This window comes from Gossypium raimondii, chromosome 5 (genome assembly GCF_025698545.1).
Source record: "Gossypium raimondii isolate GPD5lz chromosome 5, ASM2569854v1, whole genome shotgun sequence".
NCBI classification, from domain to species: Eukaryota; Viridiplantae; Streptophyta; class Magnoliopsida; order Malvales; family Malvaceae; genus Gossypium; species Gossypium raimondii.
The window spans coordinates 54,391,463-54,463,551 of record NC_068569.1 but is presented as its reverse complement, the minus strand read 5'-3'; the positions used below and the strand labels follow the sequence as shown (position 1 = coordinate 54,463,551).

At 32.4% G+C, this 72,089-nt stretch overlaps 7 protein-coding genes and 1 non-coding gene across 9 annotated transcripts; 2 read left to right on the top strand and 6 right to left on the bottom strand.

The window, feature by feature from the left end:
• Positions 1-4,887: 4,887 nt before the first annotated feature.
• On the bottom strand, positions 4,888-7,233 carry LOC105768253 (protein translation factor SUI1 homolog 2). The gene is made up of 5 exons (XM_012588079.2): positions 7,052-7,233; positions 5,826-5,885; positions 5,539-5,744; positions 5,395-5,448; positions 4,888-5,150 (listed from the first exon to the last, which is right to left on the bottom strand). The coding sequence occupies exons 2-5, from the start codon at positions 5,860-5,862 to the stop codon at positions 5,106-5,108; spliced, it is 342 nt and encodes a 113-aa protein (XP_012443533.1). The 5' UTR covers positions 5,863-5,885; positions 7,052-7,233; the 3' UTR covers positions 4,888-5,105.
• A 2,921-nt stretch (positions 7,234-10,154) lies between these two features.
• Positions 10,155-10,226, bottom strand: TRNAG-UCC (transfer RNA glycine (anticodon UCC)). Its single transcript has one exon. It is a non-coding gene; the product is annotated as a tRNA-Gly (tRNA).
• Positions 10,227-17,276: 7,050 nt separating this feature from the next.
• LOC105768255 (protein translation factor SUI1 homolog 2) lies at positions 17,277-19,124 on the bottom strand. The gene is made up of 5 exons (XM_012588082.2): positions 18,940-19,124; positions 18,116-18,197; positions 17,815-18,020; positions 17,670-17,723; positions 17,277-17,565 (listed from the first exon to the last, which is right to left on the bottom strand). The coding sequence occupies exons 2-5, from the start codon at positions 18,150-18,152 to the stop codon at positions 17,521-17,523; spliced, it is 342 nt and encodes a 113-aa protein (XP_012443536.1). The 5' UTR covers positions 18,153-18,197; positions 18,940-19,124; the 3' UTR covers positions 17,277-17,520.
• A 5,069-nt stretch (positions 19,125-24,193) lies between these two features.
• LOC105768257 (2S seed storage albumin protein) lies at positions 24,194-24,847 on the top strand. The gene has a single exon (XM_012588086.2). The coding sequence runs from the start codon at positions 24,260-24,262 to the stop codon at positions 24,695-24,697; it is 438 nt and encodes a 145-aa protein (XP_012443540.1). The 5' UTR covers positions 24,194-24,259; the 3' UTR covers positions 24,698-24,847.
• Positions 24,848-37,570: 12,723 nt separating this feature from the next.
• On the top strand, positions 37,571-37,998 carry LOC105767298 (2S sulfur-rich seed storage protein 2). The gene is made up of 2 exons (XM_012586799.1): positions 37,571-37,687; positions 37,744-37,998. The coding sequence occupies exons 1-2, from the start codon at positions 37,571-37,573 to the stop codon at positions 37,996-37,998; spliced, it is 372 nt and encodes a 123-aa protein (XP_012442253.1).
• Positions 37,999-39,201: 1,203 nt separating this feature from the next.
• On the bottom strand, positions 39,202-47,834 carry LOC105768256 (uncharacterized). The gene is given in 3 exon segments (XM_052630546.1): positions 39,202-40,963; positions 45,700-47,079; positions 47,770-47,834. Coding segments are annotated over 2 exon segments (2,982 nt in total). The 5' UTR covers positions 47,770-47,834; the 3' UTR covers positions 39,202-39,361.
• Positions 47,835-50,328: 2,494 nt separating this feature from the next.
• Positions 50,329-53,590, bottom strand: LOC105768258 (F-box protein At5g49610). 2 transcript variants are annotated; one of them, XM_012588087.2, is made up of 4 exons: positions 53,372-53,590; positions 50,766-51,926; positions 50,602-50,686; positions 50,329-50,512 (listed from the first exon to the last, which is right to left on the bottom strand). In XM_012588087.2, the coding sequence occupies exons 1-3, from the start codon at positions 53,535-53,537 to the stop codon at positions 50,631-50,633; spliced, it is 1,383 nt and encodes a 460-aa protein (XP_012443541.1). In that variant the 5' UTR covers positions 53,538-53,590; the 3' UTR covers positions 50,329-50,512; positions 50,602-50,630. The 2 variants fall into 2 exon arrangements, with proteins under 2 accessions (XP_012443541.1, XP_012443542.1); XM_012588088.2 differs by having other exon boundaries at positions 50,612-50,686.
• Positions 53,591-56,537: 2,947 nt separating this feature from the next.
• On the bottom strand, positions 56,538-71,035 carry LOC105768260 (uncharacterized). Its single transcript, XM_012588089.2, has 20 exons — positions 70,759-71,035; positions 70,592-70,680; positions 69,938-70,047; positions 69,790-69,844; positions 69,413-69,501; positions 68,617-68,683; positions 68,449-68,511; positions 68,070-68,240; positions 67,839-67,932; positions 67,662-67,741; positions 67,490-67,565; positions 67,040-67,083; positions 66,482-66,549; positions 65,864-65,949; positions 59,847-60,004; positions 58,422-59,754; positions 58,051-58,334; positions 57,257-57,466; positions 57,009-57,165; positions 56,538-56,921 (listed from the first exon to the last, which is right to left on the bottom strand). The coding sequence occupies exons 1-20, from the start codon at positions 70,868-70,870 to the stop codon at positions 56,677-56,679; spliced, it is 3,591 nt and encodes a 1,196-aa protein (XP_012443543.1). The 5' UTR covers positions 70,871-71,035; the 3' UTR covers positions 56,538-56,676.
• Positions 71,036-72,089: the final 1,054 nt, after the last annotated feature.

Sequence of the window (72,089 nt, the reverse complement as noted above, 5' to 3'; positions counted from 1 at the left end):
AATAATTTCCACTTGTTAGTCGTGTGTGAGTTATAAAAAAAAAGTTAATCTTTTACCATCAAACAATGAACTTTCTTAATTTATTATTAGTATGGTTGAAAAAAACGAAATAGTAAGTGAAATTTGACGGTTGAATCATATTGAAAAATTAAACAATATACATTAATAATAACTAAGAAAAATTGTAAAAATTGAAGAAAATGATAGCAGAATAAAATTAGAAAAACTTAATAAAATTATATTTACAAAATATTAAATAATGAAAATGAACCAAAGTATATGAAAAGGTTCATTTTGTTAAAAACCAAGTTAAAAGTAAATAACTTAGAAGTTAATTGATGATTAGTGAATAAAATTTAGAATAAAGAAATGTCGCCTATTGTTTTATTTTTATAGATAAGGGTCTACACTCGATTGGATTGAGTGAAATTTTTTGAATTAATCGAGTTAGAAAGTCTTATTTTATTATCCTAACTTGATTTGAAATTTTTCAAATCGAGTGAAATGAAATTGAGTTGATTGAATCAAGTGAAATTGTTCGAGTTAAATTAAAAATTAAACATGTAAAATTAAAATCTTGTTATAGTATAACTAATTCCATGTTAGAGTACATAAATTTGAAACCGTATATATTTGAAAACTTTTTCAAAACAAAATAATAAAAAAATAAGATACTTTTCATTAATTAACTTATTTAAATCCCCGCAGTGGTGTATCTAGGGGAGCTGGCAAAAGCCCGAAATTATTATTTTAGAAAAATTTTAAATTTTAAATTTTTTTATATATTCTTTAGAATTTTTTTTTAAATATAAATTTTGAAATTTTTATAAATATTTTCTAATTTTTATTGAGTGAGATCAATTTGCTCATTTTCCAAATTGGCAGGTACAAAGGTGTCTTTAAACGAATTTATTATTTGAATTATTCGAACTATTCGAATTTAAAATTCAACTTAACTTGAACTCAAAACTCAAATTGCTTGTTTGAGTTAATTCGATTAACTCAAAATTTTAGGGATGTTCAAACAGTTAACAGATCGGTTAATCGAACCAAATTAGTATTAATCGAACTTTTTAATTCTTTAACTGTTAACCAAACCAAAATTTAAATAAATTAACCGAAGCGAACCAAATTAACCCAAATTTATATTTTTTTATTAAAACAAGTATAAAACATATCAAAAAAATAAATAAATTGGTAATGTTTATTTGACCGAATTAACCGATTTAGTAAATAGCCTAATACATATAATATATAATATTATTTATTAAGTTCAGTTAATTACCCGATTTGAGCCGAATTAACCGTTAACCGAAATTCTAAAAAATCTTTAACCGACCTCCTACAGAACTAGATCGATTAACCAAATTAGATCGATTCGTTCGATTAATTCAGTTTTAACCGAAATTTGAACATCCCTACCAGTAAATATGTGTTAAACCATCAAAATTTTCAACTGGTTACCCAAACTAGAAAAACCCAAATCCCTACGTTTAAAGAAAAATCAGTTGCTTCTCCCTCTATTGTTCGCCTCTCTAGTGATTCGCCCCATCCATCGCTGTCCATCACTCAGATGGTTCTCGTTGTCCGGCACCATCCATTGCTCCACTTTGATCTGCCTCTACCTTCTCCCAAACCTCAGCTTTATTCTGCTGTGGTAATTGAAGTAACTATTTTTCATGCAATATAGGTTTGGAATTGGACACAAGGAATAAGAGATTGTCTTTCTAAAATTGAAAATTGGTCTACCAGAGCTGATTTTGAGAAAGTCACACAACAACGGATTAACAAATTGTTTAGTTTTGATTTTGTGCCCTGCATTCAACTTGGATATCTTAATCTTACACTCGATAAACGCCAAGGGGTTAATTGGTGATCAAGAAGAGAAATTAAAAGACTGGTTCGACCTCAATTGTCTACTTTCATTAGCTTAGCTTTTCTCAACTACGCATTTTCCCCAATTCACTAAATGATACAGGCTATCTATAACCTTTACAGCTCCCTATCTTTTTATTACGCTAAGATAGATACTTTCTCTAGTTTTTCAAAGCTTAACTAGAAACCCAAAAACATGTAAACAATAAGGACTGCCCAAAGGTAGGTGTTTACTAAATTAAGCTCTCTCAAATACAAATAAATATTTAAATAAAGAAATGCATTAATACCAGCAAGCTCATATCATACTCAGTCATAATCACATAATATATTTTCATTGACATTTCATGATAATTCACATAACATATCACATCTCATAAACATAATTTGCATAACAATAATAGATTGAATAGGGATACTTACACTTGGAACTTAGGATAGGTGTTTAGGCTAACCTAAACTTCCTAATAACGCATTGAGTTGTGCCTAGAAGCAGCAATTTCGATCACTCACCAGATTGCTTTCGATTGAACGTTAGAGGCTAAGTAAGCTTCTCTTTGCTCTTTGACTTGCTCATAGAAGCTCCTGGTTGATCCAGAACTTTGCATACATGATAAACACATTACACACTAATTAATTACAGTCTTTTTTGCATCCCAAAACCGCATATCTACACACTCTCTTATCACTGCTGAAAATTAACTAGTTTTGCCAAAATAAAATATTCTTTGCCAAGTCTTCATTTCTAAACCTCAAATTTGTTTTCAAACATCCTAAATACCATTTAATTACAGATCTAAGCTGTCAATTTCATCTAATTATTTTGATTTAAATTTTCCAAAAATTAAGCTCTCATGAACATTTAAAAGAGGAAAACGCTTGATTCTTAAATATTCGTTAACGATCTATTAAATTGAGTTGAAATACCTTATAATTAGTTCAAAATGAGTAAAAAATCAACTTAAAATAGTAGATTTACTTGAGATTTCAGGATTCACCATTTTTATCCTTTAAAAAGTTGGACTCGAATTGAATTAACAAACTGCAAAAGTATGTTTTTTGGTACAATTTTTACATTGAGATGAAATACATCATATTTTTGTTATGTTTTGTATGAAACAAATGAGAAAATAATGATTTACAGAATTCCAAGTTTGGTTGATGATGGGCTAGAGTCTATGAAGGCACAATTAAGTGTTGGGTAGGTACCTTGAATGCTCTTATTTATATTATATTAAAGTATGAATTCAATAATTTTAGATCATAAATATGGAATGAAAATTTGTAAATCCCATGGTTTAAAATATATGAAATAAGTCCATAATATGTTATGTTGGAATTGTTAGTTAAGTAATGCTTTGTAAAATAAAAATATGAAATCGACATATTAATTGTCATGGAAGTGTTTATATTATTAATGTGAAAATACAAATACTTGACCCACAAATAAAATTTATTGGTGAATTTATGCTTTTAGTCAATATCATGTTAAAATATAAAATTAATATGTAAAAGATAAAAATAAATAAATGGAAATACGACTTTTCACTTTTAAAAACTATTATATGAAATGGATATGTTTATATGCTTTATGAATGTACAACAAACATGCTCAAAAGGCCTTTATAAATATGAATTTGAACATGAATATGTGAGCACGTAAGGTGCCTTATATGATATGTGTATATGCATATGTTAATACTATTGATGGACATCTGTTTATTATAATTGTAAAATGCTTTGGTAGATTTAACAAAATGTTAAGAGGATCAATTGGCATGCCAATTACGATATAAAGTGGCGGGAGTTCTATTGGAGATTTTGCACTTATGTGTGCTTTATATCACATTCGGACATTGCTTTTATAAGCTCCTTGATGTGGTGGAGGAATCTTTGCGATATCTTACTGTTTAGCACTTGGCTGCTCATTGATGTGGTGGAGTCCCCTTGGTAACAAGAAGCTTGAAAAGATTACGAGGAGGATCAGATGTTGGGCTACTAAAACTCTTTCATTTGTAGACAGGGTTCAACTTTTGCAGTCTGTTGTATTCAATTTGCAACGCTTTTGGTATAGATATTTTTACTCCCATCATTAGAAAAGTGACTCAATTGTGTTTTGCATTCCTTTGAAAGGGGGAAGAAGGATCGGCCAAGGGTGCTAGGGTGAATTGGAAGGGAATTTTGCTATCCTAAAGCTGAAGGTGGATCATGGATCAAGGATCTCCTTACTTGGAACAAAGCTTGTATGCTGAAGAATTTATGGGTTATTATGGCACAGGCATGTCCCTTGCATATTAAAAGAGGACTATGGGATGCTCAGATGAAGCAAGGATAAAGCCAAGCTTAGAAGAAGTTACTGAAGCTAAGGCGTTTGCTGCTGCAAATAGGAACTTCTCAAGTTATAAAGCTAATAAAGCATGGTTGATGTTTCAACAAGGTAGCATAGGGAAAATCAGCTATTCCCAGACATTCTTTACTCTTGGTTAGCCATCCTAAACAAGCTACCAACTAAAGATCGCTAATCTTCATGGAACCAGTAGGTTAATCCAACATGTATTCTTTGCAGGTCAGATGCAGGAACAAGAGACCATTTGTTCATAGGGTGTGTTCATGCAAAGCAATTGTGGAGTCTTATTATGCAAACTGGTGGCCAAAATCTTATGAACCATACATGGCATGGCGTGACTGAATGGGATGATTAAGCATGAGGGAAGCCATTCTTTTCACTTTTCAACTATATTAAGATTGGTTTGGATCTCTTAGATCTATGAGCTATGGCAAGAGAGGAATAAGAGTATTTATGGAACTAATCCTAGGCAGGTTGGGATGTTGTTTACTCGTATTAGATGGATGGTGCAAACTAGATTAGGTTTATTAGCATCACATAAATATCATATTCTTCAAAACTTTGCCTGCTTTCAATTCAAAAGAAATCACTCTCAAAAGCTCATACAACCAATCATTGAAACAATTTTAAGCTATAATAACAACATTTGTTTCAACTTTGAATCATAGAGAAACAAGCTCTTCATAGATTTCAAAATCATCCAACAGTACATAATCCAGTGAACTGGAAATCAAAAGAAATACGAGCGGCATATATCGCGATCAAAACAGCATAGAGATAATATAAAGGCATAGATATTATTATAGTATATCCAGACCGGGTAGTATATCCGGGTTTGAAACAAGGCACGCAGATTAGCAGAAAACTTTAAGCTTGCTGCAACTTAGAAACCATGGATTTTGATGTTTTCCTTCTTCACAATGCCAGCCTGGTCCAGAAAAACAAAAGACCGTAAAAATTAGGAACTGAAACACCACAATATATTGCTCCGACTCGTCATTTTCCTTCATGTCTAAAACCCGTCCAAGACATATGCGGAAATGGGCATAGTGATATGAAACTAAACATACTCATGCTAGACACACACCCATAGTCTCGTACCGACACTCACAACTTAGTCCGAGTTACTTTTTGCTTAACATCAACTAATTCCAAGAAGCAATAACAATTACCTGAACAAGGAAGGTGGAGACATTCTTACGCTGGTCACCTTGAAGTTGAATAACCTGAGTGTAAAACCAGAACATAACAAACTTAGACATCAGGTACGAATAACAGATATTATCCATAATCGTTTAAAAGGGTTATACACACACCTGCCCTAATTCTGGGTCCTGAACCACAGTGCCATTGCAGCAAAACTCCTTCTTGAGGTCTTTAAGTATCTTGTTGTAACTGAATTCTTTCTTCAACCCTTGGACAGTCGTCAGGCTTTTCCTACCGTTCCTTTGTTGAACACGGATATGAACATACTCCTTTGCACCAGCACCCGAGTCCTCAGCATTTGCATCAGCAAAGGGATCTACCACAACAAATACAAAAGGCAAGTTAAACCTGAAATTAGAACAATTATTAATAGTGCAATGTTAAGGTCGAAACATACCAAAGGCAGTAGGAACCTGGACGTCGAGATCAGACATGAAACTTTGTTTATCAAAGAGGCCTGAAAACAGCCCAAACATGTTAAGCAAAAGCAACATCGGATTTGACTTTATGTAACATATTATCATCAAGAACAAGAATTCATCATGTAAAATCGAAGAAACACTAATCAGGCAGCCTAAAAACCATTTCGCAACCAAAGCAAAATATGAACGATCAAAGAGGCATAGCAATAACCCGAATATGTTAAGCCAAACCCCATCAGATTCGACTTTATATAGCATATTGTTATTAAGAATAAGAATATTTTTTTCATTTAAAGGCAGCCTAAACACCATTGACAACCAAACCAAAACATGAACTTAGTTGATCAAAGAGGCCTAGCAACAACCCGAATATGTTAAGCCAAACCCCATCAGATTCGACTTTATATAGCATATTGTTATCAAGAATAAGATTAATTTTTCGTTTAAACCGAAGAAACAATAAATGAGGCAGCCTAAATACCATTGACAACCAAACCAAAACACAAACTTAGTTGATCAAAGAGGTCTAACAACAACCCAAACATGTTAAACCAAACCTGCATCGGATTCAAACTTCATATAACATATTACCAACAAGAATACAAATCATATTTCACCAAAATCGAAGAAACAAAAATCAAGCAACCTAGATACCATTTGGCAATCAAACCAAAGCGGGCATCCATTTCCTTCCGTCAACAAGTTAATTAGAACAAAAGCCTTACAAACTCATAAAATGCAAATTCAAACCATAGAAATATCTAATCATTGTAAAATCGAAACTATAGGCTAAATTGTGAACAAGCAAAGATTCAAACTTTCTAAAATAATTTAAATTAGTAATAAATAAATTACCGCAAAAACAGTTTCATTCCAGAAATCATTACAATTAATCACAAAATCAGATTATAGAATCAACTAACATTTAAAGACCAAAGATTCACTACATTTAAATTAAAATTTTCCAGTTTAACTTAACTAGGGAAAAAAAGTGATCTTGAATCTTAAATTTGTTCTTTTTCTTCAGGTAAAGGCATAGAAATTAAGGAAATAAAAGGAAATCTTGATCATATAGGCAAAACCCATTATCAGAAAAGTTTAAGATCAAACAAAAGCCAATTAAAACAAAAGCCAAAAAAAAAAAAAGTTTTAAAAAGAACATATAAAATAAAACTAGACAAGCTGTAGGGGAATGGTTTACCTTATCCAAGAATCCAAAGCTTTTTTAAAGAATTGAAGTTCGGATTATCAACGAAATGACAAAAAAATATTCCTCGGATAAAGTCTGGGAACAGTCGCTGTGCGTTACGGGGGGATGGCGGTGTAGGTTTTTTCTTTTATCTTTTTCTTGTTTGGGTGGCGAGGAAATTAAAGGGAAAGGCCTAGAAAATTATTTATTAATTAGAAATTTGTTATTTTTCTATTTTTCGGAGGTTGTACGCAACTTGAGGTGATGGGGGTGATTTACACTCGTGAGATTATGAATTTCCTATTGTACTCGCTAGAAATAGCTTGTGATGATTAAAGGAGGACACTTGGCAATGTATGAGTAAGCGTGCAAAACAACTGATATGGAAAATCTGAGGTATAATGTTGAAATTCGACTTTATTTTGACATAAAAGTTTGGAACTTTACAAAATAATATCACCAATATATTTGTATTAAAAGTCGGATTATATTTTATTTTTTTATTTAAAAAGTAGTTAAATTAGTCTATTATATTGGATCAAAGAATAAATCGATCTTTCTGATAAAAAATTTATTTATTTTTACGTTTAAAAATTAGTCTCCATACATTAGCATGATATACACATACCACACGCAATGTTATTGTCTGATTATTCCGTCAATCATGTGAATTTTTACCAGTACAAATGGATGAAATTTTTAATAAAAAAAAGATCAATTTATTCTTTGATCTAGCGTAGGATAATTTGTCTATTTTTTAATAGAGTAGGCAAAATGCAATCTAACTACTAATACAGAAGACTCATGATACTTTCACCGAAATTTTGCTATTAATACTTATATTATATATAATTTACATATTTAACCCTTATACTAATTAGTTATATCAACCGTTCCAGTTAAAATCAATCATTACAAGTATTAAATTAAATAACTTAACTTCAACTGATTTACTCAATTAACTAGTTAGCCCACACATAATTTTCGTAGGATGAAACTTGAATCTAGCGCTTACGGTCCCAAGGCTCTATCTTTGTCAACATATTCATGGTTTCATTATTGTATTAAGTTTATTATCGTTGAACATGGTTGACTATATTTTTCATGTAAATCTATCTAGAGACGTTCATAGGACACATGTATGGTGTCACTATCAACAGTCATATAGAGTTGCTTAAACTCGACCAAACTTAAAACATGAGTTTTAAATTTTGTTCAATACTATCCATATTTATTAATAGTTAACTCAATTTTATCTAGATCAACCCATATTTTTTAAAATATTTTATTTTATTTAATATTTAATAATTATTTATATTCATATCTTTTATTATGCTTTAATGAATTCTTTCTTTCATTAAATTTATAAATATAAATTATTAAAAAATTTAAATATTTACATTATAGCGTGCATATTTAATTTTTCATATAATATAAATTACATAATACATAAAAATAACATATTATAAACTTAGAAAATGAATTAAGTGGTTCAAGCTTCAAATATCGAAATTAAAGCTTGGTCCATATTTTATCTGAGTCTAATTTTTTTTGTCCAACTAATAAAACTATCAATTTGAACTTACTAATAACATTATTAGATTATGATATACTCGTGATGTTGATAAAAATCATATAAAATATATTTATTAAAAATTTATGCAAAAATAAAATAAAAACTTAGCTAAAATAGTAACCTTGAATGTTTAAGACTACAATATTTTATTTTCAAAGTTCATCTGGGATTTTATTAAACTTATATAATATCTTAAAAACACAATCAAATTAAAATAAAGTTTTACAATGATATTTGAGAAAATTTTGTATAATTTATATAATATGATAATATTATTTTTATATATTTTATAATTAATATGTACTTAATATTACATTATAATTAAATATTAAATTATTTATATTTGAAAATTTAATAAAAAAATTTATATAATACTATGTAATAAATAATGAATAGATTAAAATGACAATATTACCCTTATATTAAAAATAAATAAATAATAAGTTACATATATATAATTGGCTTGAAGGCCCGGCTGAAAAGTGGGAGAGTTGGGCAAAAATATAAGCCCGGAAAATGGGTTTAGACAAAAAAAAATCCGTTTTCTAAATGGGTTGAGCTTGAATAAGCTTTTTTTACTCAGGCCCATCCCGAATTTGCACAAAAAAATTATTGTTGTTTTTTATTATTTTGCTATAATTTCACTATTATATTACTACTATTTTATTATTATTGTTTGGATATTGTATAAATCTTATTTTATTATTAATTTTGTTACTATTGTAGAGGTATTTGTTTGCTAAGTTACATTTATCTTAGTGTTATTTGAGTTTTTTTTTTTCATTTGTTGGAAAACATTTATTTTAATATTTTTAGAATATTTGATGTATTATATTTTTTAAATTTATTTTTATATAAAAAATTTAATACGGACGAGCAGGGCTCGGGTTTTAGATTTTTATCTGGGCAAAGCCTTGGATAAAATTTTAGGCCCATTTTTTAGGCTGCGCCTGGGCCCGGGCCTAGAAAATGGGCATATTTTTTTTATTCGGCCTAGTCCGGCCCATGAACAACTCTAATTAACACTTTGACCTTATAAATAAGTGATAATTTCTTCATTATATCCATTAAAATTTAGTTTTAAGGTGGGTTTGGATAGGCGGTGGGTGCAATGCGGTGTGTTTAGCTTACTTTTTGTCTTACGTTACAGTATCTAATCTCATCGCCACCATTTTTTTACACTAACCGCAGGTAAATGTACCATTCATCCAAACTCACCCTTAATTTTATATTGATTAGCGAATGTTCAATTAGCTTACTTTGAGTATCAATTTCTCATTCATCACTCAACTATTTTTAGCATATGATTTACCGTTGTAAATGTCTCATGGAGTAAAATATGAAACCATAATTTTATGATTCAACTCCTCACCTTTCCCAATTTTTCTAACATAAACCTCCCTAATTTTGGTAGGCAAATGGCTCTCATGTTTTAATCCAACAAACACTCAGCGGTTACCACCTGCATTACATCGGAGAGAAAAAGGGAACCAAAAAAAGGAAATTGCTTGAAATTAAAAATTAATTTCAAAAATTAATTGCGTTTGCCGGGAGTCGAACCCGGGTCTATTGCTTGGAAGGCAATTATCCTAACCGTTGGACTACAAACGCCTGATGCCATGGTTTTCAAGTTATTTTAATTTCGAATATTTTAAAAGGCTTTTAATGTAGATTGATTGGTAAAAACATCTCTCCACTCCCTCTCAATTCTACGTAAACTCATCAATCTAATATTGAAAAGTTATTTAAAAATAAAATGAAAGATAAAATACTTAAAAAAAATAAAAATATTATCTTACAGATAAAATACTAGAATATAAAAACATTATCCTAATGAAAATAAAAGTATTTATTTTACAAATAACTCTAAAATAATAGTTCTCAAAATAGATCATATTCATCAACTCATTTTTCGACTCAAAATTTTGATGACAACTCACATTTTCGACTTTTTGACTTTCTTAGTTTACTTTTACACCTAATCAAAATTAAATAATAAGTCTAAAATTTGCTGCAACTCATTAAAAATTTATAAAAATTAAGCATGATAAACTTTTTAATATTATTTATCAATTATTATTTTATAAACTTTTCAGAATATTATATTAAATTAAAATAAACTATAAATAGAGTAATTTATGTAAAATTAATTTTAAGAGTATTAAACAATTTTTTCGATGAATTACAAGAGGGCAAAGCCCTAACAACATTGTGACTCGAACCCACTCCACACCTAGAGCGGTAAACACCCTAACTATCAGACCGACACATGGGGTTCAGTATTATACAATTTAAAAACATAATTGAGTGAAATATATGATTAATTGTCCACAAATAAACTTGTATATACATATCTCTAATTACAAACATAATTGACTGAATTATCTACTTATCAATTACTAATTGATTTAATTGAATAGGTTGATTTATAAATATATACACATATGTTTCTAATTATGCCCTAATTTGAGTTAAGAAAAATTTTAAGGACTAAAGTGAAAAAATTATATATTTTAGGGATTATTATATTATATTTATACTTATATAATTGTACGATTGAATGACTCAATTGAATCATTTATGTACTAGTGTAATGATACTATGTGCCTTTACATTTACTTAATTATGAACATAATCAAATAAATTATACTATTAATCATATAGTTATCAATTATACGAGCCTAATCAAATGAATTATAATTAGTGTGGATTTAGATGAGCGGTACGGTGTTTTTAGCTTACTTATTGTCTTGCGTTACAATATCTAATCTCACCGCTACCGTTGTTTTTACACTAATCGTAGGTAAACGTACTGCCCATCTAAACCCATCCTAAGTCATACATTCAATGATCCTATTGAATTGTTTATGTATAAGTGTACTGACATGGCATGCATTTGCATTTACTTAATTATGAACGTAATAGAAAGAATTATACAACTGACCAACTAATCGTCGATCTAGTTGAATCGAACTATATATAATGTAATCAAATGAATTATATTATTAACTATACAATCATTAATTCAATTGAATAAGTCTGTGTACGAATGAAATGACATTACTGTGAATAAGTAATTTTAAGAGATAATCTAATGAATTATATAATTAATCCTATAATCATTGATTCAAACGAAGGAATGATAACATAAATAATCTTAAAGTATTGATTAAATCAAAATATATTTCAATTTGAACTCGATTTTACAAAGAGAAGTTTTTTTTTTTATAAATTGCCTAGAACTATCTATAATTCCTCCCAACATTTCAATAGAAGGATAAATGAGCTTCAGCGTTCTCGAACCCACGTCCTATTGCATAGACAACAATGCTAATGCCAATGAAATTAGGACTCAATCGACAACAAAGATATTTTTTTAATTTCAAATTTAATTACGTACGATATTCGATTTTTTATGTACTAAATGTGTTGATGAAATGTATTTGCAATATTTTTTTCTTTCAATAAAATATATAAGGAGATCACTATTAAGGCTTCACTACAACATCTAATTATTATTAGGGTAAATTATATGATAGGTCATTTTAAAATAGTATTATTCTTATTTTGGTCACTTTAAAATTTTTTTTTGGTCCATTTAATTACTCTAATTAAGATAATTCCTCAAATCGGTCATTGCCATTAAAAATTTTGTTAATCTACTAACGGATTGCTGAAGCGACTTTTTTTTACGTTTGGCTAAAGCTAGGGACTTCTCTATAATTAGTCTGTAACACTTTTTTTTTGTTTATTTGCAACATGAAGATTTCAATGATGTCATCATCAACATTTGAATCCTTTTTTATAAGCTCAAATATATACTAAGAGGGGTGAATTGGTATTTTAAAATTCTTTGCAAACTTTTCTAAATAATGAGGGAAGGAAAGAGAAGCTTAGACAAATTGATTTATAGTAGTTCGATCCAATTGCCTACCTTCACACCTTGGTATACCTCATACCTCAACTAAGGATTTTTACCAATTCACTATATTTGAATTATTACCTTAATTTCGAGAGAAAGTATAATTTTTACAATCTCTATCCTTTTCATGACTATTTTATCTAAATAACCTGAAAAAATTAATTATTCACAAGAATGACACAAGTTCAAAACAATCACTCAAATGACCTGAAATGAACAGTAAAATTGGGTTATGGACACTAGATGGCCGGCACCCACTTAAAATTTAACACAATCATTGCCTGATGATTGTGTCAGACATTTAAAGAATAATTTTTTGGGTTATGGACACCAGATCACTGACACCCATGTATTTTTTTTACAAATTGTATGATATTGATACTCATTTTATACCAATATTAAAAAAAAAAATTTGAGTTATGGACATCAAATGGCCGACACCACTTTTGGGGAATAAAAAATTATTGTTTTTGGATTTTGGCCACTGCGTGGCCGATAGGGGTGTTCATTCGGTTAACTGACTAGTTAACCGACCCGAAATAACATTAACCGAATTAACCGACCTTTCAAAATCTTTAACCTTTAACCGAACCGAAATTTTTTCAAAAAAATTAATCGAACCGAAATTTTTTCGGTTAATTCGGTCGGTTAACCGAATTAACCGAAAATTATATGTTTTTTTTATTTTTGGTTAAACATTAACCGAATTAACCGAATTAACTGAATTATCCGAATTATCCGAATTAACCGAATTGAATCACTACATAATTAAATTATTTTTAGACTTTTAGATTTTAGTTTTAGTTTTAGAATTTTATTTTTATTTATTAAATTATTTGTAATTTTTTATGATTGGGTTGGGTTGGTAATTGGGTTAGGTTGAATACTTGGGTTTAGATTGGGTTTAGGTGAATAGTGGACCTATTTATATATTATAATTTTATTTATTAATTTTTCGGTTAAACGAAAAATTGATTAATGACGGTTTGAACCGAATTAACCGTTAACTGAAAAATCAAAAAAAAATTAACCGACCCCTGACCGAAAAAATTCGGTTAACCGACCGATTAACCGAATTCAGTCGGTTAACCGGATTTTTTCGGTTTTACCCGAATTTTGCACACCCCCAATGGTCGACACTAGTTTTTAATAAAAAAAAATTTTTTTGGGTGTCGGTCACTTTATGGCGGGCTCCACCTTAAATGTAATTTTTTTCTCTTTCTATTTCATTGGCTACTTTTAGTTTCTTTCTTTCTTTTTTTTCTTTCCTTCCATAAATAATTTTACATATAAATTGATGCCGACTATGCAGTGGCCGGCACTCAAAATTTTTTTTTTCATCAGATAAAAAAGCACAGTTTATTGAACTTGTTTTCTTTCTTATTTTCCTTTTTCTTCCTTAAAGCTCATAAACCAAGTTGAGGTAAACAAACAAAACAAATGGCAACTTCGGTTTCTTTTTTAAGCTTGAGGTATTTGAGTTTATTCGTTGTGCTGCAACATGTTGCAATACGGTGAATGTTGCGATTTAACTTATCCAATGGAGTCTTGCACCAACAATCAACCCCTTCCACAGTAGGCTATCAAGGTCTACACACCCTAAACAGCACGGGCTGTACGCCAACTCAGGAGAAACAAGCCAGCTTGCTGAACTACATGCGCAGCAGTCGGGTAATGATGTTTCCATAAGGCCACATTAGAAATCTCGGATCATATTGTAATGGAATATATATTTATATATATATGCGAGCAATTTTGGATGTGAGCAAACAAGAGGCATCCATCAATTTACCACATACCTCAATCTTAATCCTTAATAACAACCTTTTGGATGTGAGCAATTTTGTGTCAATCTTCACCCCCATTTTGTCTGTATCTTTTGCTCAACTGCGGACATTCGTGAATTGCCAATTCTCTAAGGTTGGTGAGGCGGTCTATTCCCGCTACTGGAGCTGACAAATTAAAGCAATACCCAATCTCAAGTTTATGAAGAGAAGTGAGATTCAGTAGCCACGCTGGTAGAACGGACAATTCTGGACACCAACTAATTCGTAATTGCTGCAAGTGGAACAAGACCCTTGAAGAAGCAATTGTGGCAAATCTCTTAAGGCATATAATTCATAGAGTTCGAAAGTTTTAAGGCTCAACTGAAGGTCTCTATCTTCTTCTTCTTTTGGTTCCATTTCTAAATTGATTTTGTTGCAAAAAAACTATTTCAAGGTGTTCTAACTTGGTTAGGAATTTCAGGCTCCGTGGCAATGAGACAAGTCTACTACAGCCTTTCAGGACAAGTGTTTGAAGTGACTTCACATACTGCATTCCTTCTGGTAAACATTCTAATTCGAACCACCTATGCAACTTCAAGTATTGAGGAGAAGTCCAACATCCTGCTCGTATTTCTTTCAAATGCTCAGCTTTAATGGTTATTTCTAGATGTCTAAGCTCAATCAACCTTTGAACATTTTCAGGCAACTGCTTCAAATGAGTACCTCGCAAATTTAACGATTGCAAGCTGCGAAGCTTATAGAAAGAACTCGGAAGTTCCTGTATACCCTTACATTGGGCCAACTCAAGGTCTCTTAAGTGCTTCAAGGTGTAAATGGAATTCGGTAAAGCCGTCACTGGTGAATTCCTTAATTCTAATACCCGTAGATACTTGAAATTGAGGCACAAAGATTTATAAGAGATTTATCAACAATCTTTGATCTCTTTGAAACATCTTGGATGATTACTGTTCGAACACTTTTCATTTCCTCCAAAACACGTGGAACTTCAACCAACTTCTCATCACATAATAATAAATGTCGAACATTTTCATCAACCATTTCTGTTTCGGAATTCACTGTTTTACACTCTTTTTGAGACACATCTAATGCAAGACCATGTACCAGATCAGGCATTTTGAAGGTAAAATTCAAGAAAAAATCCTCCTCCTTTTGGATGTGGCACCTTGACAGTATTTCATTCAAATGTCGTTTGCCAACATCCTCCCACTCTTGATTTTGCCTTGGATGCTCAAGGAATCCATTTGCCATCCAAAGACGGATGACTAGGTCACTATCATAGATCTGATCCTTTTTATACAAGGACAAAAAAGCAAGACATCGTTGCAAATGAGATGGTAAATGATTGTAACTTAGCTTCAACACTGGTAAAATATCGTTTTTCATGTTGCTCAAGTCTCCATATTTCACTCTCTCTTATATAGATCCAATCAGATTCATAAGTTTTCTGAAATAGCAGGCTTCACAATGTTTTTACTGCCAAAGGAACCCCTTTGCATTTTTCCACAATCTCCTCCCCGGTTCTAATGAGATTTGGAACTTATAATTTTATAATAATATTATACTTAGACCCGACCTAATTTATAATCACCTCTAGTATAAATTTAGAAGTTATAATTTGAACCACACCAACATAGACAACTATATATGATATTTACCACATTGATCATCCTATCGCGACCATACCCTGGGCAAACTCACCATTATTTCTTATCTTTGTTACTTAGACTCGACAAACCAATGGCCATATTTGTGTCCATCCAACATGGACAAGGACATGGGATATGGGTTGGATTTGTTGAATATAAATACTCATTTTTGGTTATCAACGCTTTTGCCAATTGTAGTATTAGAAAATAGCATTCAGAATCACTTTATGTTAAAAAGGTTGTGAAGCTAAGCTTAAGCAGGTTTGTAAGATTTTTAAGATTGTTCTTGAAGGTTCAGATACGAATATTGTTAAAAATATTATTTCTTAACCTTTCTTTGGAGTACAAGTGTTTTTTCCTTCTCTTTCCTCAATAATGAACAAACCGTGCACTTACACTTAAGTTTACAAGTAGCACTATTCGTATCCATATCTAACATCCGTATCAGAGTTTGATTTTAATCCAAACGTTAGTATGGTTCGCTCATGCTTCGCATTGAGTTTCTTATTTTTTGGGGTCAATTTGTAAAATACAGATTTGAAAGTTAAAATATGTTTAAAATCTCTATACTCTTAGTACATTTGAAATTTGGTCCTTATACTTATTTTCAAGAATTCAATCTCTAGTTTTCAGGTTTAAAAATATAAGTACAATTGTTAATCTTGTTAAAAATTTTAAAATGACAAATGATTATGTTAAGCATAAATTGTTTTAGATCAAATTTTAGCTATGATCCTGCTATTATGTTTAAATTTAAAACTTACCATCTATACTTCAATTTGACATAATTTAGTTAATGTATTTTACATCATTAGTTAGTCTAAATAGTTGACACCTTAATTATTTAAGTTAAAATGCTAAGGTTGAATTTTTCATGTCAAAATAGATTTTTGCATGTTAGAATCGAATTAATTAATGACATCGTAAAAGTAAATGATTAAATTATATCAAATTAATATATAAAACTAAATCCAATATATAAATATAGTAGAGGATCAAATTGTAATTTATTATTTTGGCTAAAAGACGAAATATAAAAGAACTACACACCAGCTATGAGAGAAACTTTTGCTCAATATGTTAAGCAAAATAGTTGAAGATAACATCCATTTGAATTGACTCTAACAATGAGCAAAATTGAAACCCAACATTATATGGTAGTGTAGATAACATTCATCTTTCTTTTGTATTCTAAAATCAAATTCAAAAGTCTAATCTGTTATATTACCATATAATCCATACCTGTGATCCAATAACCAACAGGAGAAAATCTTCAAAAAAAAAAACTCATATATTTAGATACTGATTCGATCTCAAGACTTTGACAACTATTTATGTATAATATGCAATGGTTATCATTGTCATTCAACATCACATATAGCTTAAAGAGTTGACAGCACAAGAAACATAGGATGCAATATATCAGAGCATCAGACTAACATTATAGATAATATGACACCACCTATATAACTAATACTTCATCGGGTAGCTCTTCCGGCTTAGAACATGATAGACCTTTTAAGTCTCCCGGAAATTCTCGTAGCTGAGACTTAAAAACCGTGGATTTTGATGCTATCCTTCTTCACAATACCAGCCTGTCCATAAATCAAAAGAGATTGGTTGCTAAGAACTCAAACAAGTATGTTGAATCTTCTATGCAGTTCTAAGAAGATTTAAACCGAAGCGTAATGGCAATTACCTGAACGAGGAAAGTGGAGACGTTCTTCCTCTGATCTCCTTGAAGTTGAATAACCTACAAATAAACCAAGTAGATAATAAAATTAACAACGGAGAGGGAAGACAAAGGCAGCTGAGGTCACTTTCTTAGAAGGTTAAACACACACCTTCCCTAATTCTGGGTCCTGGACAACAGTGCCATTACAACAAAATTCTTTCTTGAGGTCCTTGAGAATTTTGTTATAGCTAAATTCTTTCTTCAATCCCTGAACAGTGGTCAGGCTTTTCCTACCGTTCCGCTGCTGAATACGAATGTGGACGTATTCCTTGGCACCAGCACCAGCGTCTTCAGCATTTGCATCAGCAAACGGATCTAGCAGCATACAGTTGGTGACAAGTTTGAATTTCCATGCTAAAGGCAAGTTAATACAAGGAGATAAGAGATAAAAACGAGGGAGAAATGAGTACCAAAGGCAGTAGGAATGTGGATGTCAAGATCAGACATGAAACTTAGCGGATAGAAACAGCCGAACAACTAGAACACTCAGACCTACATTGCAAGGCCGAATATTCATCAGTAATTTTCTTTCGGTGAATCAAATAAAGGTTTCTTCTTCGTCCTCAATATCTCTAAAATAAACATTTCACGACAGAGAAAACAGAAATCAACAAAAAAGGAAAGGTTCTGTTCGATAAACGCTATCCCTTTTCACCTTTTTGCTATTCAGTCCTTAGTTCACCATTCAATTTTTTCTTCAGAAAAAAGAATTTCATCAAAGGGTGCCTAAACAAGGATAAAGTAACATAGAACCACACATAGATTTTCACTTTAATGCATAAGCTATGAACTGGTTGCTGCGTTTTCAAGAAAAGGCACTCATTATACAGATCTAATGGATATCTTCAGTTTTATCCTAAAAGAATTTAAGGATACCAATGCTAAAAGGAATAATTTTTAAAACAAGAAGACGAGATTCAAATAAAGATTATAAATTAAAATTAAAAAAAAACCAAAAAGTTCTAAAATTGTTTTCATTAAGGAAATATATATACATAGATTAAACAAATTATACCCTAAAGATAACAACATGAATGGTAATAATAGTTTCGAAGAAGCCAAAAAACTTAGCTAACTACAAAATTTCCAAATTATACTGAAAGATCAACATGAAACAAAATTAAAAACCAATCCGGCAAAAACAAGAACCGAAGATGATTTAAACAATCGAAGTAACCAATTGCAATTTTTTAATATTTAAAAAAAAAGAACAAAAGAAAAGGTTAAAGCATACCTGATCTGTAAAATTGGGTATTGGGTAATCGGGGAATCGAACTAAGAAACCCTAAATTGATGATCGAAGTCTGAGCTATGTAAGTTCTCTCTCTCTCTCTTGCTGAAATTTGAAGGTTTGGTTTGGGAGAGAGAATCTTTAGGTTTTCGGATATGGTTGGTCACCGAAAGCGACTGAGTTAATTAGCGCGTAAGCTCCTTTATTTCACCTGATATCAACTTGGATGGAAACGTGTACGGTCATTCAAATAGGTTAAAATTATTTTTAGGGTTAATGATTTTTTGGGTCTGAATTTGATAATTATTCTTAAATTGGTGCTTGAACTTTGTTTTTGTTCAAGTTAGTCCCTGAGGCAATTATAGGATCTGAATTTTTTTATTGTAGTCACACTGGGGGGCCTAAACTTCTTTTCGGTCTAACATTTTTTCATGGAAAAATCAGTGACTAATTAGGGCCAAAAAAAGTTTAAGACTCAATAGGAGAATAATTGTCAAATTCAGAGATTAACTTGAAAAAATAGTTCAGGCCCAATGTGAAAAATTGTAAAGTTTTGATACTATATTGAATAAAAAAAGTTCAAGCCATAATGTGAGAATAATTGTCAAGTTCAACCCAAATAATACTTTGATCTTGATTTTCATTTTTTGGTAAATCATGTAAAATTCATATAGAGAAAATTTGTTTAGAGAATCGAAATTAAATTATAATTTCTACTATAGTAAAAATATAATCTCATTATTTTAATAATTTATATTTTTATAATTTTAAATTAAAATTTTATATTTTTAGGAGGCTTAACTACAATATTAGAGAAAATTTTCCATTTCACCCCTATTTGCCCCCCAGGGCAAGTCCCCTCTCGAAGAAAGCAAGAAACAAAAGAGCTCCTCAGTGCAAAACACAAAACCAAGAGCGGAGAGCTAAAGGGGGCAAGGGCAGTCAAAGTAGGGAGCCTTCCGAAGCAGCAGTAACAAGGAAGATATCTTGAGCAAAAGTGACTCTCTAGTGAAGACTTTTCTGTTGCACGCCAAAAAAAATCTTTGGAATGAGAAAAAGACAAGAGACATAACCATAAGTGATTTGGGTTTGAGCCATGTCCTAAAGGATTCAACCATGAGAATGGGCGTCATGCAGTGGTTAAAGCTAAATCCTCCATGTAATGCTAGTCTGTCAATCTAGAGGAGGTAAGTAGAATAAGGGCAGCATAAACGGGCGAAAGGAGCAGAATGCATGGAGCTTGAAAGGATGCGATCCCTAGGTTGGGGTTACTAAGAAAGTTCTTACAGGCTAACAAAAGAGCCTATAGTAAGAACTTATGCTAATGGAGGGTTTTGGTTGGGTTGAAGATTGATGGTTGGAAAGGCCACAATGTTTAGAAGTTTAAGATAATTTACTATGCTTTTTAGGAGCTTTTTGAATGCTCATCTCTTTTTCCTTCATTTCTAGCCTTGAATTGGTTGCATTCTTAATTTTCAGTAAGCTCCTTAATCCTAATGGCTTTCCTTTAAGGGTTTTTTCCCATTTAAATGTAACAACTCGATGAAATTGAGGGTTGCGTGCGGGTGGAGAATCAGATGTTTCTCAGGTTAGATTATCCATGGTAGGTGAAATGGGTTTAGGAGAAATATTTTCTTATTTCCATGGGCTTCAATTTTGGTCTTTTTCCTCAAGCAGTTGTAAGAAGCATAGTTGCATATTGGGTCTTTTACTAAATTTGATAGGCTCAAAACTAGTGGCCCTCATTATGAATCATGGTTTGCTACTTTAGAGAATTAAAGGCTTGGCCCATAAAAAATCCCTTTTAGGTTTAAGGATAGCAAAAGACTATAGGAGTCTCGGTAATTTAAGATTTAGTTTAACATTATTTCTTAAAAGTGGTCGAGGGTATAAGATGGCATTTGTGCATGTACAACTATGATTCCTAACAGTGAGGCATGATTTTTACTTGGTGATTTTAACTAGGTTCTATGTTAGAATGACGAGATTTCTTGGAACTGTGATCTATTGAGTGTGTATTTTTTTAACAATATCGACATAAATGTGGGTTGGTCGAGCTGCCTTATGAAAATTCTACAATATTGCTCTTTTTATATGAGCAGAACTATGGAAAAAGAATTTATAACAAGTGTATGGTTGAATGCCTAGTTTGCGGTACACATAAAGAAACCCTAGTGTTGGCATTTGGTTTGATATTAGTGTTGGCATTTGGGTAACTCAGTGGATGGAAGAGACCGATAGTTCAACTTATCTATCTCCTTGAGAATGATGTATTATAATACTACGGCAAATGCGGAAGCACTGGAATGAGATTTGCTTTGGAAATGAATAGGTTAATCCTTATACAATGATTCGATAGATTAAATATCATGAGCTTCAAATTTCCGTGATTTTAAGAAAACTCAAATCCAATTGAATCCATACCAGACAGAACTTCCCTTGTTGGGTTTCATTCATTTCAAGCCCCTCTAGTGTTAATTGGAGTGACTATTCTCACTAATAATATATCCAAAGTCTTTGGAGTGGCGACAACAATAACAAGAGGAGTTACTTCACCATTAATCACGGAGGTCACACTTCTGGCTGGCAGTCGAAGGCATTTCCTCTTTTAGTACTACGGTAAGTTTTGGTCAAGCTAGATAATTTGAGAATTAATAAGGCTACCATCATTACTAAGGATTAAAAAGGGAGGAAACGATAGGTATGAGGAAATTGGTCCATTGAATGTTAGAGTTGGTGCAGTTGTATATTTCTCATTTCTTAGTTATATTCAGTAAAATTTATGAAAAAATTACTTATAAAAAGAACAGAGGTCATAAATACTAGAGCAATGATTCTTTAATGAGGAAATATTGAATAATATTCAAATAACGATAGTAGAGATAAATCAAAGATTATTCGGTAAACTACACTCATTAATATCACTCTAAAAATTAATATAATTATTCGAATTAGTCATTTTTATTAAAAATTCTATTAATTCACTAACGGATTGTTGATGTGGCACATTAGTCAATTGAATAAAGACACGTGATACTTTTTTTTAACTTGAGTTTCGTGAACCGTGAACGTTACAGCTCTTCAGGCATGGGTTTTCTGTTCTTCATGGGTACTAACTGAAGCGTTTTGTTTGTGCAGGAAAACTAGAATTTGGATGGGAACATTTGAAACGACAGAAGATAGCCATTTGAGATTTCCATTTTCCCTTTTGCAGGTTTGAAAATGCAATAGGGAGTAAAGATGTGTTTCAACTACAGGGAGAGAGGAGTGGCATGCCTTTCAAGAAAGTGTTGATGTAACTCTTCACCTATTCAGATACTTCTAATTTGGCTAATACCAAAAGAAAATGTTGAAGTTCGTGGACATGTGTAACCATATGCAATAAGTGTTAATTGTTGTATGCCAAATATGCATCTTTTTAGTGATGAATCCATAAATAATCTTGGTTAGTCATATTTTATTGTTAAAGGATAAAGATAGTTGCATGAAAATGTAGTGTCATGGGTTGTAACATGACATATGGTCATTACTGTGAGGCTTTAGTTTTGTTTGTCATTGATATTGATTGCTGATTATCATTATCATGATCAATGCCGAAGCGACCACAATAACAACCATAAATTGACATTCTTGAGTGTCTTAGCTTTTCTCAAAGGATGACTGTTTCTCAGCTGTGGTTCTAGTTTTCTGAGCTACAGAGAGAAGAGAAAGAAAAAAGAAAGTATTTTGGAATAATTACAGAGAGATTGTTAAATTTTAGTTAAAAATGTCAAAAAGTGTCACATGTTGTCATTCAATTGGCTAATCTGTCACATCAACAATCCGTTAGTGGATTAACGAAATTTTTAGTGACACTGACCAATTCAAACAATTATATTAATTCGAGTGACTAAATTGACAAAAAAAAATTAGAGTGACTAAAATAGGAACAACACTACTTTAAAGCGATCTTTAGTGTAGTTTACTTAAGATTATTTTAATTAAACGATGAGCTAATATAATATTATGATATTTCAGTATAACAAAAATTGTCATTTATAAAATAAACTTATTTTGATTTATTTTTACGTGCTATAGAAAAATGAAATCATGACAAACAATTGGAGTGTATTTAATAATCTTAATATGATATATTTATCTATTTCAAAAAAAATTTACTAACAAATTATCTCGACAACAACTTAGAATTGATGACAAAACAATAATAAACAATTGTATTCATTTAGTATTCTTAAAACTTTCTGTATAATTTTTTCATTTTAATATCATAAAAATCCAATGTTTTACTAATGAGTTCCAAACCATTACTTTTATTATTTATTGTATGTTATTTACACATACCTCTGTATTTTAAATATATAATTTCTATATGCGTGTGACAAATACATAATTTTCATATACATACACATGTGATAATATTTATAGTATTTATAATGTTATATTAATAATTTAGTGTTTAAAATATGTTAAATTTTTAATATTTAAAATTAAGAGCAAAAGAGAAAAAAAACAAGTTCAAACTTTAAAACTTACAACATACAATTGGCACCATGTGCGACACCTGAAGTAGCACCATGTGATAGTCATTCGGATGATACTCACCATTTGGTTTTTTTTTTTTTTTATATTATGTATATTCATTTTACGATACATGTTTAAGATTCGTGGTTGTCTCTTTTAATAATGTTGTCTTTAAAATTCGAACTTATAATCTCAATTTAATAATATCGATTATTAATACAGACGATAGTGATGATAATAGATTATTATACTTCAAACTTAATAATTAACTTTCTTTTTCTCATTTTCATATAAAAAATTTAACAACTCAACTTTAATATAGATTATAGTGATGAGGAGGAGAGGAACAAGCCATCTGAGACTTGATCTTTTGTGCATCATGCAGTAGGTTTTAGGGTTTACTCTTGGGACTTTTAGCAATTGTTTTTTGGTTGATCGGTGTTTATCGTTAGATTAATTTGATGATGATGAGACTAGAACGTAAATTTCAGTGATGTGATTAAATTGATGTATATTTTAAAAAAAATTCAATTATTCTGCTGATATGATATTTGTGGAATGGTTTATAGTGATTTATTTACCCATCTCTTCCTAGGTTTTAGTTGTATAAACTTACAAAAACAAATCTAATTTCTCACCACCATCTGCATGCAAAAAAACCTACGTGTTGAAACTTGAAACCCTACATTACACGTACTGGCCATGCAAAGGCCAAAATCCATTATAAATACCCTTTCATCCGCCATCCCCATTTCTCACCATCACATACATCAATCAATCCAGTTATATATATCAATCAACCATGGCAAAGCTTGCTCTCCTCGTAGCTACTTTCGCTCTTGCTTTCTTCCTCGTCAACGCCTCCATCTACCGCACCAGCATCACCCCCGGCGGCGACGAAGAAACCTGGTCCCGACACGGTCGGCAGTCGTGCCAAGACCAGATATGGCGGCAAGGCTACCTCCCAAACTGTCAGAGGTACATGAACGAAGAGACCGGCAGCAGCCACCACCGATACAGCAGTCACTACCTCAACTCCTGCTGCGACGAGCTCGAGAACCTGAGGGAGGATTGCCGGTGCCAAGGCTTGAAACATGCGTTAGGACAACAGCTGAAGCTGCAGGGAGTACGGTGGGAGAGTCCAGAGGCTGAAGATATGTGTGAAGCGGCAGAGACGGCACTGAATAGGTGTGGTTTAGAATCTAGGAGATGTGATATGCATAGTGGAAGATGGCTTTAGATATAAAATCTAAGACCCTAAAATGCTAAACGCAAAATAAGTGTAATGCATGCAATGCATGTTGTTTAGTTGTTCACCGGATGAGGTTTTTGTAGTATATCTTATATGAATAAAGCACATTATCGTGTGCATTGCGTTTAGTATTTTTAACTCTTATATCTATCCATATATATTACACTATAATTATAATTTTGCGGCTATATATGAAGAAATGGTAAAATTTAAATTTTAGTTTAAACCATTTATATCAGATTAATCTATACCTAATTCTCAACAAATTTGAATTTATTTGATTTTTTTCTCATTTAGAGTTCGAGTTCGCGATTGGATGCATGTTTCAGTATTAAGCGATATCGCTGCCACTAACAGTAAATAAATGCACCGTCTATTTAAATTTATCACCCACCATTTTAGAGTAACAATAAGTAAATGCATCGTATATCTAAACCTATCTAAACCCACCCACCATTTGATCTAAACCTATCTAAACTCACCCACCATTTGAGAGTAACAATAAATAAATGCATCTTCCTTCCAAACTTATCTAAACCCACTCGCCATTCGAGACCTATCTAAACTCTAGATTATTAATTCAAAAATCTAGAAAGAAATATTACCCAATTAAATAATCTCAAATTTTATTTGATAGTATTTTTAATAAAAATATTTTTAATGAATTTTGAATATGTTAAAAATTATTTTAATATTTTTAATGTATTTAATGTATTATTTTAAAAAACGATTTAAACTTAATTAGATCCAGATTTTTAAAAAAATTGGGATGAATTTAGAAAAAAATTAAATTTTAATTAAATCGTATTTAAACTTGAAAATTTAATTTAAATTCTTTGTATAAATTCAACTCGAATCTCACCTGATACATTTATTATTATATATATATATTTAAAATATTTGTCTATTTTATATATATTTAAATTTATATATTATTATTTCTTTATCACCAATCATTTTTTGTTTTCATATATTTTAAAATTTACTATTATATCATTTTTAAAATATTTATGTACTTTTATATATTTACTTAATTTTTTAGAATTAGAATTAAATTAAGATTATTTATAAATTTTGAGGTTAATTTTCTAGAATGAGTCGATGCAATAAGTAAAATTATAGGCTAAATTGATTATTATACTGATTTTTTAATTGCCACGTCAGTTTGCCGTTTATAATTTTAGTGGGAGTGACTAAAATGACCGTACTATATAACGTGAGCGCTTAAATTACTAACTTTTATTTTGAATGCCTAAAATAATTTTTTATAGTTGGGTGACTATTTATGTAGTTTATCCTTTTCTTAAGATAGAATCATAGAAACTTTTGGCTCATCATCAAGGTCAGTTTATTTTGTGCACATATAGTATATGATGAAATTGAAATTGACGTATTCATGTATATGTATAAGTAAGCATGCTATATAGCTTAAGAAAAACATGAAAAACATGTTACATGTATTTATCACTACATTTTAATCATTCAAATCGAAAATAAAAATTTTGTATATTTTTAAAAGGTTTTAGATTTATGAGTAACTTGCTTAAATCAAAGTTTTTAATTTTGATTTAGGCTTAGTTAGGATGGGTTACCTGCGGTTAGTATAAAAATAACGGTGGCGGTAAGATTAAATACTATAGCAATATTATAGCGTGAGAGAAAAAGTAAACTAAACACACTGCACCGCACCGCACCGCACCACACCACACCACACCCAACCACCCATCTGAACCGGCCCTTAATTTCCTTCATACTCGCATTTTAGATTAGTTGAGAAATATTAGCATGGTTCAGACCAGTAGGAAAAACAACAAAAATATCTATTTTTCATCCTCCAATTTTACAAAAATATCATTTTAACCCTCAAAATAAATTCTTGTCACTTTTAACCTTCAAATCACAATGTTTGTCAAAATGGCCCAAAATGGTGAAAAACTTAATAGGTCGTCAACTCAGGGGTGAAGCCAAAAAAAAAATTTAGGGGCTAAAATTAAATTGTAATTTTATGATAGTAAAAATGCAATTCACCATTTTAATAGTATATATCTTTATGATTTTTAAAAGATTAAATCAAATTTTTATTATTTTTAAAGAAACCAAAGTGTAATTTTACCGTTACTAATTTAAATTTTTTAAAATTTTAAAAAACCTAAATGAGAATGTTTTCATTTTAGGGGGTCGGAGTCCTACCAACCCCTAATTACGCCCCTACATTAACTGTATGATGTGGCACGCCAGGGTGTTAAAAAGTTTAACACGTGAAATTTCATGTTTGATACTTTTTGTAACGCTTTTTAAGTTTTAGGTTGGTAATTTTTTGTATCGGGTTAGTTCTCAAATTTTTTTCCTTCAACTAAATTAATACTTTTTTGTAACGTATTCAAGTTCAAGACAGATGACAAAAATATAATTATGACATGTAACATTAATGACATTATCATGATTTAAAAAATATATTAAAAATCAATAAAATCAATTTATTCAGAAAAATAAAATTTATTTCTCCCTCCGGTAATTATTATCACTTTCCCAGAAAAATATTTAACCCATAACCAAAATATGAACTCTTCACTGTCAGCTTCCATCACTGTAGACCCTTCTCCCTCGCCCATTGTTTGCGTATGGCCCCCGCTCTGCCTACTGTGATTGAACCACCGACGGCAGCTGTCGTGCTTCCGATTTCAGACCGCCCTTCTTACTCGGACATGATAATTGAGGCTATTAGTGCTGTGAAAGAGAATAATGGGTCAAGCAAAAGAGTCACTTCTAAGATTTAGTTTATCATTACTTCTCAAAAAAAAAAAAAGGTCAAAAATTACTTTTGAGCAGAAGTTAAAATTTTTGCTTCTTTAAAAAATACTTTGCAATAGATTTTCTTTTCCAAAAACACTTTTCTATATTCTTATAAAAATTATTGGGTAAATTACAAAAATGGTCACTTTTGTTTATCTTAGATTACATTTTAGTCATTTATGTTTGAAATGTTACGTTTTAGTCACTTACGTTATTGTTTTATTACAAAGTGGTCACTCTACCGTTAAACTCCATTACCTCCCTAACGATAATCCTATATGTCAATCCAAATAGATTTTAAATGTCAACTTAAAAGTCCAGTTACTCGGATGAAAATAGGTTTTTAATTAAATAAATATAATTTGGACTGCCACATAGAACATCCAAGTTGACATTTAAAATCTATTTGGACCGCCATGTAGGACCGCCGCTAGGTAATAGAGCTTAACAGTAGAGTGACCACTCCGTAACAAAACAATAACGTGAGTGACTAAAACATAACATTTTAAACATAAATGACTAAAATGTAATCTAAGACAAATAAAATTGACTATTTTATTGTTTACCCAACATTATTTGATTCTCCCTCCATCTTCCAATCTATCTAATTCCTTCCCTATGACAAATTAATTTTCCATCCAAACCCTAACAAAAATCCCAATTTTCCTTTTTTTTTTCATCTCAAATGGCACCTTATTCTCCCTCCATCTTCCAATCTATCTAATTCCCTTCCCTATGGCAAATTAATTTTCCATCCAAACCCTAACAAAAATCCCAATTTTCCTTTTTTTTTTCATCTCAAATGGCACCTTTGGACCCTCACTCCTTCATCAACTCTTACCACCCTTTAACCACTGACATCTCCCTTTCCCTTTACTTAAACTTCCCTTCCACCACCATCCACGGCGCCGCTTTCTTCATCCAATACACTATTCACTGCCTCCGAATAAACCCTAGTCATCGGTCCAACTTCCCTAAAACCCAGCTCCCCAACTGCAAACGCGAACAAATACGGCGGGATCGGTTGGTTCATCTGAAATTCCTCGACTACCCTCGTTTCGGAACACCACAACGAGTTAAACCCACCACGCAACAATGCGAATGTCCTTCGCCGGCAACCAGTGACCTCCTATCGACATGGCGGGCGGACATAACGGCGCATAACTCCCGAGGGACGTTGAGCAAAGCAGAGTAACGGGTTCTAGCCGCGGGAGTGTCTTGACATGGGAAAATGGAATGCGCGTGGATAGACTGGCATTGGGTATAAACAAAAGATTGTTTTTTCTTAAACGTTTGCGGCGATGATAGCCATTGGAAAGCAGATGAAGAAGGGGAAGTAGAGAAAACGATGAAGAAGGAGTTCAAAATGTTGTCGTTTGGTAGCGAAATGGAAAGCTGGGTGCCCGTTCGGAACTCCGATAGCTGTAGACGGTGGCGGCTAGGGTTCATTCGGGGAAGAAGAAAAAATAAATGAAAAGAAATTGAGAAAAAGAAGGGGGAAATGGAAATAATTTTTAAAAACATTTTTATTAATTTTTAATATATTTTTTAGATTATGACATTATTATGATATCATCAATGTCACTGTCACAATCATATTTTGCCATCTGTTTAGAATTTAGCGTGTTATAATAAATAATGATTTAATTGACAGAAAAAAAATTGATTATCAATTTGAAATAAGAAATTTGAGTATGAATTTTATATCTAAATAACTCTTCAAAAACAAACATTCGAAACTCCAAAGATTGGGGGTTTCAAATCCCTAAACCCCAACATTTAATCATGTCACAAAAAGAAAATAAAGAGCTATAAAACTCAGTGTAAATGAGGAATTCAAAGTGGTTTAGAATAGACTCAGCAAAATTGGATTTAAATAAAAAATTTTAAAATTTTAAGTTAATCGAATTGAGGTGTTTGAGTTATTCGAGTCAACTCAAGTAAGCGAGTTCAAGTCTAGTTGAATTTTACAATTCGAATTATTTCGATTAACAAATTGGTGTAAATATTCTTTTTAATCCCTGTTAATTTTGAAAGCAAATTCATCTCTCTCTCAACAAAAATTACAAAAATTTTAAAATATTTATAAAATTTTATATTTTATATTTTAAAAGATTATAATTTTTTAAAAGAATCTAAAGAATATATAAAAAAGTTAAAATTTTTCTAAAATAATAATTTTGGGACCTAAATAAGTTAATTAGTGATTCAAGTTTATCATACTAAAGTTTTATTTTTCTTTTTGCTTTGAAAAAGTTTTCAAATTTATGTGCTCTAACGTGAAATTAGTTATACTATAAATATTTTCCCTAGTACCTATTTTGAGTCGAATCCATTTTCTTGATGAACCATAAATGAAATTTCAAGCCTATTATATATTCTATTTGATTCATTATTTCCTTGTCCTTGCACGGATTTAGACATTTGGCCATTGATATTAAGGGATTAGGTCGATACATCACGGTAGTTTTAAAAGAAAAGAAAAAAATGAGTGAACTAAGGAATTGTATGGTATAGTACGTATAAGATTTCTTGAGCTTGTAAAAAATTAAGGCAAAATGTCAAATCGAGAAAATCTCATTGAAAAAAATATATACGAGCTCAGATGATTGTACTCATGCGTAATATACGATGCCTTAGTAAATGGAGAGATAAGGAAAGTGAGGGAAGTGGATATAAGGTGGTGAGTTATACGTATACTTGGGAGCATATCGGGAAGAATAGAATGTGTCAAACTACTTTCATGCTTAATTATTCTGTCGAGCCTGTTCCTTAAATTCTAAACCAACCTAAGTTGCAAAACCTTACAAGTTGAAAAGTCCTATGTGACGTAGGTAGTACATTATGTGAAGGACATTGTGTCAATGGTTGATATTTTTACCACTTATATTCATTTGAACATACTTGTATATTTATATATGTTTTATGGAAACCTATACTTAACATTCTTTTATTTGTTTGCTTTGTAAGTTATTGAACTAACTTGTCTAATTTTAGAAATTGTGAGTCAATTGTATATCACTCTAGAGTTATATGTTTATTTACATTATCTTGTTAATATATTTTTGTGCAATTTCCTATATCAAGCTGGCTCAAGTACATTTTCTTTTCTGTGCATGTTTATTTCATGTTTTTAATTCAGTTTGTTTTCGGTTTTTAATTTATTTTTATTTAGTTTGCTTGAGAACAAGCAAAGACTTAAGTGTGGGGTATTTGACCTGTTGTCAAATGTAGTAGTTATTTCGGGTTATTTCCGCATTTAAGGAGCTTGTTTTAAACTAGCCAATTTAGTATTTTATATTATGTTTTCGATATTTAGTAGTTAGGATGAAATGTTAGTAAAAATAAATGTTTTTAACACTATTTATGAGTGTTGTGACCTATGAGGCAGACACGGGCCTTAGGTAGTGCTAATGTGTGTAATTGAATGTGTAGGATGATGAATTATAAGTCCGATTGACGTGGGAGCAAAGGACGAATGATGCATAAGCTTCCCAAGACGTCAAAGCATGAAACGAGCCATACAAGGCGTGGAACACCTATTGTAACACCCCTTACCCGAGACCGTCGCCGGAATCGAGTAAGAGATGTTATCCAATTTAACTTACCGATTCGGAGCATAAAAATTTGCCTTTAAAATTAAATTCACTGTTCACAACAAAACTGTCTACCTGCGTGACTTTCACTAATTTAATTATAACTCGAGTTACAGAACTCAAAATTTAAATCCGTAAATTTTCCCTGAAACTAGACTCATATTACTACTTACCATAAAATTTTCAGAATTTTGACTTGGCCAATTAGTACAGTTTATTCATTAAAGTATCCCTGTTTCACAGCTCGACAGATCTGACCTCTCGGCACTAAAAATCAATTATCTCTTTGTACAGAATACATATAAGGTTATCGTTTGTTTCTTTTGAAAATAGACTCACTAAGAAATCTACAAATATAAATTATGACCCATAATTCTTTCTGTACAATTTATAATGATTTTTCAAAGTCAGAACAGGGGACTTCAAAAACCATTCTGACCCTATCTCACTAAAATTAAAATATCTCAAAATACAGAATTCCTTTGCCTACACCGTTTCTTTCATATAAAAATAGACTTGATAAGCTTTAATTAAATATATAATTCACTCTCTAATTCCATTTCTACTATTTATGGTGATTTTTCACATTCACGTCACTGCTGCTGTCAAAGAAACTGCTTCTTTGAATTAGTTACCATTTTAACATACATAACACCAAAACATATTCTTTAATAGCTACTTCAATAGCTAATATTAGCTATATCATTTGAACATGCTCAAAAGGATCAAGACTCCATACATGCCATAGTTTAAACATTTTGAAAAGCACATAATACCGAGATGATTATGATAGTGTGATACGAACTCCGACGATCCCCACTTCGATCAAGTTCAAATCACTATATAACAAAGGAAAAGAAGAAATGTGTAAGCTATAAATAGCTTAGTAAGTTACATGTAAACAATAATTACTCATTTAATAATTAACACTTTTAACATATAACTAATCAAAACATTTCTTAGCAATTTCAATCACTTACACATGCACAATCTTACCAATTCACTTGCATATACATTTTCACACTTAACATTTCATATTCACTTTAATTCATTATTAATCCCGTTGAGCAGTTGGAATATACACGGATACGTAGAGATTTAGCACATAAGTGCCATTAATCGATATGTAGAAGCTACCAGCGATATGTAGCGAAGCTACCATTGAAATGTAGCCAAGCTACCAGCGATCAATAACACTGGAATGTCCACGGGCTGCTCACACAAGTCGTCAGTGTACGCAACACATGCTAGATCACCCAGCACCCGGGACTCACTGTAACACTGTAACTCTGTAACACTGTAACACTGGTCTCTAGTGACATGTCACTTGTATCCAATTCTATTCCTAAGTTCAACCGGGAATTTACACTTAACACTTTATTACTTGAATAATTCATGAACAATTTTCCTTCCACATTCAATATTAATTCACATATCAAATATAATTCACAATTTATACAAATATAACTATTATTTACATATAACTTACCTCGGATGCAAAACGACTATTTTTGTAATTTAGTCGATAACTTTCTCTTTTCCCCGATCACTTCCACTATTTCTTCTTTCTTGATCTATATTAACACAATTTAATACATTTTATCAACATTTCATTCAAATACAATTCATACACAACATTTTGGCAAATTTACATTTTTCCCGAAACTTTTCAAAATTCCACTTTTGTCCCTAAGCTCGTAAAATAAAATTCACTAAATTTTTAAATTTCAAACTTCACTAAATCATATTTCATGCTCATAACAGCCCTCAATTTCACAAAATCACAACTTTATGCACACTTTACCATCTTTCACAATTTAGCCCTTTTCAACATTTTCATCAAAATTCATCTAGTAAAACTTGTAATTAACACTTCAAACATTCATTATCTAACATCACTAATCAATTTACAATTATATCATGAATGGGTCAATTTTAAACTTTAATTTCATTTAAATTAAATGGTAGAAACATGAAATTCAAGCTTCAATAAGCATAAAAATACGAAAATAATCAAAAACGGGGCAAGAAATCACTTACAATTGAGCTTAGGAAGTTCAAGAACCCTAGCTATGGTGACATGAATTTTTTGGCAGCAAACGTCTGATTTTAAGAAGATGAACACTTGTTTTCATCTTTATTTTGTCTTTATTCAATTTGGACAAAATGCCCTTGACCCATTACTTAGATATTTTTCTAGAAATACCCTTTTGTGTCCATAACACTAATTCATGGTCTAATTGCCACATAAACACTTCCAATTTCATGCAATAATTCAATTAAGTCATTTAATCACTAATTAGACACACTTTGCATTTTTCTCAATTTAGTCCTAAAAATTCAATTAAGCACTAAAGCATTAAAATTTTCTATCCATATTTTCACACAATATTTCAATCAATCAGTAACTAATAAAAATTTATAAAATTAAACTATTTCACTTCGGATTTGTGGTTACGAAACCACTATTCCGATTAGGCCCTATTTCGGGCTATCACACCTATCGTGCCGCACCATGCAAGGCTGGGGCTATTGTCGAGGCTATTGTCATCCGCACCTATCGACGTGCTGCCAAAGTTTGCCGAGGCTATTGTCGTTCGCACAATCAAATTTATACAAAAATCTAGGATGTGGCAAAAAACCTAATTTAAGCTACTAACACTCATATAACTAGAACCTTAGGGGTTTGATGTAACTAAGTCGTCTTAAACACCTTCAAAACCCTCGTAGATTAAGGGTAGGATTAAACTTAGTTTTCTTTCAGCTTTTCATAAACTCTTTGTTCTTTCCTTTTGGAATCGATTTTGATCCAATAGTCGTTTTATAATATTGAATTATTTCAGTTATTTGCTTTTGCGAGCGACGATACTCGTTATTCCAATCAACAGATTTACTACTCCATTCTCCAATCGACATCAACTCCAGGATTATTCTAATCTCTTTTCTCTATCGACTCAATTGTGTTATTTAAATGAGTGGCTAAATCTCTTAAGAGAGATTAACGAGTGGATGTGGATGTGATTAATGGAGGATTTAGGGTTTCTCGAGAGGATTAGTTGGTAGAGATTACGCGTTCCTAAACCCCAGGCTTGACAACCCTAGGAAGTAATCATAGGTTAGATGAGATCAAAAGATAAGTCTAAAAAAGAAAACCGTAGTTTATCCTGGTTGAGAAAGTGAGGTTGGGAGATAAGCGAGTATCAACCAATCGATTTATCAGTTAGAGGTCAGGAGGTATAATTGGTTAATTGGTGACTAATCATCCCTAAAACCCTAATCTGAAGTTAATTACAAACCCTAAAACGAGTTAATCTTCCTGATTGCTTTTATCGAATTAGTGTTTGTTTATTTTCTCGTTTATTTATTTTAACTATTTAATTTCTCTTATTACTCCCTTTTATGATTTGTCGTAATATAAAATTTAACTATTACTATTTAGACTTATTATTGTAAAAAAAAAATTATATATTTATTTCATCCTCCTTTGGGGTACGATCCTCTGAATACTTGTTGTGTTCCGTTGTAAATACATATACTATATCACAATTTGACCTGTATACCTGTGGGCACCGCCGTTCTAATTCTATAAGTTTTGGTGTGCTATTTTTACTATAAACGATAACACATTTATAAACAATCATTTGTACATACCATATCTTTGTATTCTTTTATTCATGATTCCTATTAATAATAGTATTTTTTTCAAGTTAATCTGAAAACTTCAACTATTCAAACTAAACTTAAAAAGAATATAATTAACTCATTAAAAATAATAATTAAATTAAAATTTTTTAAATAAAAATTTAATAATTTATACTAATTTTATGGTTTTTTAAAAAGCATAAATTATTAGTTGTTAGGATCGTCCCGATTAAGCAACAAACAAGTAAAAATAGCAGAAGAAATTGAGAAGATGAACACACAAATTTAACGTGGAAAAACCCCTCCAAAGAGGATAAAAAACCACGGGCAAAGATAATTTTACTATAATGGCAAAAGAATGAAGAGTACAAAAGATGGAGATAAAACTAAACCACGAAAACCGAAAAACAAAGATCCTCAAACGTAAACACAAAATTCTCTGAATGTGTTATGAGTTCTAATCTAATGGGTATTATTTCTAAGATTGTAAAAGAGCCTATTTATAGGCTAAATTAGTAAGTCAAATAAACTACACTAATAAATGTCAAATATATTATACTAATAAATACTAAATCTTCTAGAAAGAAAATATATTTTTGTTTAACTTGACTTGCAAGCAATCTCTTAGAATTTGGGTCACACAACTCTAACAATCTCCACCTCGACACGAATTCTTTCAACACCATCTTTGCCAAAACCCGCCACAGACCTATCTTGAACCATGCAGGGAATTAATTGAGTCGAATCTATGCTTAGAAGCTGGAAGACTTCTAGCCTTCGACTTATGCACTGCCAAATCAAAACTAACCCGGGTTTGATTTTCACGAATACAGTGCCCTAACTTTTCAAAACGTGCATCCAAAAGAGAACCTCTCTTCAACGAAATGGTCATACCTTTTTCCCTCCTATGACCAAGTTGCCTCCGCTCCAAACGAGTTGGCTTTGACTCCATAACAGACGAGGGACGTCCAATTTCACCGGTCACTGTAGAACCTTCCAGAATATAAAGACTGCCAGTTCTTTTACCTTTTAACAAAACGAGAGCTCCACGAGATACTTTAATGTCACTCGACTCGATGTTGATTCTGCATCCTTTCAAGTCTAAAATACTCAAGGACATGAGATTCTTTCGTAAATCAGGTACATACCTGACATCTGAGAGTGTCCTAATCGTCCCATCATGTATCCTAACTTTAACAGTACCAATACCTATTATCTTACTAGATGAAACGTTTCCCATATGCACAACTCCACCTTCAACTGAACTGTATGTGGAGAACCATTCTTTATTGGGACACATGTGGAACGAAAATTCTGAATCTAGGATCCACTCAGACTTAAGCTTGGAGTTGTCGCTCGTTGACACTAACAAGAAATCATCACCACCTTCATCGACCAAATTAGCACCAACTACATCTTCCTCGTTACTCTCAGCAGCTCTTTTATTTCGCAGTTTAAAATAATCTGCTTTGACGTGACCTAACCTTTTCTGATGGCGACACCTTTTGTCTCGTTTCTTTGATGCTACCAAAGCGAAGCTTGCCTATCGCTTTGCTATTCAAACCAAACTCATTGTCGAGTTTGTCTCTACTCAATAAATGACCCTTCACATCTTCGAACGAGAGTTTGTCTCTGCCATAAATCAAGGTCTCCCTGAAAGACTTGTATGAAGAGGGTAAAGAGCACAATAATAGCATAGCTTGATCTTCATCATCAATATGAACCTCAACGTTCTTTAAATCATTTAAAAGAGTAATGAATTGACTGATGTGATCTTTAAGAAGCTCACATTTGTTCATGCGAAACGTAAATAGACGTTGTTTTAACACTAAACGGTTAGCCAGAGACTTAGTCGCATAAAGAGTTTCAAACCTTTTCCATAAGGCGAATGAGGTCTTCTCCATCAATACCTCCTACAATACTGTATTCGCGAGGCACAATTGGATTGCAGACAAGGCCTTTTCATCAAGCTCTTCCCATTCTGTTTGATTTAGATTCTCAGGCTTTTTCCCTGTAACAACCTTTTTCAAGCCGTTTTGAACTAGAATTGCCATCATCCGAACTTGCCACAAATTGAAATTTGTCTCACTATCGAACTTCTCAATTTCAAACCTCGTTGCTGCCATCTCTGAACGGGCTGATCTATGAAAATTGAACTAGCTCTGATACCACTTGTTAGGATCGTCTCGATTAAGCAACAAACAAGTAAAAATAGCATAAGAAATTAAGAAGATGAACACACAAATTTAACGTGGAAAAACCCCTCCAAAGAGGATAAAAAACCACGGGCAAAGATAATTTTACTATAATGGCAAAAGAATGAAGAGTACAAAAGATGGAGATAAAACTAAACCCCGAAAACCCGAAAAACAAAGATCCCTCAAAATGTAAACACAAAATTCTCTGAATGTGTTATGAGTTCTAATCTAATGGGTATTATTTCTAAGATTGTAAAAGAGCCTACTTATAGGCTAAATTAGTAAGTCAAATAAACTACACTAATAAATGTCAAATATATTATACTAATAAATACTAAATCTTTTAGAAAGAAAATATATTTTTGTTTAACTTGACTTGCAAGCAATCTCTTAGAATTTGGGTCACACAACTCTAACATTAGTAAAATAATTCTGTTCTTATACAAAAAATTCACTACCATCTCTTCATAGGTTTTAGTTGTATAAATTTACAAAAACAAATCTAATTTCTCACCCCCATCTGCATGCGAAAAAACCCTACATTACACGTACTCGCCATGCAAAGGCCTAAATCCATTATAAACACCCTTTCATCCGCCGCCAATCAATTCAGTTATATTTATCAATCAACCATGGCAAAGCTCGCTCTCCTCGTAGCCACTTTCGCTCTCGCTTTCTTCCTCGTCAACGCCTCCATCTACCGCACCACAATCACCCTTGACAGCTACGAAGAAAACCGGTTCGACGCGGTGAGTCGTCGTGTTAATACCAGATAAGGAAGCTACACTACCTCGAACGGTGTCAGTGGTACATGCAACAAGAGACCGGCGGCATTAGCACATACAACACCCAACTCCTCAACTCGTGCTGCGACCAGCTCCAGAACCTGGACGAGGGTAGCCGGAGCACAGGCTTGAAACAGGCGGTGAGGGAACAGCTGCAGGAAGGACAGTGGGAGAGTGAAGAGGCTAAAGATATGTTTGAAGTTGCGGAGAGGGAACTGAGGAAGTGTGATTTAGAGCCTAGGAGATGCGATATGCAATCTCGAAGATGGTTTTAGATATAAAATCTAAGACCCTAAAATGCTAAACGGAAAATAAGTGCAATGCATGTTTTTGTAGTATATGTGATATGAATAAAGCACATTGTCGTGTGGATTGGGTTTAGTATTTTTAAGTACTCTTATATCTATCCGTATATATATACTATAATTTTGCGAGTAAATACAATCCCTTCTCTGAAGAAAGAGAAATGAAATTATGATTCCACTGTTATCTTATTTTTTTCTAATTTAGCTTTTTCTTCCAGAAAAATTCAAATCCAAGTTTAAAAAAAATAGTAAGATTAGGTTAATGATTTAGAGAATATTATTTAAGGTTTGGATTATTTTCAAAATCAAATAGAATTGGAATTAATAAGATTAGGTTTTAAATTAGCAACGTAGATGGCTCATTTAAAATACGGGATTTTTTTTTGGTGAATTATAATAACAGGACAAAGTCTGAACAATAAACGCATGGATGGTGAACACCCTTAACCATCGAGCCATCACATGAGGTTCACCTTAAAAAACAAAACTTTGAGCACGAATTAAAAAATAGTACATTAATTATATATTAAATATAAATATAATTTATATTTATATATATAATAAATCACTAATTTAATAATAACTAAATATTACTCAAAATCTAGAAAAATTATATTTAATACAATAAAAAGTATATTAATGTTTTTACTTAAAATATTTCAATTTGGGATTTGTGATTTGAGGGTTTAAAATTTGTTTTCTAATTGTTTTGTTTTTTGAACTTTCAGACATGGAATATCACGTGTTAAAATTTTTAACGCCAAACTTTTTGCGCGTAAATTACATTTGAATTATCTCTAAATTTATTAATATATCAAATTACAGTAATATTTTATTTCGATAAATTAGTTTAAAAGGTGGTTCAAAAAATAATTAAAAACTAGATTATTTTTTCAATTTCGGCCAAACTCATTTTCTTTCCTTTAACATTCAAATTCTAAAATACTAATTTACCCTAGCTGTAATTATTAGTATGCTAATGGACTTGATTTGTGGAGCAAATCAGCTCATTTAATATTTATCAGATTTTATAACCTCAAAATAAACAAAATAAAAATTGAGTCAAATATGTTAATCGAACCAGAGGCTAGCCCCCCGAATAATATGATACGATGATCACAGACAACATACAACCCCTATTGATTAGTCAAAGAGCTTCAAATCTGTTAAATATAAACATAAAACGTTATTCATATGGTAATTAAACATATGTGGTTCACTGACCATTTCAGCACCGCAAAGCATAGTTCCCTTCAAAACCCACAAACCCACTTTAAAACACAAACAGTTCATAGAAAAGAAAATTGCGAAATCAACCAAAATAGACACCCGATTAGAAACCACCACGGAGGCGAAGGACAAGATGCAGTGTGGACTCCTTCTGGATATTGTAGTCGGCTAGAGTTCGACCATCCTCCAACTGCTTCCCAGCAAATATCAACCTCTGCTGGTCTGGTGGAATCCCCTCCTTGTCCTGAATCTTCGCTTTCACATTGTCGATCGTGTCTGAGCTCTCCACCTCCAGGGTGATTGTTTTCCCGGTCAAGGTCTTCACGAATATCTGCATCCCTCCTCGAAGTCGTAAAACCAAATGCAGGGTCGATTCCTTTTGGATGTTATAGTCTGCAAGTGTCCTCCCATCCTCAAGCTGCTTTCCGGCAAAAATCAACCTCTGCTGGTCTGGAGGAATCCCCTCCTTGTCCTGAATTTTCGCTTTGACATTGTCAATGGTGTCCGAGCTCTCGACCTCCAGGGTGATGGTTTTACCGGTCAAGGTCTTCACGAATATCTGCATCCCTCCTCGAAGTCGGAGCACCAAGTGGAGGGTAGACTCTTTCTGGATATTATAATCTGCAAGTGTCCTACCATCTTCGAGCTGTTTGCCAGCAAAAATCAACCTCTGCTGATCTGGTGGAATCCCTTCCTTGTCCTGGATCTTAGCTTTTACATTGTCAATGGTGTCAGAACTCTCAACTTCCAAAGTAATAGTCTTTCCGGTGAGAGTCTTCACAAAAATTTGCATGCCACCACGGAGACGTAACACCAAATGGAGGGTCGATTCCTTCTGAATGTTATAGTCCGCAAGAGTTCGGCCATCTTCAAGCTGCTTTCCAGCAAAAATCAACCTCTGCTGGTCCGGTGGGATCCCTTCCTTATCCTGAATCTTGGCCTTAACATTATCAATCGTATCAGAACTCTCCACCTCCAACGTAATAGTTTTTCCGGTGAGGGTTTTTACAAAAATCTGCATCCCACCCCTAAGACGAAGGACAAGGTGGAGGGTAGACTCTTTCTGGATGTTGTAATCTGCAAGTGTCCTACCATCTTCGAGTTGTTTTCCGGCAAAAATCAACCTCTGCTGATCTGGTGGAATCCCTTCCTTGTCTTGGATCTTGGCCTTGACATTATCGATAGTATCGGAGCTCTCCACCTCAAGGGTGATGGTCTTACCAGTAAGGGTTTTTACAAAGATCTGCATCCCACCCCTAAGACGAAGGACAAGGTGGAGGGTAGACTCTTTCTGGATGTTGTAATCCGCAAGAGTTCGGCCATCTTCAAGCTGTTTACCGGCAAAGATAAGCCTCTGTTGGTCTGGTGGGATCCCTTCCTTGTCTTGGATCTTGGCCTTGACATTATCAATTGTATCGGAACTTTCCACCTCGAGGGTGATAGTCTTGCCAGTAAGAGTTTTCACGAATATCTGCATGCCACCCCTTAGACGAAGGACTAGATGGAGGGTGGACTCCTTTTGGATATTGTAGTCGGCAAGAGTTCGGCCATCCTCGAGTTGTTTTCCGGCAAAGATAAGCCTTTGCTGGTCAGGAGGGATCCCTTCTTTGTCTTGGATTTTAGCCTTGACATTATCGATAGTATCAGAACTTTCTACCTCAAGGGTGATGGTCTTACCAGTAAGGGTTTTCACAAAGATCTGCATCTGCTGTCAACAAGAACCAATTAATTAACAACTACCAGAACTTATTTAAAAAAATTATACCCCAAAAGAATCCGACAAGAATTACTAAGATTTTAATTTGGCATAGATGAAACCCCAGCCAAGGATCAAACAACTATCATAAGTTAAAAAAGTCAAGAACATAATTGATCAATCAATAACTTCGGATCCATGCCAGTTTATTCAACTATGAAGCACTAATAAATCAGACCCGAAATAAAAGAAATCAAATAAAGTAAATAAACATAGATAGAAAACAGAATTAATTTACAACTAATGTATGGGAAAATTTCCAAAAAGTATTCAACAAGAATTGTTCAAATATGAAGCACTAAAAAACATAGATGATATTATCAAAAGCTAAAAAAAATCAAGAATATTATCGATGAAACCCAAGCCATAAATGATAATATCCAACAAGAATTATTGATCTGCATAGACGAAACCCTAGGCATAGATCAAACAATTATCAAAAGCTAAAAAACATCAAGAATATTATTGATCAATCAAGCGGAATCAAATCAATATTATTGATCAATACTATTTCAAATCATATAACATCAAGAATAACTTTCAATTTAAGCCAGTTTATGCAACCATGAAGCACTAAACAAATCAGACCCTAAATCAAAAAATCTCAAATAACGTAAATAAAAATCCTTAAGCCAGATCAGAATTAACCCATGAAACCCTAAAATCAACAATACCAAAGTCGGCAAATTAATCAACCGGACGAAACAAAATAGAACTTCAGATCTTGATTTCTGAAAAAAGTTCAGATCTTTACAAACAGATGTCAATATATTTATCAAAATAGATCCAATTGAACCGATGAAACCTTACCCTAATCACACGGAATAAAAATTTACGAAAATTCAAGAACAAAGAAATCAAACCCAGAAATAGAAAACGAAGCTGCAAAGAGAAGATTACCTTCTGGGAGAGATTTGGAATCAAGAGAAGACTATTGAAATAATTGGATTTTGATGGAAAATTGGGGGAATTTGTTGATTTATTTATAGGGAGAGATTGCCGACTTAATCGTGTAGATATGACTGTAAATTGGGTACGTATCCGTTTTGGGTCATTATTTTGGGTTAGGTTTGTTAGGTCAACAATTTTTTATGAAACTTATTTTGTCTTAATTACGTGATTGAGTCTTAATTTAATTGACATTAATATTATTGTCAGTATAAGAAGATATAAATTCGGGTGCTATTAAAAAAGAGCTTATATGATAAAAATCTATAATGAGATTAATGTTCAAAAAATATTTTTGTATTAACTATAACAAATAATTGCACTAAATATTAGATAGTTTAAGCCACTAGGAAAAGAGTTAATTGCACTAAATGTCCTTAAACTATGACATTCATTTTAAATTAGTCTCTAAACTTCAAATCATTCTAATTACATCTTTAAGCTATCAAGGTTATATCAATAGGTCTTTTCGTTACTAAAATCATTAATTTAACTATTAAAGAACATAATTTAAAATGAAAATTTTAAATGAATATTATAAAAATATATGTTCTAAAAATCTTAAATGAATATAGTCATTTATGGTTTATTGTACCACTTCTAGGCATTCTCTAAAGTTTCATTGCATTCAGGGTCTGTTCGGAAGAAAACAAGACCAATGTCGCAACATCATGGAGCCAGTATTGCGACACTAGATTCTCTGATGCTCATGTCGTGACAACCTATGGCCAGTGTCTCATTAATTTAATTAATTAAAATATTAAAATATCTTATAATAAAATAACATTAAGATAATAATAAAATATTTCACCAATCATATTTCAACACCAAATATTCATCAATTATTATCATGATAATTATCTTGATTGAGAAATGACTATTTTACCCTTGTAATATCTTAATATTCACTTTTATGCTATTTCTCACTTTTGGTAAAATTGCAATTTAGTCTCTCTTATTTTTCTACTTATTCAATTTGGTCCGTATTGACCAATTTATTTTACTCTTTAGTGCTTTCCTCAATTGGGGTATTTGCACTTTTGGTCCTGCAACTTTTTTGTATTTATATTTTGACCTCACAAAATTTTAAATATTTACACTAGGGCTACAACACTTTTCATATTTTTACAATATAATCCCTACCTTAAATTAATACGTCATGCCATACTTCTTGTTTCAACTTCATTTAGTATCTTACGACCTTCTCTTTCATCAATCTTATATATTATTTCACTAAGAATCTATCACATTTGTTTACAACCAAGGAGGTTTTTGGGATGTTATAAACTTATTTGACCCTTCAACTTTATATACAAAAAAAAAAAGTCATCTTAGCCCTCCATTTAATTTTTCTTCTCTTTTAGCCCTTCAACTTGCATCATTTGTCAAATCACTCCAAAATGGATGGAAAAATTAACTCAATTAACTTTGCTGACATAGCATCCATGTGTATTTTTAATATTTTCTAATAATTTTAATATTTTTTTAATTTTTATATTTTAAAAAATTAATTAGTTACTGATGTGACATTCACATGTATGCCACAATAGCAAAGTTAACATATATTAACTTTTTCATCCATTTTGAAGTGACTTGACAAACAACATAAGTTTAAAAGCTAAAAGAGATAAAAAAAAATTAAATAGAGGACTAAAATGACTTTTCTTTTTTTTAAGCGAAAGGGCCAAATAACTCATCCTGCCTTTTTTATATATATATATATATATATATATATATATATATATTATTTATGGTCCTGACTAATTATTTATGCTTTTGACAAAGTTGATGTTATGAGCCAATCGAGCACCAACTCGATTAGAAAAATTACAGAAATGTCATTTCGTAATTAAAATAAATCATATTATTTGAGGGCATTTTGTCTTCCCATTTTTTCACCAAAAAACCCTTCATTTTAATGTGTTTTATACAATTTTATTTTAATATGTGGAATTTATTATTTTCAACCGTTGTATTTTATACTTAGTATTTATTAGTGTTACCCATCAATCAAGTCTAAGCTTAGTTAATGAATTACCAAAAAAATTATTTGTAAAGTAAATTATATGATTTTGAGGGTGTTTTCGTCTTTTCTTTAATTTTATAACCAATAAAATTTATCCATAACAGGATTTACATAAAACTTTTTCATTTACCGTATGAACTAAAGCAATTTTAATTTTCATTTGAAATTTTAATAAATATATTTGTATTCTAAATTTTTATATATTTTTGTATATGAATAATGTTGATTGAGTTAGTATTACAAATGAACACGACACCAACTCATGATCAATGAAAAATAATTGTATTAATTTAGTATTCTTAATCCAACACAAATTTTTTGTATTTAAATTTAGTTTTACTTACAATTTAATCTATTTTTAATTATTTTGATATTGTATATACGTGTGTGATAAGATTTCTAATATACACATACACCGGGGAGAAGTCAAAAAAATTTTAGAGGGACCAAAATTAAATTACATATTTTTACGATAATAAAATGTAATTTTATAAATTTAATAATCTATATCTTTATAATTTTAAAGGATTAAATCAAAATTTTATCATTTTACGGGCAAAGTACAATTTTATCATTATTAATTTAAAATTTTATAAATTATAAATAAACCTAATTAAAATTTTAAAGAGAGCCAAGACACCCTGCGAGTCCCCATGAATTCGTCACTGATATATATGTATGATAAAAGGTTTTAATATATATTATATTGCTGAAAACAATCCATATGTATAAATCACTGCTCACCTTTTTTTTTTTTTGCATAGTTTTTACTTTTTAGAAGGAGATGTAATAAGTTATTATTAAATTATCTTATTTTGAAAAATGAAATATTGTAATAATATTTTCATTTAAGTTTTTATATGTTCCATAAAAATTATTAATAAATATATGAAGCTATTTTGAATAAACCATAGATTAACTCGAAAAGCTTAGTTTAGAAATATACATAAATTGCTAAAGAGAAGTACTTCATTAATAATCAATTTAAAAGAAAATAAAATCAAAGAAGTACAAAGTACATTTTAATTAATATATTTATCGTAAATAATAAATGATAACAATCAATATCAAATAACACTTATGATAAAAAAATAAAAATATTATAGCAAAATTCTAATGAGACAATTTAAATATCAATTAATTATTTAAATGTGAGAATAATCTAAAATGAATTTTTAATAATAACATGTAAAGTTACTTTTTAATTTAAATGTTATATTTGCAAATTAATTTACATTAACATATTTTACATTTAACCTTTTATAATATTATCTAGTATAAAAATGTAAGATAATTATACAAAAATTAAAAACTCAATCCCGAAACTCGTAGTGACAGACTCATGAGCAACAAAGAAAATTACATAAGACAACCGCTGTTCATTGAAATTATTAATCTTAATTGGTTTCCTTTAGAAATATTAAGGGCATATTCACCCCCAAAATGTTTATTTTTAACTTAGCTTCAGAGCACGCCATCCTCACTGACCGTTATATTACCACGGAGAGAATATATGAAACAAAAGAGATAATACAGAAATTCAATATTACTTTAAATATAAACACAAACTTAGCTAAGCTCGATTTAGGTATAACACAGTAATAATGTTTGAACATCAAACTTTATTCCATACAGTAACTAAAGATGTGGTTCACTGACCATTTCAGCACCACAAAATCACAAATGAAAATTACGAAAACAAGCAGAAGACACCCAATTAGAAACCACCACGAAGGCGAAGGACAAGATGCAGAGTGGACTCCTTCTGGATATTGTAGTCTGCTAAAGTTCGACCATCCTCCAACTGCTTCCCAGCAAAGATCAACCTCTGCTGGTCTGGAGGAATCCCCTCCTTGTCCTGAATCTTAGCTTTCACATTGTCAATCGTGTCCGAGCTCTCCACCTCCAGGGTGATGGTTTTCCCAGTCAAAGTCTTCACGAATATCTGCATCCCTCCTCTAAGGCGCAAAACCAAATGCAGAGTGGATTCCTTTTGGATGTTATAGTCCGCAAGCGTCCTCCCATCCTCAAGCTGCTTTCCGGCAAAAATCAACCTCTGCTGGTCTGGAGGAATCCCCTCCTTGTCCTGAATTTTCGCTTTAACATTGTCAATGGTGTCCGAGCTCTCGACCTCCAGTGTTATGGTTTTACCAGTCAAGGTCTTAACGAATATCTGCATCCCTCCTCGAAGGCGCAGAACCAAGTGCAGGGTTGACTCCTTTTGGATGTTATAATCCGCAAGCGTCCTCCCATCCTCGAGTTGCTTTCCAGCAAAAATCAACCTCTGCTGGTCAGGTGGGATACCCTCCTTGTCTTGGATCTTGGCCTTCACGTTATCAATTGTGTCTGAACTCTCCACCTCCAATGTAATAGTTTTTCCAGTCAAAGTTTTCACAAAAATCTGCATTCCACCACGCAGTCGCAGCACCAAATGCAGGGTTGACTCCTTTTGGATGTTATAATCCGCTAGTGTCCTCCCATCCTCGAGCTGCTTTCCGGCAAAAATCAGCCTCTGCTGATCTGGTGGAATACCCTCCTTGTCCTGAATCTTGGCCTTAACATTATCAATGGTATCAGAACTCTCCACCTCCAAAGTGATGGTTTTTCCGGTGAGGGTTTTTACAAATATCTGCATCCCACCCCTAAGACGAAGGACAAGGTGGAGCGTAGACTCTTTCTGGATGTTGTAATCAGCGAGGGTCCGGCCATCTTCAAGTTGTTTACCTGCAAAGATAAGCCTCTGTTGGTCTGGAGGGATCCCTTCCTTGTCTTGGATCTTGGCCTTGACATTATCAATCGTATCAGAACTTTCCACCTCGAGGGTGATGGTCTTGCCAGTAAGGGTTTTCACAAATATCTGCATGCCACCCCTTAGACGAAGGACTAGGTGGAGGGTGGACTCCTTTTGGATGTTGTAGTCGGCAAGAGTTCGGCCATCCTCAAGTTGTTTTCCGGCAAAGATAAGCCTTTGTTGGTCTGGAGGAATCCCTTCTTTGTCTTGGATTTTGGCCTTGACATTATCGATAGTATCGGAGCTTTCTACCTCAAGGGTGATGGTCTTACCAGTAAGGGTTTTCACAAAGATTTGCATCTGCTGCCAACAAAAAAACACTAATTCACAACTAAAAAATTTATATAAAGAACAAACTTTTTTCCCGAAAGAACCCAACAAATTACTAGACTTCAATCTGGCATAGATGAAGCCCTATGCATAGATCAAACCATAATCAAAAGCTAAAAAAATAAAGATCAACGCTACTTAAAAATCGAAGAACATCAAGAATACCCGACAATTTAATAGATAGATCAAACCATTATCAAAAGCTAAAAAAAAATAATAATCAAGAATATTATTGATCAAACAAGCGGAATCACATCAATATTATTGATCAACGCTATTTAAAATCATATAACATCAAGAATAACTTCCATTTAAGCCAGTTTATTCAATCATGAAGCCCTAAACAAATCAGACCCTAAATAAAAACTCGAATAAAGTTCATAAAATTCTTAAGCCAGATCAGAACTAACCCATGAAACCCTAAAATCAACAATACCAAAGTTGGCAAATCAATCGACTGGACAGAACAAAATGGAATTTTAGATCTTGAAATCTGAAAAAATAAGATCTTTACAAACAGATGCCAATATATTTATCGAAATAGATCCAATTTAATCGATGAATCCTTACCCTAATTAAACCAAATAAAAATTTACGAGAAATCACGAACAAAGAAATCAAAACCGGAAATAGAAAAAGAAGCTGCAAAGAGAGGATTACCTTCTGGGAGAGATTCGTAATCGGGAGCTTGCTTTGGAATCGAGAGGATTAAAAGAGAAGACGATTGAAATTTTTCAATTTTGATGAGAAACAAGGGGGGATTTGTTGATTAATTTATAGGGAGAGATTGCCGACTTAGTTAAGAAAAGTGGGTTAAAAAAATAAAAAAAAAAACACCGGTCCATATGAAGCCACGTAGAAAGCTAAGTTTGGATGAAGACGCTGCCGTTTCGTCTAGGAGAAGCGGACTAATTTTGGTAAGTATATATTCTTTAATTCCTTATTTTAAATCATCTGGCATTACCTTTATTCGGGTATTTTACTTAAAAAAGAAAAAAAAACTCAATTTTAATATTATTTACGAAAATTGACCACTTAAAATATTATTTATTAGAATGAGCCAAAAAACACAAAAGGCTTTCATGTAGATGTGTTTTAAGGGAAAGTTAGAAAAAAGCTCCCTTGAGAAAACACTTTTGCTAATATGGCAAAAGCGCACTCGAAGGAGCTTTTTTGCCCGTATTTTTTTAAGATTTTTTGGGATATTTATATGTTAGGGTTTAGAGTTTATGATTTTTAGAAAAACAAATTAAGATTTAAGAGTTTTGGAAAATAAACCCTAAACCTTAATTTTTTTTAAAAAAGCTTTAAACCCTAATTTATTTTTTCAAAAAATTCTAAGCCCTAAACTTTAACTACAAATATTCTAAAAAACCCTAGAAAAAAACATGAGCAAAAAAGCTCCCTCGAGTGTGAATTTTTGCTAACGTGGCAAAAGCGCTTCCTCGATGGAGCTTTTTTTTTTGTAATTTCCCTTAAAACGCGCCTACATAGAAACATTTTGTGTTTTTTGGCCCATTACGGTAAATAATATTTTAAGTAACCCATTTCCGTAAATAATATTGGAGATGGGCCTTTTTTTAGTAAAATACTCCATTTATTTATTAGTTTCTAATGATTTATATTACATGTTATTTTTATTTGCAATAATTAGTATAAAATAATATATTTTTAATTATTTAATTTAATTAAAATATATTAATTATCTATTCAAATGTTATAATAGAGAATTTTCAAATCATAATTATAACATTTTTAACATATTCAATAAATGAATATTCTTCAAAATAATTAATTTTTAATGTCACGTGCGTTGTATATAAATTTGCATTTAATATTTAATTAATTTAATTATTTATAGATTGGACTAATTATTAAAACTCAAGATCTACTTGAAATTTGAAAAATTTGAATAAAATTATTAAGCTTAAAAATGAATCTTAACAAAAATAAATATAAAATAAACACTTTAAAATATAGGTCAAGCTTAGGCTTGCATAATCAAAGCCCAAGCCGGACCAATTTACTAAGATTTTTTTATTAAGTCAACTTATTGAGTTTTAGTATATTATATTATTTTATGTTTATATATTATGACATTTATAATACATAAAAATTAAATTAATATTAATATATAATATTATAATGTAAACATTTAAAAAAATTGAAATACCTACATATAAGATTTTAATAATGAAAAAATTATATAAAATTATTAAATATTAAATTAAAAATAATATAAATATTTTCAAAAATAATAATATGAATTCGCTAAAACCAAGTTTAAGCTGACCATTTACAAAAATATGAAATAGCTTGAGTAAAATTTTATGTCTATATTTCAAATCGACCGGACAAGCATAAAATATGTTTAGATAGTTTCGATTTGGACGGTTTTAGTTAAGATTTGTTTTGTTGATTATTTCGATTGATTATCGATTTTTGAATATTCAAACCAACCCTACTGAAATAATTAACTCAATTTAATATTTTTTTAAAACAAATATATATTAGCAACCCAATCCATTAACTAATCAAACTCGAATTAGTTTTTGCAAATTATGATGAGTTAAATCAGTGTAATATTTGAAAACAAAAAAGGGTAAACTATAAAAATAGTCATTTTTGTTTGTTTCAAATTATATTTTAATCACTTATATTTGAAATATTACGTTTTAATCACTTATGTTATTGTTTTATTACAAAGTGGTCACTCTACTGTTAAACTCCGTTACCTCCTTAACGACAGTCCTACGTGACAGTTCAAATGAGTTTTAAATGCCAACTTGGATATTCAGCTGCTGGGATAAAAATAGATTTTTAATTAAATAAAATTAATTTGGACTACCACGTAAGACATCCAAGTTGACATTTAAAACCCATTTGGTTTGCCACATAGGACCGTCATAAGGGAGGTAACGGAGTTTAACGGTAGAGTGACTTTGTAACAAAACGATAATGTAAGTGACTAAAACGTAACATTTCAAACATAAGTGACTAAAATGTAATCTAAAGTAAACAAAAGTGACCGTTTTTGTAGTTTACCCTAAAAAAACCGATTGAAATCATTGGAAAAATGGAATCCTCTCCCCTAAGGTGACTAGTTCCAATTTGATTTAGTAATAATTAAGATGAGATCTCTTAATACGCATATTCTAGGGTTTTTAATCCCACATTGCTTATATCCCAAGTCAATGATAAAAATTATGACGTCCCCCCTTCTAAATAAACATATATTTTTATTTAGCTTTTCTTACATTATCCGACTAAGTCACTGCCACAGACAACCTTACAGCACTGTAAAGATGAAGATAAAACACGGTAAATATTATTGCCATCCCCCGAACACGGCAAGAAGAAAATGGCGACGGCAATTGATATCCCCATCTTTGGATGCTTCGATCTGCAAACATTTTAAACCAAGAAGATTTCGATTCAAGATGATTAAGTAACAGCACGCATAAAAGAGCAAAAAAAAGATGACAGATATACTGCTAGAGACCGATGAAGAGAGTTATATCTCATATGCTTCTTTTGTCGGAGATGTATTCCATCCGAGGGTCCATACGTCCACCACCTGCAAAAGAAGCAGTTACAATGCTGATATCGTGTGTATCCCTATAAAAAAAACATTTAAAAACGAAATTTTGGCTTACATGAAAGAAGGCTTTCAGTGTATGCGAAAGCAACGGGGAATTTCTTTTCGGAAATGCTCGATAAATCAAGCTCCTGCCAAAACCCGTGTTCCGGATCATAGATATAGTGATGGTTTGAAGTTATGAAGAAAATTTCATTCTCCCTCGCGACTGCAAATTCAACACATTCATCATTCGAGAATGGGATGTGATCGCTGCATTTCAGCTCCCATTTAGGCTCATTCCTGTCTTTGAGAATCCATATATTCACGATCTCATCCTCGTCATATACAGCAACTAGGGATAAATGGCCTTCGAGATTGACCAAGTATGAGTGCTCTGTGACCTCTTTCGGAAGGTTAATAGTTTCAAAGGTTTCCTCTATATCAGCCATAAGTATTGAGCCAGGGATAAGTGGATCTTCATTGGAAGCAATGAACCAATATATCTTTCCATTGACGAAAACATGGTTGGACCCGAGGGGACTATGGCTAGAATGCATGGGATAGTACGGTACCCGACCTATGACACTCCAGGATCCTGTGCTTGATGAATATACCTCACATTGTCGACGATTGACACGGGATTGATGTTTAGCCAGAGATATGCGCTTGGCATTGAAAAATCGGAATATCTTGTATTCGTTGATTTTTGGACCAAAAGCAACCCCGATGGAAGGCTTTTCTTTGGACGGACTACCTCTTGGAAGCAATAGAGCCTTTTTGGTAACCGGGTTGCAGATACGGATTTCCACATCTGTTACATCCTCAACTACCATGCCTGAGTCCACTTTCCACGGATAGTTGATACAGCAAAGCAAACCATCAAAAGAACAAACAACCGTAAGCAGAGAAAGGTTGTCACAATACGGGAAGTTGATACTTTTAGTGATTTCACCGCTGTTATTCACCAAATATAACTTCATCATCATATCCATGTAAGGATAAACAATGTAAACAGAGTTTTTTTGAGACCAGAGTAGCTGCACATCGATGAAAGCCTGACTACTTATCAACCGACGCCAACGCTTGCAAACGGATTTGCATACTAAAAGTGACTTAACTGGAACCCTTGAGAGTATATTGGCTAGCACATTTTCTACATGCTCTATATCATACCACTTATCAGTTGTTTGATAAACACATTCGTCAGTGGTTTCATCCATCTCTAGCCTCTCTTCACCTATTTCATCCAGTAATAAAACGAATCTCTACAAAGTCATGCTTAATACATAGAGAAACACATGAGAAAACAGAGGAACGACTCTCCAGTCCAGAATTCGGAAATCATATTACAAGAATACAAACATAACTCATGAAACAACAATCATTTAAAAGAAACTCTTTCTTTTTGGTCTCAAACCAGTTTCCTCAGCGAGGTTGATGGTAATCTTCGAATCACAGCTCCTGACTGCTCAATATTACGATACATAACACGCATCATGCGGTCTAAATTACTTCAGCAAGCAATTATCCGCATTATTATGTACAATTAGCCAGGAAGGCTAAATCATAAATTATCAGTTATGTTCTACCAGCAAATAAGCAGTCCAATGCACAATGATGCATCGGGAAAATATATCCAATTACGATATAGGCAATTAGGCACATTGTAGTTGGTACAGGCAAAATGCATTGACTTCAACACTAACAAACATGTCATGCAAAGATTACATGTGCTACCTAGTCAATTGTTCATATCACGAAACGGTCCCTTTTATTTCTAAATATGCTTTTAATGTCAAATATGAAAATATTACTTCCTTTCTAAATCTAGACAAGCCCAAAACAGAAATATTTAAGTATGTTTCTGTTTTGACACAAGCTGCTAGCTTGCTTTTTCACATTAAGAATGCAATGCGATTATCATTTTCTTAGTCCGAGCTAGCACATTTGAGTTGCAGTTAGTTTCTTCACAAAAGATCTACCATTTCTTTTTTTCAAAGAAATGACACATTCTTCACTGGTAAGCCCATCTAAATTATGAGAAAACTAATGAGTCAGAGAAGCATGGCATCAGATTTTAAACTTTCATCTTAAATGCAGTTGATCAGAAAATCAAATAGATACCTAACAAAGAAGAAAATCATTCTCCATATCAAATTTCCTATTTAAAATAAAAAATTTCCACTCAAAATTCCCATTAAATAGTAGGCATTTACAAGCATTAAAGAAAATTCCCCAAGTTTTCATAATTTCAAACATTATAAATTTATAAACTTGTTTAAAAGTATCCATCATCACAAACACAATCTAATCTTCATAATTTTCATTTTTGTTTTTCTAGAAATTCACACAAAATGAAAAGAACTAATCTAACAGCTATATATTTAAAATAAACAATACACAAAATGATGAACGCACCATAAAACAGCATTCATTAAGTCATTTATTGCTACAATTAAACCAAGCTTCTGGTCTTAAAACAGAACATATATTTTACAAAAATTGCACCATTTTTATCGCTTCAATTAAACCACACACTTGCATTCAAACAAATGAAAATCAATTGTCACCCAGTCCATCAATAACAAAAAAAATGCAATTACATGCAACAACAAAAACCAGTAACAAAAAGCGAAAACCCATTTGAGAAAAAAAAAGTGAAGCCAAAGCGAAAGATTTCACCTTTCCTCTGCGAAATTGAATGAAAGTGAAGATTGGAAGAGAGAAGAAAAGAAAAAGAGGTTCCCCAAGTGTTTTTATTGGAGTCGGATGATGAATTACGGAAGGGAGATGAAATAGAGACATTGTCGGTTTGATTGTGGATTAAAAAGGGCTTTGATAATATCATGCAAAAAAATTTTAAGTGTACTACACGAACTAAAACAGAAAACACAACTGAACTGAAAATTTAATAAATAAAGAAAAAAATAAAAAAGGGGGTTTTCTGCGCTTTCTTGGCACAGTCATGTTAGTTAGGAATTATTCCCTTTCCTTTACTATAGCTAACCTCGATTCGAACTCGAAATTTTAATATTAATATTTTATTATAAAAGAATTTAAAAATTAAACCGGTAAATTTTAAATGATTTAAACTCGAAAACATGAATTCATTTAGTTCAGATTAATCCGACCCGAAACTAATCCGACCAATTGAAAAATATAGACACTGACATTCCCATTATTGGAAACAGCTTCATTGCGAGTCTCCCATGCCTATTTATTCTCAATGTTTTCAAGGAAGCAACTCTCGATTCTGCTAGGTCTTTAGAACAACTCAGGAACTAGTTAAGCTTCACTGCCTTACAATCCTTGATCAGCCATACCACTACGACATCTGTTGGGGATCGATCAGAGAGGCATGAATACAAATATTTTAAGAAGAAAACGTACGAGAGAGTGTTTGAACTAAGCACATTGTTGATTTGACGCCACTGCAAGTTACCATCAGTCCAACAAAGATTGTTCGGCTTCCTTTGGTTTGTTTCAGTATATCAGTGAGGTGCAGTTGAGAGTGCCAACTTCACTGTTATGGTGTTTGAAAAAGCAGATCAGTCTAATCAGAATTTAATTCCACCGCACTGGACGGCTAAATTTCTACTGGAGGTTTCAGCAGCAATTGGAACCCTTGGGTGTGCTGTTGGTATTTTTAAGAGACAAAAATACAATTATTTTTATTTATTATTTTACCATTTTATCATTGAAAGTTAAACTAATTTCTTTCCTAAATTTGATCCAAGTATAATGTTATTATTTGTGAAAATAATATTTATCATTATTATAAAAAATATTTAACTATAAAAAATAAAAATAATTATCATTTTATCTAATAAATAATTTAAATTAATTATATAAATCTTTAAAATACTGGAAGATACATTTTAATATTTTATTAAATAAATTTAAAAATTTACATATTTTAATAATTTTAAAAAAATAAAATAATTTAAAAACTTCTATTATATATCAATTCTAATCGATGTCCTTAATAGTCATTTTTATTCTCACTCACTCACATAGATTGCGTTTGAATCCAAACACACACTCCACCATTGTTTCTAATCTCACCGCTACAGTAACTAATCTCACCGCCACCGCTGTTTTTAACCTCACCGGAAGTAAACACACCGCCCATCCAAACTAGCCCTTCAACAGTATGTTCCAAATATAAGAACACGATGGCCTATCAATCTTCAACGGGCAATTCTATTTTAACTTATGTTTAGATCACAGAACTTGAACCCACAGACGATCTTTATTTGTTAGAAGTTTATATCCTAAGACCACCATTATTCAACAGTTTGGCAACACATATCCCAACTTATCATAGTTTTCTTTCATTATTTGCACCTTTCCAAAAACATTTTCAATCTCTTGACTAATTCTTATACGAGTTGTCATAAGAACCGCTTTTTTACTAACATGGGTGGCGTCAATCTCATTAACGTCACTAGCTTACCACGTCAACCAATAATTGACTAGTAGAGTAAAAAAATAATTTTTTGACTGGTGCCAATATATTTGACGTCACCCGTATAAATACTCAAATTTCATAGAAAGAAAAAAAAATTGAGTGGTGTCAAAATAGATTAGTATCACTGGTCCTTAGCTTTTACTTCTCCGTCTTTTTTCATTTTTATTATCTTATATCTTTTTCTGTATAACATGTATCAAAACATGTTAATCTATGTAACACCCAACACTCTTTTATTTTAATTTAAATGCTTAAAATAATGATATTTTTCTTATTTGAGTGAGTAAATTTTAATTCTTTTTCAAGATGGTTAATTTTAAAGCAAATAATTATATTATATTTATCTAAAATATTAAATTAAAATTAAATAATATCATATTAACAAAAACTCATCGGTGAAGTTTGGAATAATTTATTAAAAAGTTGTATATTTATTTATATATAAATTTAAATATAGAATATTAATCTATAATTAAGTTAATGATTTGATTTTAAATTTTGTTACTTCTCAAGTATTATTGATAATTTTATAATAATTAATATTCTTTTTAGAATTTAAAGTCATACGTGTAATTATAATTTATATTACCAAATATAAGATAATAAATTACAATATAATTATATTCTATAAGTCAAACACGTTTAGTGAATTAAAATTCCTGTAAATTACAAGGGTGCTAATTACAACTTCAGTAGTTATACTTTTATCCAATTATTCTATAGTGTCTCGGTAATATATTTTATTAATACTTTATTTTAATAAACAAATAAATTTGAACTAAAACTTCTATACATTATGCGACTTAAAATTTATACATATAATTGTAGATGATAGGTCTCGAACTTGGATGCAAATTTTAATTACTACATTATATTATAAAATATATAATATATTTATAGTTAAAATATCATGATTCTCTCATTTGGATTTACTCAATGAACATCAAATGCGAATATTTTGTGAAATCAAGATGATTAATTATTTTTCAATTTTTATTATAAAGATTAATATTTTCATTTGGATATATGAATGTCTATGAATATATTCAGAATATATGCTTAGGGGCAAACAATGGCCTTACACTGCCGTTAAATGGAATAATATCAATTTTAATCTCTCAATTATTATATATTCAATTTAACTTTTTTAACAAAATTTTTACTTTTAACCCCCAAAGTTTTAAAATTACTTCAAGCAATGCATAAAAATATCATAATTTTTTTTCAAAAACAGGATGAAAATGAACTAAAATATAATGAAAAACCTCAATTTTTTTTAAAAAATTATAAAAATAATTAAAATCCGATGATTGAACCAATTGAACTAGCTGGTACCTTATTTATAACTAAGTAAAAAAAACATGAACAAAATTCGGATTACACAAACTAAATTTCTTTCATCAATGCTTAATAAACCTCATATACTCGGACATGTAATTATAGTATGTTTACTATATACATAAAGAATGAGTAAAAACTATATGATCAAAAGCAAATATTTTTTCGATAAAGAAATTCAAATTTGAACCCGCAATTGCAGCAGTAAACTATGCATGTTATCCAGTTTCTGTTGAAGTTCTTTAATGTTAGTAAGGTTCACCTGGGAAGACTCCAAATTAGATGATTCAGTGATGAGAGCGGCACACTTGGCTTGTGAATCTGAAACTGCCTCCTCAAGCAAAGCCAATGTTGTGATACTTTGAAGCTTGCTGCCTTGACTGAGCTTATCAGATGAGAAAATCTTTTCGAAACCCTCGATTCCTACAAGTTGGTAGAAAGAACTTCCAACTCAGGTCCGGTAAGATGTTAAGCTTTTTAACTGAATCAACTTAGTCGAAACATACTTACCGAGGTTGCTAAGTTTATTCATGGCTTCTTTGCCAAGTGACTTTTCAAGCTTGAGCAACCGCAAGATTCCAGCAGTTAACCTACCAATTGAATCAACTTCGGATTTGCATAAGAAAGCAAGGTGTTGAAGTTCGTCCTTGGTTAAAACAGCCTCAATCTATAGAAGTGAATGGAACCTTTATTTAAGAGTGTGATTGGAGATTACTACCTATGTAATCAAGTTCTTTTAAAAGTAAGATTGAATTTACCGGTTGTTTGACGGAGAGTTTAAAGTTCTCCATCATCCAGTTGATGGTTTCGTTGTCAACTTTATCTTCCAATATCTTCATACGAACTTCAAGATTCATTCTTCCAAATATCGAGACACTTTCTTTGAAGCCATTTACAGGTAAAGGATCTTCAAGGATGCTGCTCCTCTCCACCTGAGGCTTCAATGTCTGCAAGCCTTCCAAACTAACCTACAACCACCATTTTTTATTTCGGAAAGTTAATAAAAGCAAGACAGAAACATGACATTATTATCAACAGCTGATAATATATAAAAAATTAATATAATATAGAACATTATGTAAAATTTCAAGGCAAGTTGGGGCAGGATCAAGGAAAGCATTTCAGAGCCGAAAATGAAGTCAGGTGCTAGTGTGTTAAATGAAGTTTGAGGCGGGGTAGGTTCGGCATTATATAGTTAAAAATTGGGTCAGGGTCAGGCAAGCAAAGAACTACCCATCCTGCGCTATTGCCATCCCTAGGCAAGTTCAAGGTCCAGACTCTCCCATAGGCTACAAACCATAGGACAGAAACGCACCCAGACACACATAGGTCAGGTTACATGATTCAAAATGCAGCAAAATATCGAACAGTTCACCGTTGCTTGCTTATGTTATTGTTAGTTCTAGTAACTTCTAAACTTGTAAAATACCATTAGAAGGGTTAGGTGTCATGGACCACGTATGAGTGCCAAGGCTGACAACCGTTGAGCCACACTAAAGTCTCAGCCCATGCCACAGGGTAATCGAAGTAAAACTGTAAAAAAGATTCTTACTAAGATGAACTCCACAGGATATCTCCGCATTCCATGTGAATTATTTTTTAAGTTCTGCACATCCTTGGAACTACTTTTTGCTTTTACAGTCAAACTTTTGAAAGTCATGTGCCAACACCTATGCTCTCTGCCCAAGTCTTCCTTCTCAAACCACCACATTTCAGCCATCTCTTGCACACCTTCAAGTGCAAATAACCAGTCTTGCAACTCGATGGATGCATCCACATCATCCGGGATTCCCAGGTGCGAAAAACTATCATCCTTTAGCCCTCCCAAAGTTCCACCTGCCCAAAAGTTATGACAATTACAAGAGTAAAATGCCAAAGTAGAACTTTACTGCCACTTATAAAACAGCAACTAATGTCACGTACCATCCACAAGATCATTATCAATGAAAGCTGAAGACTGTAAAAGTTTTGACAGTGGCCCAGATGATAAGTTCTCTATGCCCTTAGAAAGCCTCAGGCTGGGAGCCCCATCAGGACCAAATATTCCAAACCGACGTAGCAGAGCTTCAGTATGACTCATTCCTCCACCTAAGCGTACACCTGATATACAAGCTGACACACTTAAAGTATGACACTCTTTGTCCCGCTCATTAAAAGGAATGACATGCACAGTGCTTATGTCGAGAAATGGAATTACTGAAGCTTTTGGACTAGATAGCTGCTTCTGCTTGTTGTGTATCCAAAAAACAGCTCTTAGAGGAGAAAATCCATTCTCAGTTGCCAAAGAACCATTTTTAGTTGCATCTATCAGTGTATTATTATTATTGTATACAATGTTTCCCTCTGTGGATACACAGTCGACCTGAACACTCTCCCAACACAAGGTCGATGAAACAGCCATAGCACCACCAAGAGTTCTGTGAGTGGCTTTCAGGAACAGATTGTTTCCAGTAAATTGAGCTAATGGCATGCCCTGCATATCTAAGGAGCATGCTTCAAGAAACCGAAGCTGCAGAACAGTTATTGCTAAACTTACAGCAGTATCACTTGGAACTTTCTCTATCAGTCTTCCACCCAGAGTATCGTCCTTGTTTCTCTTTGGTCTTTTATTCTTTCCAACCACGGAAATCTTTTCACTAACTCTACCGATATACGCATAGAGATCCAAGACAAAAATGAATTGCTCAACTGATGAATTGGACAAAAATTGTGGACAAGCAACTGCTATTCTGACAATACCACCTGGAGGAGGCAGAACTGTTAATGGGTTCCCATCAGTTGATGCCATAGCTAACTCAATGCAAACATCTTTCACCTCAACGCACTTCCACAAATCCGAAGACCAGTCAGGAGAACCGGTTGAGCAAGCAGTTGGTTCTAACAACAAACTGACTTGTGATACTTCGGCAGTCCATTTTTTAAGGCTAGCATCAACAGGTTGGCCGTCCCAAACAGAGAGACAAGCAGGATCCTTCTCCAGGTTCAGTAGCTTGAGGTTTAGTGATGGTGACTCGCAGAAAAACAACTTCTCAAAGTGAAGCCTAGCTCCAGCAAATGAGTTTTGTAGGGCATGGTCCTCTTCACCACCAGGATTATCAAATTTGCTAGTGTGCAGAGGAACACTAATTTCTAACTCCTTGAGAGTGAACACAAAAGAATTCACTGAAGAATCTGGCAAAACAGCATCAGGATCGCCAATTATTCCGTCAGCCAAGAAGGAATATATCCTCAAACAAGATTCTTCCTGAAGATGTATCTGAAATCACAAGTGAAAAATGAGAATAACAAAAGAAAAGTTGATATAATTAGATGACAAAGTTTTTGTTTGTCAGAATTATGAATTTATACCATAAGAGGTTGGCAACTAATTACAGTTCGTGAAGCAAAAGATGGAGGGGGTGGAGAGGGTTTGACTTGAAGAGAGTGGAGGCTTATTAAAGGAACACCAACAGGTAACTGCCATTCCTGTTTACCCAAAGGATATATTGGAGGGCAAAAATTCTCACCTGACAAACCAATACAAAAAATAGAAGCATAAATTCTAGGAACCTATATACTATAAACTGGTTATGCATAAATCTTGTGGAAAATATCAACTAGAGTGATTTTAGGACATGTATCAATTATAGTGATTTTAGGACCTTAAAATTAGAAATAATTTTTCCCTTGATTTTAGGATTGATTGAGGATTTTAGTGGCAATTTTTTAGTTTTTAGTTTCTGGTTGTATATTAATACATAGGCTTATACCATTGTTACACAAGTTATTCAAGAAAGTACTGTTCTTTTCCCATCCTCTTTTCACTATCTTCCTTTTCACATGGTATCGTAGCCAATTTTGGCTTTTCGGGGATTCATGTTTGGCCTTCATTGCTTTTTTTCTTTTTCTTTTTCTTTCAGTGTTCATTATTGAATTTTCTGGTGCTTACACTTTTTTCCTCTGATTTTTCAGCCTTCACTGCTGAAATTTTGGGCATTTCCTTTGTTGCTCCTCTTCCTTCAACCAAAGTTCATTGTGTTTGTGACCTCCAACATGTTTGAAGGTCAAGCAAAGCCTCAAGAACAAAATAGGTTTAACAAGGATGAGATTGAGAAGCTGAAAAACTATTGAGGACACTTGAAATGTCTATTGGTAGTACTCTTTGACACACTCAGGTAAGTTCACTAGTTCATGTAGATTAGGAGTATCAGATAAGTCAATAACGAGTTCTTGGTTCAGGAGCTACAAATCATTAAGGGGGCTGACAAGGGCCTTAGGCCCTAAATTCCTGTGAAATTGCTTTCTAGCCCTTTGAACAATTATATAAAACGATGGTAAATTATATTTAGCCCTCAAAAAGTTTTAAATTTGATTTCTTTTGTAGAATTTGTAATATGATAGGATAATTTTGGTAACATTTGTAGTTTAAATCTTATTCATTTTATTAGATAATATTTTTATTACCTTTTCAATCAATTAAATAGATTCATTTACATTAATTATGGTATTAATATTTATTATGATATGTTTATAACAAAAGAAAAAAATTTAAATCTTTATAACATCTAATACTAGTTATATGGTTATTTTTATTATTTTACTTATAATACTGTCACAAACTCTTAGGCTTAATTCTAGGATTTTATTTTATTTTCTTTCTTTATTTAGACTCGTTGTGAATATAATATTAGATAAATCATGTTAGAGTCTATATTAATGTCTACTTCTTTACCTAGTTAAACTCTTGTAACTTGTATATATGTACAATGTTCCCATGAGTAAATCTATGAGGTTTTCTTTCAAATTCAACTTTCGTTACATGGAATCAGAGCTAAGGGATCGATTTTAGAGTACAAGTCTCATCAAATTAGTCGCAAATAGTGAGTTTTTTAGGGTATTTTCGTTGACTACCAAGGGTTGTCTTTTTTATCTCACCACCAGCCTAGGGAGGTGCGCAAGACTGTTACAAACTCTTAGGCTTAATTCTAGGATTTTATTTTATTTTCTTTCCGTATTTAGACTTGTGAATATAATATTAGATATATGATGTTCGGGTTTATATTAACTTTTACTTCTCTCTAGTTAAACTCTTGTAACTTGTATATATCTAAATACTCCCATGTGTAAATCTATAAGGTTTTCTCTCAAATTCTACTTTCATTACATGGTACTAGAGTTAAGGGATCAATTTTAGAGTCCAAGTTTCATTGAATTTATCGCAAAATAGCGAATTCTAAAGGGTATTTTCGTTGACCACCAAGGGTTGCCTTTTTTTATCTCACCGCTGGGCCACCAAGGCTTCAAGTAGATGAGCTTTGTCACTTGTTCTTCGAATCGAGTCGATTCAAACGGGTCAAATGAGCCTCATTTAATAGATTGATCTCTGTGGAACGTTCTTTGTGCAAGGGATTTGAACCGTGACCTGTGACATTTTCCCCTACCCATGCTCGCATGCCTTCGTTGCGTCCTCAGAATGGCACTGGTTTGACTCACCTTCAAATTTTCTCGACGCCTTAACTCTTCCCTGACTAGTCTCACTATCGGGTAGTCTTGCCCTTCGGAACCTTTGCCTCAACTTTCTTTATCTCCTAACTCGAACCGTTCCACTCATTGGCACATCTTGTTTGCAAGAGCCTATTGCTCTTATTCGCCCACATTGCGACTTGCCTTGATCGAGATAACCTTGATCCACACACATAGGCTTTGGCATGCCCACATTGAACACTTGGTTAAACTTGAATATTCCCACTAACTCTAGGTTGTAAGCCCCTCGACTTACCTGCTTCAGAACTCTGAAAGAGCCCATCATATCTCGATTTACCAAAACAAAACATCGTGGTTGCGAATCATCAAAGATGTGAATACAATCAGCAAAAGGAAAGAAGTTCAAGCTAAGAACAAAATCATAATCATCTAAGTGGATTACCTCGAAATCTTCCTTACACTTCCACTCGTCGATTTGTAGTTCCACTCCTCGTGCTACTCCCATAGTTGGGACCTCTTCAAAATTTACCGTTTTGATCTTATTATTCAATTTTATTACCGAGAGACCAAGTTTGTCCGCGGCTTTCTCTGATATAAACAAGTCTAATGCTCTCGTATCAACAAGAATACTTTTTCTCTGACTTACAATATTGATGTCCACAAATATCAATCCTATCTACCTGTTGCTGACCCAAGCTTCCATAGTCTTTCCTCCTTTGGCTCTAGTTCCTCTCCTATGTTGATAGCAGCGAACTCAGATCGTCTTGGACAGTCTCACACCTATGCAGATCACTACATAAGAAGTAGTCCACAAGCTTCTCGCTCTCTTTGTCCTTTGCTTCTACACCACGCACGATCGAACCAAGCTTCATAGGTGCTTTTTCTAGCTCATCATCCCCCTTGATGGCTAAAAATATGAATCTTTTTAGGCATTTTCTTACCATATGCAGATCGTCGCAAAGGAAGCATTTTATCTCGTTGCCTTTCTCCTTCGGGTTGTTGTTTGTCCTCCACTTCTCGTTTCGTGGTTTTCCATTGCCACCGTTGTTACTATTACTATTGTCATACTCGCCATATTGTTCTTCATCTTCACCACCATTCTCCTTTTCTTTAGGCTTGGAAGACTCAAACGTATCTTTTCTTAGAATAAGTTCAATTAAGGACTTTGCTAACGTCATGGCTTTGGTAAGCTCTCGAACTCCTCGACGTTGCAACTCTTACTTCGCCCATGACTTCAACCAATCCGTAAAGGAGAAGAATATCTTATTATCGCTCAAATCGAAAATCTAGAGCATGAGTTCACTAAACCCCTGTACATATTCTCTAACTATGCCTCATTGCATAAGCTGACGCAACTTTACCCGAGCTTGTGGACCTATGATGCCACCATAAAAGAGGAATACCAGTGAGATACATCGCAATAGTGTTTACCTTGGTAGCATCATAAGGCCTTTGGCACTAAAGTATTGCTCCATTCCTTACAAAAAATTGTCCACATGGCTTGCAAACCTTATCCCTGTAAACTCTTTCGGCTTCGGGACATCTATCTCGCGGTTGGGTGTTGCACCCGACACTCCTCTACCCATGACAGCTCAGCACATAACAAAATCTCTTGAGCTCCTTGATTCTCGTGTTTAAAGCCTTCGTCGTGGACATTGTTTCCTCCTTCAAATCCATCACCATGGCCTCGAAAGCATTATTTCTCTCCGTCAGCTTACCCGTGATGGAATTGAGCTCCCCTTGCGTCTTTTTCACATTGAAATCAAGAGACTTTAACACAGTCCCTGAGCTACTCTTTCATTGAGTCCAACTCATCGGTGTCCCTCGACCACCTCGAGTATCTCCCTCATGTCCCTTGCGACTCCTCAAAATTGACCACTCATCCTTCCAAAGTCGACAGCATGTCACTCGATTGGCTTGCTTTCCCGACCCTCCCACGGGTCTCTATTGCCTTAATTTAATTAAAAACTTTTTTGTCATCTCGATCAGTGCTTTCGCAATCTTAGCTCGGATACCAATTGTAACAGGACTAAAAATTTAGTCTTACAATCTGTGCGACCTTAGGCGATTTCTTCACTTTAAATACGCCTAAATTAGCCTAACTCTCAGAAAATGAGAATTTTTTATAGAAATTCTCCAAAACACCAAATATAAAGTGGAAGCAACTAAAAGAAAAAAAAAAAAGCTCAAAAGAACAAAATAGCCACAAAAAAACAAAGGAAGCCAAGTGTTTGAATAAATGTTCTCAATTAGTATTCACCACTAAAGAATGAAATACTATGGATGATAACAAATGATAAGGCGTGTAAGTTGAACAAGGCCCTCTATGGACTCAAACAATCATCGAGGACTTGATTCAAAAGATTTATAAATGTAATGCTTAGCTTATGATATAAACAATGCCAAGAAGACCATACTATGTTTGTAAGGCACTTGAAAATAAGGGGAGTGACAGTGTTGTTAGTATATATGAATGATATTATTGTATTAGGTAATGATACAAAGGAGATGCAAAATTTAAAAGGATTCTTGTTGAAAGAATTTGACATCAAAGAACTAGGGAAGTTAAAATATTTCCTCAGTATTTAAATGGTGCATTCGAAGTAGGGAATTTTTATTTCATAACAAAAATATATGCTTGATTTGTTGAAAGAAACAAGAATGTAGGTTGTAAGCCAATTAGTACACCAATTAAGTTTAATTGTTGACATTAAGATGCTTCAGAAGATTCAGTTGTTGACAAAAGGTCTTACCAAAGACTAGTAGGAAGATTAACTATTTGGCAAATACATTGCCTAACATCACGTTTGTACTGAGTGTAGTCAGTCAATTTATGCAAAAACTAAGTTGATGCATCTCAAAGCTGTACACAGGATTTTGCAGTATTTACAGGGTAATCTTGGAAGAGGTTTCTTGTTCAAGAAAAGAGGAAGAATGACTTTGGCAGCTTATACTGATGTAGACTATGTTAGATCATTAGTTGATCGAAGATTAACTTCAGGTTATTGTACAATCCTAGGTGGTAATCTAGTAACTTGGAGGAGTAAAAAGCAAAATGTAGTGGCAAGGTCAAGCGCAGAGTCAGAATTCAAATCAATGGCACTGGGAATATGTAAATTGCTTTGGTTAAAAATAATTCTTAATGATTTCAAGATAAGACAGGTAGGTTTGACAACAAATTGATAACCAACATTGCCTATGACCTAATGCAACATGATAGAACCAAACATGTTGAGGTAGATAGACATTTTATCAAGAAGAAACTCCATAGTGGGCTTTGTACCACATTTGTTTCAACAGAGAATCAACTAGCAGATATACTCACTAAGGGACTACCAAGTCATACGTTTCAAGACTTTGTCAAGAAACTTGGAATGAGAGATATGTAAGTGTTTAAATTTTGGTTAAATGCTATAAATAAGTATTCTAGTTGTTGTGGGTTGTACATTAAATAAGTTTACTTTTAATTTTTAATTTTTAAATAGTTAGTTAATGATAAGATTACTTAGTTTTAATAAGGTTGAAAGTGTGTATAAGAGTATGTAAAAGCTGCTTTTTCAACATTGTATGAAGAATTTCAATAGATGAATTTTCTACAAGTACCTATTCATTATCTTGAGGCAGAGTGTGGAAAATATCAATTAGTGTGATTTAGGACATGTATTAATTATAGTGATTTCAGGACCTTAATTTTAGAGTCATTTTGCCCTTGATTTTAGGACTAGTTTAGAAGATTTTATTGATAGTTCCCTAGTTTATAGTTTCTGGTTGTATATAAATACCTAGGCTCGTACCATTGTTGCACACAAGCTATTCAAGAAAATATTGTTCTTTTCCCATCTTTCTTTTTACACATACAAGATGAAATTTTCTAAGTGATACAAAAAGTAATAAACTGATACCAAATTTAGGAGTAAGAAGATGAGAATCAGTAACAGCCTTCATAGATGGTTGCACTAAAGTACAGGGAGGGCGTGAAAAGGTATCCCTGCATCATATCCACTGACATGTTAAACTGAGTATAAACAGTAATACTTCCAAAGTGAAGATGATCCAGCAAGATGCAAAAGATTACACCCAATGATTCACATACACATTCATGTCAATAACATTTATCAGAGTATCATTTCCCAAATTCAAAGTTTTGAGCTAAGCTTATTTGAAACTTTATGCTCGAAAATATATCAATATTTCTGCAAAAGAAAAAAGGGTTGGACTCTTGACTTGATAGTACAAATTACGCTAAAACATCGAGAGAAAAAAATTAAAAAGACTACAAGGGTTGTACAAAGCTCAAATTACTAGCTTTTCAGAAGATATATCCGCTAATCATAAAAGTCAACTTGTTCAAAAATAAAAAATAATCAAGTTATGAGGTGATAGTGCCCAGAGAAACAAGGAAAGCCACATTCAAAGATGCTTAAACCTTTAAATACAGAAGCAATAATTGGACTTAACAGTCGCTAGTTTGAAACAACCAAATCCAAATCATGGAAAATATGAACTATAACAAAATTTACCTTAAAAACAGCCCACCAATCATAACCTTAGACAAATTACGAGAACTTTCTCCATCAGAGACACTGGCCTGCAAGAACAGAACATCCTAACATAAAATTTGCTACATCCCAGCATGACATGACCCCATACCAACAGTCTTGGAAGTTCATGGAAGCAAATATCTTGATGTTCATACCACTTTCAAATAAAATAAAGAAATAATGTTTGGTAAATGATAGAAAGCTTATAGCTCGATGTACAGACATGAGATTGTGACAAGGATCTTGGATTTTTGTAATCAAATTAACTAAGAAGCTATCGCCCACAATAAGAATATTTTCTGAAAACAAGAAAATACTGCATAAGTTCAATTTTTCACATGAAACATGGTTGTTTTCTAATTTAGGATTTGTAAAATACAGTTATATATTTTTATATTTTCTATATCCTAAAAATCTGACAAGTTAAACAAGAATTTCCAGTAGAAAAACAAAATAAGTTATATCTATAAAACCAGAATTTAATCAGAAAAATAAGCTGATGTTCAGTTATAAAGGGCAGGAATCATAGAAAAATACCCGAGAAAAGTGGAGTGACTGCATCAGAAGTTCAAGCCAAAACTCTGCAGGTAAATTAAAACCTTTGAAAAATGTTCTAATGAGAGATGAAAGTCTGCTTGATGGAGGGGATGTAGAAGAGGTTAAAGTGAAAGAGAGTAAACAATTTGCACTATCCTGTTAGCATTTTATTGTTTAGCATTTTATTGTTGAAAAATAAAATGCAATGGTAATACAGCATGCAGTTAACTTTACTCTCCTCCCCACTCCCAGAAAGTAGATGGTGGTTTACTCCACAGTCTGACTCCTCACATTCCCACCCGTTTACTCTACATGATTTCACTTTCAAACTTCCAAAATTGAGATCTAAGAGAATGTTATAAACTACTCTAAAAAGATAGGTAAGTACTGCTTGTTAAAATATAGATGTGTCCATGTGTGCAGAACAGAACAACCAAACAGGAAACAAACCTGGGTCCTTTACGCAAAGAAATACATGGTCCACAACAAGAGAAACTAGAGAGTGTCCTGCTGATTCAACTGAACGCTGTCAGGTAACGAAAGAAGACTCAGTAAACTTTTCCCATAACAAGTTAATTAGATGTACAAATATCAAGTGAACAATAGTAGATAAACTTCAAACCTGCTGAGCCTTTAGATCCACATCTCCTCTATTTAGACATACACATAATCCAGTCAAGAATCGGAGAAGAGCTCGGAGTCCTGCTCATAAGGTTGTCCACGAATTACTTGCTGTGTAGTACCAAACATTTATTTCAAATGGAGAAACAAGCAGTTAGAAAACTGGTTATCTTGTTACCTGGTTCACTTAGTGCAGGGCAAACAACCTCTGTAACATGTAACTGAACCTCAAGGCCTAGTGGACTGTTCAATTCTGTCCTCTGCACGGTGATCTACAGGTAAAAATATTAAGAGTTAGAATGTCAGAAGGACGAAGATCCTGAAAACCAGGAAATACTCTTTACCACCACACAACTGTTTAAAATAACATAAAGTTCATCAAAATATTGAAAATTCATGGTTTGATTACATAAGCCTCTCCTGATATGCCTTCAAGAAAACGCTCTCCCCCAAAAAAAACACGTTTTGCACCATCATCATCTCTCTGAGCTGCTTCCACACGAGGGCGTGCTAAACGAGCATCACTGAACATGTCAGGATGAGGCAAGAGATCAATAGATAGAGACTCCCATTCAAGTTTCTGGAAAGAAAAGAATCTAGCATCATTAGACACTGAGACAAAATGTACAACCTATAAACTCCTGATGAAAGAAGCTGAAGACACAAAAGGACAGATCAAAAGGATAAAACACTTAATATAAAAAGCAGTTCACATGAGGAATGTGCATGCCCGTATGTGCACATATATATAGAGGAACAGAGGGAATCACAAGTCTATAATATGTTACCCTGAAAACATATATGAGATTTTTGTTTGAGGAGAAATCCCGTGCTGCCTTAAGATTTACAACCTGGAAAAATAAAACAAATAGGTAAATACAAACAGTTAAAAAGATTATACTCAATAATACATGAAAATAAATTGGTAAATAGGAACAGTTAAAAAGATTTACCACCTGCCAATTTTCGTTAGTAGTATAAAGTAAAAGGTTGCGCATGGTGATAGAAGCCATAGGTGTCGCCCTGAAAATTGAAATTTTCATCGACTGTCAAAATCATTTGAACAAATTAACCTCTTGCAGTGCACAAGTGATATATAAAGAATGCAGATATTGAAATCCTAGTGATAAGCAACAAAATGTAGAGAACTATCTGTTTTCTCTCAAAATAGATATAGAACAAACAATTTTCTTAGGCAAAAAATGTACAATGTTCATAAATTTTCCTCTTATATCAATGATGATCTCACTTATGACTTATGATGAAATATGCACTGAACCTTGCAGGGATCTTATATTTAGACGTTAACCAAATGTTAGAGAGCTTTTATCCAAAAATCTAGAGAGAACATGAAGTACATGCATCTTTGATTAGAAGTTTCTAGTATCAACACTACATTTTTAACAGTAACCTGAAACTTTTTCGTTTGTAAAATGGTATACGGTTGCATGAAGATCTTAAACATAATTATAAGTAAACTTTGAAGAAAAAGGGCAATTTTATTGTACGGAAGATTCCTCTTTTTAGTGAGCATAGTTCTACAAATTCTTTGTAGGTTAAGTAAATTCTAATATAGCCATCAGAGCAAGTGACATATACAAAAGGAGATGAGTCTTATCTTTTAGAAAAAGGCAACAACCAAATATATAAGTACGAACAAATAGACTCTATGCATATCTCAACTGGTCAAACAAGTAACTTGACAGTTTGTGACCAAGAATTAGCATAAAAACTGAAAACAAAACAACTTACCAAGCTGCTCCCCCTTCGAACCAAGCACCTCCACTAGTTTCAAGTAGAAGATTGACTGTCTGAAACTGTAGAGTCATTCCATCTGAAATCTGAAAATAATAAAAGGACAAAACCTGAAGTATATATTTTGCATCTAAACCTTTGCCCATGTTGCTAGTGACATGCATAAACTAAAGATCTATGTACTGGAATTTTATTTCACTTATTTAATGTAAGTTGAAGATTTAATTGGAGTCCAAAATTCTAATAGGGGCAATACCAACGTGGGGATGAAGTAGGCACTACAAATGTGCTAACCTTGTGGCGTTTAAATCCGTAAATGGTTTGACAATCCAAGGCAGACAGTTTCTACAACCTTAACAAAGATAGCATCTAACCTTGTCAGCAAACCCATAACCGCTACCTTTCCCTGAGCTGGTGGGTGATTGCAAGCTGTGAGGACATACGCAGATATAAGTTGCTTTTAAGTAGAATGTTCCGAAGTACGAATTTACAAATATGATTTTAAGGATGAATCTAGATTACTTGTTTGAGCTGGCAGCAGTATCAACATCAGGATTTTCCTCCAGAACCATATCAAGTCTATCAATTTGCAAAACAATTGGATCGACTTGTACATTTTTTACTTTGGGCAGCTAGCAACAAAAACATAATAATATTTTAGAGAAAAATTATCAGTTATAAAAACTAAGATTTAATCAAAGAAAATATGATCAAAAACCAGTTCAGCAAAACAATTTTTTTAAAATAATAATAATTTGGCAATTTCAACCTTACATTGTTCAGTTCTGAAATATCCTTCCACAAACAGTTTTAATTGAGCAAGTGAAGATAAATTTTCCATTTAAGAGGAGAAAAATTATAAGTAAAACAACAAATACAAAACTAATTACCAGATATCTAAAATCCTTCCAAAAAAACATAGCAAAAATTCTCCACAATTCATAGTAGCTAAGCGAAGATAAATGGTTAAAAGTCTCATAATTCCTCTTTGATTTGTCCCGTGATGATGATGATAATTATAAACAATTGTATCTTGATCTAAGCTGAAATCTAAACAATTTCAGTAGTTAAAATTTCAAATTCTTTATAAGTTCAAACATAAAACTACAAATTAACCTAAGTAATCATCGATTTTCCAATTCACAATCGAAAACAGTAACAAAAGTAGAAACTCACAATTATCTCCAATTTCCCAATTTTGGCTGTCGTCACAGTCAAAGCCAATGGCAGCCCCATACTCGCATGTAAAGCATCACCATTTATATCTATCACATTCCAAATTTATTTATTAAAAAAAATGAAAATGGAAGCCTGATTTTAGATCCAAAAATCAAAAAGAGTACCTAAATTAGAGAGTTGTCCTGTACGGCCTTGCAATTTAAATTGATCTCTTGAGAAAGATTTAAGCCAGTACTTCAAAGTATACTCCAATGCTCGAGCTAAAATCGATTCCATATTCAAATCGAACAAACAAAATTTTAAAAAAGAAAAATTCTTCTCAACTTTTTAGAAATTTCGTTCAATATTCATAATTTCATTGTGAGAAAATCGAATTATTTTTTATGGAAATAACCCGAATTTTAGGGGTTTTAAGATTAATGGTCGGAATTTATTTTTTAATTATTATTAACTTTCAGGAGAGGGAAACTTGGAACAGACTACAGGGAAAGGAAGGGCGGAGAAGAAGAGGAAGAAAGATGGCACGTGTGAGTCATATATGGCACGTGTGGAAAATGGTATACGGAAGGGTGTACTGTATCTTGATAATGTGTCAGGAGTTGAAAGGTTGGTTTGTCTCCTAAGGAAGGAATTGGAAAGTATAAAATAAAGTAATATACAATATATACAAATTTAGTTGGATCGGAAATCAGTTAATATTTTTTAAAATTTCGATTATCAGTTAGTTCGGTTTAAAATTAGGTAATTAACCAAACTTAATCATTAATATTATGTGTTAATTTCAAGACTTATGTAGTGTTTCAAGAAATAAAATTTTGGTTGATTTGGTTAACTTTCAAGATAAAACATATATTTCGGTTAATTTAATGTATTTTATACTTGTTTTAACTAGAAAAACAAAAACATATAAATTTCGGTTAATTTGGTTAACCAAACAAATTAATCGAAATATTTCGGTTCAATTAATTTTTTTGAAAAAACTTCGGTTCGATTAACGATTAAAGGATTATACAGTTTGATTAATTCGGTTAATGCTAATTTGGTTCGGTTATTCGTTTGAACACCCGTATATATTTATATTATTAATAAAGTCCCTAACTGAACTAGTTTCATAAGCCAATCAGACACCAACTCGATTAAAAAATTACAAAATTATTTAAGAGTATTTTAATCTTTTATTTTTAAAAAATAATAAAAATCGAACACCAACTTGATTAAAAAATTATAAAATTATTCAAAGGTATTTTATCAATAAAAATATAAATAAGTTGAGACTTGAACCCATATCAATTAAATTAATAAAAACTAAAATTTACCGCTCAACTAAAGTACCATCTTAATATTTTTATACATTTTAATTTTTATTATGCACATTTTTTATCTACTTCAATTGTATCTATACCTATATATTATTAATAAAGTCTCTAATTAAGTTGGTGTCACGAGTCAATCAAGCGCCAACTCCGTTAGAGAAAGTATAAAATAACATTTCATA

Coding starts and splice junctions, on each gene's coding strand:
- LOC105768253 (XM_012588079.2), bottom strand. CDS start 5,862: ATGTCTGATCTCGACGTCCAGGTTCCTACTGCCTTTG. Junction 5,449..5,538: donor AGGACCCAGAATTAGGGCAG/GTGTGTGTATAA, acceptor TTTTACACTCAG/GTTATTCAACTTCAAGGTGA. Junction 5,151..5,394: donor TCTCCACCTTCCTTGTTCAG/GTAATTGTTATT, acceptor TTTCTGGACCAG/GCTGGCATTGTGAAGAAGGA.
- LOC105768255 (XM_012588082.2), bottom strand. CDS start 18,152: ATGTCTGATCTTGACATCCACATTCCTACTGCCTTTG. Junction 17,724..17,814: donor AGGACCCAGAATTAGGGAAG/GTGTGTGTTTAA, acceptor GTTTATTTGTAG/GTTATTCAACTTCAAGGAGA. Junction 17,566..17,669: donor TCTCCACTTTCCTCGTTCAG/GTAATTGCCATT, acceptor ATTTATGGACAG/GCTGGTATTGTGAAGAAGGA.
- LOC105768260 (XM_012588089.2), bottom strand. CDS start 70,870: ATGGAATCGATTTTAGCTCGAGCATTGGAGTATACTTTGAAGTACTGG. Junction 69,502..69,789: donor GTTATGGGTTTGCTGACAAG/GTTAGATGCTAT, acceptor TATTATTTTCAG/ATTTCAGATGGAATGACTCT. Junction 60,005..65,863: donor TCTTCTTACTCCTAAATTTG/GTATCAGTTTAT, acceptor TTGGTTTGTCAG/GTGAGAATTTTTGCCCTCCA.
- LOC105767298 (XM_012586799.1), top strand. CDS start 37,571: ATGGCAAAGCTCGCTCTCCTCGTAGCCACTTTCGCTCTCGCTTTCTTC. Junction 37,688..37,743: donor AAGAAAACCGGTTCGACGCG/GTGAGTCGTCGT, acceptor GAACGGTGTCAG/TGGTACATGCAACAAGAGAC.
- LOC105768257 (XM_012588086.2), top strand. CDS start 24,260: ATGGCAAAGCTTGCTCTCCTCGTAGCTACTTTCGCTCTTGCTTTCTTC.
- LOC105768258 (XM_012588087.2), bottom strand. CDS start 53,537: ATGATATTATCAAAGCCCTTTTTAATCCACAATCAAACCGACAATGTC. Junction 51,927..53,371: donor TTCAATTTCGCAGAGGAAAG/GTGAAATCTTTC, acceptor TGGATGAAATAG/GTGAAGAGAGGCTAGAGATG. Junction 50,687..50,765: donor CACTGAAAGCCTTCTTTCAT/GTAAGCCAAAAT, acceptor CTTCTTTTGCAG/GTGGTGGACGTATGGACCCT.